The 61,529-nt window shown below is 40.1% G+C and overlaps 1 protein-coding gene and 1 long non-coding RNA gene across 5 annotated transcripts in view; both read left to right on the top strand.

Annotated features, from left to right (window-relative positions):
• The first annotated feature begins 831 nt into the window (after positions 1-831).
• Positions 832-24,434, top strand: C1D (C1D nuclear receptor corepressor). 3 transcript variants are annotated; one of them, XM_032684393.1, is made up of 6 exons: positions 832-940; positions 17,991-18,094; positions 19,072-19,218; positions 20,490-20,556; positions 21,019-21,074; positions 23,880-24,346. In XM_032684393.1, exons 3-6 carry the CDS (start codon positions 19,072-19,074, stop codon positions 24,054-24,056), a joined length of 447 nt encoding a protein of 148 aa, XP_032540284.1. In that variant the 5' UTR covers positions 832-940; positions 17,991-18,094; the 3' UTR covers positions 24,057-24,346. The 3 variants fall into 3 exon arrangements, with proteins under 3 accessions (XP_032540284.1, XP_032540283.1, XP_032540285.1); XM_032684392.1 differs by lacking the exons at positions 832-940; positions 17,991-18,094 and adding an exon at positions 10,969-11,044 and having other exon boundaries at positions 23,880-24,434; XM_032684394.1 differs by lacking the exons at positions 832-940; positions 17,991-18,094 and adding an exon at positions 11,578-11,744 and having other exon boundaries at positions 23,880-24,427.
• A 23,637-nt stretch (positions 24,435-48,071) lies between these two features.
• The window catches only part of LOC116784643, a 16,913-nt gene continuing 3,455 nt past the window's right edge, over positions 48,072-61,529 (top strand). The window contains exons 1-2 of one of the 2 annotated variants that reach the window (XR_004356185.1): positions 48,072-48,174; positions 54,385-54,536. This is a non-coding gene — a long non-coding RNA (uncharacterized LOC116784643). The other variant, XR_004356184.1, reaches the window with a different exon arrangement.

The following is a 61,529-nucleotide window of genomic DNA, read 5'->3' as shown; positions in this document are numbered from 1 at the left end:
GAGTAAGGGATGAAAAAGCTCTCAGCGTAGGTACCTCTGAGGGAAAACAAAGACCTCCTGAGTTCAGAACTGGGCTATTGGTGCTATTTTTATGTACTTGTCCTGCAGCAAAAATATCCCTTCCTTATACACACAACACCAGGGAGATCTCCTAGTGAGCCTACGTGATGGGAATACAAATCAGAGCAAGAACTAATAAACAGCATTTCTTAAAGCTCTGTGGGCCTCAGAAAGATGAAAGGTGTGTTACCTCTGTGTACTTAATTTTGGGGTTCATTTGTTTCTTGTTTTGAAAATGAAGGAACATTTCCCTCGTGAGTAGCTGATTTCATGAAAATACCTGACAGTTTGCGTGGCAAGAGCTTGCAAAAAGCCAATAGAGCTGAGGGGAAGCACAGATGGAAGGTAGTGTTGTCCTTGTCCATTTAAGGTACGTGGCTGTATCTCTGTACCTAGAGAATGAGACACAGTCAGTGACTGGAGAGAAGAGCTGTTGCTAGTGCCTGTACTGTGCCTTATCTCCTCAGCAGATTGGATTTCTGCTTCTTGCAGGCTAAACAAGAAAGTTAAGCAGACCAAAAGCTGCCTGTGGCAGCCTTGCCTGCTCTATTTATAGTCCTTCCTTCTCTTGCTGAAGACTGGCACCTTGCCTCTGCGGCCTGGAGGCTGAAGAGCTGAAGTGTGTTCTAAATAAAATCATAATGCATCAGAGATGTAACGCACAGGGGCCAAATCCTCTGTGACGCAGCAACTGGGAGAGCTCTGGAAAACCCCTGCCTCGCCCAGGGCCAGGGAATGGAATGTGCTACCGAGTTTGGAGTGACCACGTTGAACAAGTGTATCTGCTTGGCAGCTGTCGCTTGTTTCCTGTGCAAAACATCCCTGTGTGCTCATGGAAGAGAAAAATCTGTTTATGGGCAAGGCTGCAGCCAGAATATAAGTACGTGTTTGTGCTTTTTTTGGGGGGGCTTTTGTTTGGTTTTGGTGGTTTGTTTTTTTTTGTTTGTTTGTTTTTGGTTTTTTGTTGTGTTTGTTTGTGGGTTTTTTTGTTGTTTAGGGTTGGGTTTTTTTCTTTCTTTTTGTTAGCCAGGTGTTGTCCAAATCCCCAACTACTACAAATCAGGTTTGTTTGTTGGTGTTTTGTGGGGTTTTTTTCCACATCAATATAGTTACTTTTAATTTCACCGTTTGTACCTGTCCTCGGAGATTGCAGCTCTCCAAGGTTTTCTGCGCATGTATGTAGTCAGTATTTGGCCTACAATAGATAGTTTTCATCACCAAAAAAAAAAAAAAAGTAATTTAGAGCTTAGCCATGACTTGGATTGAATTTTAAGCAAAGTAAGACAAGTTATAACTCTGTATGGGAAGCTACAATACGGTGCCTTCACCTCTCCACAACCACTGATTCTGTTAGGGTTATTATGGAACTGGTGCACAGAAGGAAGACAGGGAATTGCATAGAAAAAGAAAGACATCTGTTTCCAGAGCCAGCAGATACAGCTTGTCAATACAGTTCAGCTCATCTTCCCTAAATTATTGCCATCAAGTAGATTTGATAGCAAACAGGGATTGTTTGGCTAAGATGACTAATTTATAAGTAAGAAGTAATTTATAAGTAAGAAGTAAGGAAGAACTTGTGGCCTGCATATTCATCACTATAATGAAGATGTCTAAAGTTGGTATTGACAAACTGCCAGAAAAATACATTGATTTACTACTTTTTTTTTCTCCTATTATTAAGCCTGCATTTTCTTACTCCTGATGCTGTTACTGCTGAATTTTCAGTAGTCTGCACTCTTGAGCAGAACAACTGCCCACTCCTCAAAGAATGTCCAGACCACAGTCTGTATGTTTAGCGGGTATTTAAAGCCTTCGTGCACGCAAAATATTTTGTAGTAGCAAACCCAAGTCCCGGTACTTTGGGCAAAGGCAGCTGTTGACTCAGGCAGGAGCCAAGAGCTGAATCCCTTGGAGTGCAGTGTAAAGCTGTGGGACTGCCTGTGGCAGTGCAGGTTCAGCCCAGAGGAAAGACCAGGTGGGATTTCTTGGCCAGAGCTATTTGGCAACTTGGTGATGACCTTGGCCATAGAAGGTTTCCATTCTTTGCTGGTCTTTTTGGGAGGACTTGCTTCCCACAGCACATCCTGCCCTTGCAATTGTACAGCGTCATCCACACAGGACACTTGGAAGTGGGTCAGTGTTGCTTGATGGCTGCAAGAGTATCCAGGGATCTCAAGGGCAGTGAGGATCTGCCCCATGCTCTGGCCTGCCTTCTCCTCAGCCACTAATGAAGCAATTGGCAGGGAAGTTTTGCAGGATCCTGTGGAAAAGGGGATCACAGCAGAGTATCTCTTCCCCGTAATATGCTTCATTGTGGCAGGAGGCCACCCAAGGCTGATAGACTCTGTATTACACCCTGACCTTCTTCTGGGGTGTCCCTGTATGTTAGGGAGTGTTTTGATTGTCTGGAGCTTAATGATGGTGATGATGAGGTTGAGTCTTTATGGGTAAGAATTGGGAGAAGGCCCACAAGGCAGATATCCTGGTGGGAGTCTGTTATCCAGAATGAAGAGGCAGATGAAATATTCCATAAGCAGCTGGAGAAGTCTCACAATTGCTACTCCTTGTTCTTATGGAAGAAGGAGCAGGCAAATCAAGAGGACTGCAAGGATTTCATGAGGTTATGCAGGGAGAAAATTAGAAGGGCCAAAGCCCAGCTGGAACTTAACTTGGCTACTGCCAGACAATAAAAAAATCCTTCTATAAATACATTAACAAAAAATGGAAGGCCAAGGAGAATCTCCATCCTTTATTGGATGCCAGAGGAATCATAGTGACAAAGGATGACGATAAATGCTGAGGTACTTAATGCCTTTTTTGCCTCAGTCTTTAGTAGAAGACCACAAGTTTTACAAGGAGTAGCTGAGGGTACTGGGGTTGTTTAACCTGAAGAACACCCAGGGGAGACCTTATTGCTTTCTGCAAGTACCTGAAAGGAGGTTGTACTGAGATGAAGGTTGGCTTCTCTCAGGTAACAAGCAATAGGACAAGAGGAAATGGCCTCAAGTTGTGCCAGGGGAGGTTTAGATTGTATATTAGGAAAAATTACTTCATGGAAAAGATGGTCAGGCATTGGAACAGGCTGCCCAAGGAAGTGGTGGAGTCCTTGGAGGTATTTAAAGGACATGTAGATGTGGTGCTTGGGGACATGGTTTAGTGGTGGTAGACTTGGCAGTGTTGGGTTAATGGTTGGACTCAACGATTTTCAAGGTCTTTTCCATCCTAAACAATTGTATGATTACATGATTCTTAAGCATGGCAGTGAAGCTGAATATTTTTCCTCACTATGAAAAGCCCATCGGCAACATAAATAAAACAAGCACAGGCAAATTCTCCTAGGTTGCTTGGGATTTTAAGGTTATGAAAATTTAAGACATTCTCTGAAGCCAGAGGATGTGTGGCTTGCAGAATGGCAGTAAGGCCCACAGGACTGCACAGCAATCAAGACCTGATGGAACCTTTTCCTGTGGCAGTGGCTCAGAAATAGTAGCTCAACCTGTTTACCAGATTGCATGGTATCAGTTGCCCACTGTCAGACTGACTATTACAGCCTTGCAGCTGAAATTACTTTTTTTTTCAAGTAAATTATTATTTAAGTCTCCACGTCCCTGCTGCTTCCAGTTCTTTCTTTTACAGGAGGAGGCTGCTTACATTAAAACCCACCAATGGCAAAATTTGTGTTACCTAAAACATCAAGGACCTGATTTTTTTGTGGGAACGTTTGCATCAGCACAAAAATGCTTCTTTATCCTTACTTTGCACAGACATGGATGACTACATGTGACACAAACCTTGAGTTGTTCTTGTTTGTGGGATTGCTGGGAAGGCTAAGGGAGTTGTCCCTTCTTGCCTCCATCCCTGTGTCACAAAGCATAGTGGTATCTTGCACCTCTTCTTCTGCTGTCGTAGCTGTTTCTGGCTCTCATCATCCTGGCACGTTGCTCCAGCCTGTCCTGCATCTGTCTGACAGGAATTTATTCAACACTAGCTATGTCCTCAGTGTACTAAAGGATTTTTCCTCCTCCTCTCTTCATTTTTTGTCTTTTGCTTATTGTTTCAGGTTTCTGGAAGAGAGACAATCTTCTTAGGAGTATTCCCAGCTTGGAGCACCATGAGGCTCAGGTTTAGAGGCAGCACTGCAGCAACAATGAAAAATAGCAGTAAAAGGCAGGTGCAGCTAATGAAATCCGTTCAGTTCAGTTGCATTCCACGCTAAACTATTTCATTTTTGGTCATCAGTCTTCCTGCAGGGATGACAGAAACTCTCCTTTATGTTTCTTTCTGGTGTAGCTCAACCAGGCAGGACTTTGTGGCCTGTTCAGCAGATGTGAGGGACAGACCCTCCTGCCTTGCAGAAGTGTGTGGTGGCACAGGCCTGTGGCATCTTCATATCCAGCAGTGTTTTCCCTTCCTGACATTCACATTCCCTTCCTCCCACCTCCTGCTGTTTGCAGAGTGTATAAGAAACACAAGAGCAGCCACACTGGATTAGGCAAAAGACTCTTCAGTCCCTTATCCTGCCTCTTCAGGGGCCACGTGCAGATAAATAAATATTAAAAAAGCCCCTCTGAAATGACAACTACAATTTGGGCCTTAAGTTTAATTTACTACTAAAGTTGTTCTAGGCTTCCTGCTGAAACAAAGTTGGAATATAAAATACATGGTTCTACTGAATTTATGCACAGAAGTTATCAAGTGAGACCAGTGGAATGCTAATGCACTTAAAAATAAACCTCAATTTCTAATACAATTTACTTCTACAATCTTAGTAAGAGAGACAGCTGTAAAAAAATTAAAGCTTTACATACTAATTAGAAGAAATGCAATCTTAGAACAGTATCAGAACAAATACTCTACACATGGTAGATTGCTTTCAATTTATTTCTATAATTTCCATATATAAATGCATATAACCTGATATATAGGGAATAAAGCCTTGTATGTTTAGTAACCAGATATGGTACCCAGCACTTCCCCACATCCTGTCATTTAATCTAGTTGGCATGAACACAAGCTCTTTTGATCTGTACTAACTATCACTATCTCAGTGTAGATCTCATCCTCCCTATCTATGTTAAAAAAGCTTTAATCAGAGGGTTTAAGCCAGTCTTATTAAATTATATTATTTTTTCTCCCTAAAACAAAGCTCCATCAAGCTCAGTTTCCCTCTTTCCATGTACTTTTACATCTGTATTTTGATTAGAAATGTTATGTTTTCATAAGAAAAAAGACTCTGTGTTTAGCAGGTTTAAAGCCATTCTAATTTAATTTGAGTGCAGAAAAAAAAGGTATTTCCAGAGCATTTTAACTGAAAGGTGAGTCTAAGTTCACCTGGGCTTAGGCATCCACATATGTTGGCCATACAAATTCAGCAAACTGTATCACAGCATGGAAAATTTTGGATGTTACACTTCTTTTCCACTGTCTTAATGTCACTGCTACAGGTTTTTTAGTTCCTGAAGATGTAAGACATCCTTTGGGTTAGCCTCGAGACTCTCTTCCCCTTCTTACTCTGTAAGTAAGAAAAACAAACCTGGCAGCCAGATACCTTGGTCTCTCCTCCTGGGCTCAGCATCTGCATCACAATAAATCACCCTAAAATCTTCATCCCTGCCCTCCCTCCCTGCATATGTCTGGTCTCAGCAGAATTCAGGCAGAGGCATAAATTACCACAAAAATGGCATCGAGCCAGGCAGCTGCCTGTCACTGTCCTTTTAGGAATGTTTGCCTTCTGATTTACCACAGGAAACGTCTTCCACCGAGGGGGGCAAGTACTCATCAGCCGGCAGGTACTGGCGAGCAGATGGATGCTGGTGCTTCGGCTCACTCCTGCTACACCCTCTTCTGGCAGCTTGCTGGTCTGCCCACGCATCGGGATTGCAAATTCATCAGATGACACTGCAAAGAAATGGGCCCTCACAAACACAAAACGCCTGTCCCAGAATGCCCAAGGTGGCTGAGACCCTTCAGACACAGGTGTGCTACACACACTAACAGCTCTCAAACTGGTCAGCTCGCCCTGACCTGGGATTTTAAAAGGTACTGTTTCATACTCTGCTTTTACATGTACTTTGGCCATAACCTGATTTTAAACATGCTAGGCCAAGAACTGTCACGAAACAGTTTGTAGCTCAGGTGCAGACTAACTCTTGAAACAGTTTAAAATGTGATGCTGCCTATTTAGACACTTAAAACATAAGCTACAGACCGACCAGAGGTAAAACAAAATTTCTCAGTGTAGTCTCAAGACAGCGTAGCTATACTCTCATTGACTTAATCCCATGTAAACCTGCATTGGTTTAGTATTTTCAACATGGTTGCTGAATCTCTAGAGGTTTAAGGCAGAGACTGACAGACTAAAAGGGAATGTTCTCTGTGTTTGGATGTACTGGCTTCCCAGTAATTGCTAGAAAGGGCTTATGGTGGACACCTGATAAAAGTGTCTGCTTAGAAAGGCTGAATTATTTAATAAAGTGTCTCTGATGCTCTCATTTAGACCCACATTAGAAGGCCAAAAGGAGCGATTAGTGTCAGAGGAAGCTGGACTTGCAGACAAAGCAATTCTAGTGCTTTATTTTCTCCCTTAGGATGATTACAGATGCTTATTGCAACCACCTTTTGCTTTTGGTCTGGTTTAGAGTCTGTATTTTTATCCTGCTAATGATTTATTAACCCTTTTGTTAAAAGTAGCTTCTAGTAACCTGCCTTGTATTCACACCATATTCACAGCATTTTTCTAAAATTTACCTTGTCTTCTACATGAGCATCTCCCAAAGCTTTTTCAGTGGCACTATTTCTGGGAGTTGGAGTAGCCACAATTGGTCTGTGCATCATGCTGTGGTGCTTTGCATGATCCAGGCTGTATAATGATTCCAGTGAGGTCAAGACTACAGGGTTTGGCCTCCATATCTGCTCCACAAAGAACATTAACTCCTTGGGAGTCATTATATAGTATGTACAGTTAATGAGATACATCATAATAAAGCAGTAATTAAGTTAAAGATGCCTGTCACTTTGACTACTTTGGAGAAAATATTCAGGGTTGTTTTTCTGTTGGTTTGGGAATGATAGAGAAAAATCAATAATCTTTCAGAGGCCTCTCAAATGAAATGGCTTCCATTAAGTACCAGATGGCAATATAGCTTTTCTTGGATAGATTTTTGTATAGATATCCATATATAAATAATAATATATTTTCAGAGTGGCACCAGCATAAACCAATTGAATTATATGAGCTGTATCTCAATCAGATTTTGGCTGGGATAAATGCAAATTCTTAACTCCTCGCTCTCTGCTCTTGAAAACCAAACAATCAGTACAGCCATTTTAAACAGAAAATGAATGCTTATATACCTAATAATCCCCTGCGTGAACTGTCTCGAGAAATTCCAAGACTTGTGGTACCAGTGTAGGAACTCCAGTTAACTGAACAAAATTATAAATCTGTAGTAGTCTGGAGCCAGTAGTAGCACATCTATAACAAATGTAAACCAGTAGAAGGAGACAGAGCCACACTGTATGATCAAGAAATACCGAGTACAACCTGTACTGCATTAATGCTTTACATGGTTACAATCTTCTGCAAACAGAGTTGGCTGAATCTGAACATTGATCAGCATGTGTTGCATTTTCCTTTGATCTTGTAATTGAAACAAAATATTGGGTTTAGGAAATAAGACTCTGGCAACAATTCCTGCCTAACATTCGGTAAATCAATTAGTCTATCAGGTTCCCTCCCTGTATTTCCCAACCTGTGACATGTGAATACTGAGGTAAGAATGAACTAAACATATGTTAAGTGTTCTGACATCCTTGTAGGCACTTGGCACAGTGGGACTGCAAAGTATTATTTTATTTATGAGTGCAGGTCTTGCTAATTCTCTGCTACCCTTCAGGTTTGCATTTCTGACTTTTTTTTGGAAAAAAAAAATCTCTCCTAAATTCCCTTTTACCTACACTGCATAATTCTGTAGTTATACTAGAAAAAATGAACATGAGAAAATAACTAAGAATGTGTTTTTTGAAAATAAGAAATGGTTATGAAAATTCAGCTAAATGTATTGTTATTACCCTAAAATATTAGCAGAGAGTAGGGATGTTATTCCCTACCCCAGTGATTCTACTATCTGTATGTGTGTCTCACATACAGCTGAAAGGTTCTTAAATAATCCCTGTGTTTGCTGCTTTCAAAAATACTCTGTTACAAATATATATATATATAAATATTTGTATTGCTTTTTCAGCCCTTTTTGGTTGAAACTGAAACCCTAAACCTCCAAATCTCCTGGAGGAAAAGGAGACGACAAGATGTAAACAAGTAACTACTCCTTCTGAAGATCTTTAGATATGCTTCCAACTGGGAGTAGGGAGACTCTTATTTGCAGTTCATACTGATTCAATTAGAATAACACAGGATAGCACTCAGATGTAAGCCAGCTTATTAAAAAGAAGCTCACTTTTGCAGCATTCTACATTGCACTGAAGGTGCAGGGAGGTGCGCTGAAGCTAGACAAGACCCTACACTTCCATTCCTGTTCCCCCCACAAACACACCTTTCCCCAGCCTCATCCTTCTCCAGGCTGGACCTGTTCTTCTCTTCCTCTAGAAACCCTGATACTGAGCAAGCCAGCTCAGCACATTCCCTTCAGGCAACCAGCCACGACTTAATCAGCCACATACACACTCCTGCATAACCTACAGTGAAGAGCAGGCCCTCTTCCCTGAAGCATTCCAGTGATCTTATCTTGATCTGCCTTGGAGGAGACAGGCTGCAGACTTGAGCTACAAGAAGCTTCAAACAAGACTGTTTGAATAGAAAGGAGGTGGAAAAAGGTCTTTGGCAAGTAATGGCAGTATTTTTGATGCAGATACTGACTTCTGTTTCACTATTTATCAGAATGTAAATATGTAAAAAGCAGATCTTATCTTTGGGAGCCACAGATGTGTTGGTACCATCATCCAGTCAGCCAGCTCTCACAGTGGAACACTATTACTCCACTGCATTTTGAACCTGGTTTTATTTGCTGAAATATTATAGAATCATAGAATAGTTTGGGTTGGAAGAGATCTTAAAGATCATTTAATTCTAACCCTCCTGCCATAGGCAGGGACACCTTCCACCAGACCAGCTTGCTGAGAGCCCCATCCAACCTGGCCTTGAACACTTCCAAGGATGGGGCACCCACAGCTTCTCTGGGCAACCTGTGCCTCACAACCCTCACAGTCAAGAATTTCTTCCTAATATGCAATCTGAACCCACTCTCTGTCAGTTTGAATCCATTCCCCATTGTTCTCTCACTCCATGTCCACGCAAACAGTCCCTCTCCATCTTTCTCTTAGGCTCCCTTCAGGTACTGGAAGGCCACAATTAGGTCACCCCTAAGCCTTCTCTTCTCTAGGCTCAACAATCCCAATTCCCTCATAGGAGAGGTGCTCTGTCCCTCTAATCATATTGGTGGCCTCCTCTGGACTTGAGGAGAAACACAGTGGAAAACACAACCATTAGAAACCAACCCTCACTCGAGGGTGAGGTGAAGATGTGCAGCCTCAGGCAGGAACAGGCACTGATCTCTAGGATACCTCCGTGTGATGTCTGGCATTCTGGTACCATCTCTAAACTCAGTTTGTGCCTCCTTTTTTCCAGGAAGCATCTGGGAATGCTTGGGAACAGCTGGAGATGTGTTGTGCCAGCTGTTTACCTCCTCCACCCAGAGGAGATGGCTGCTGGAAAGCGTGTTTTCTGCCTCAAAAGAGCATCTCCCTCCCCACTGTAGAATCCCAGAAGACAAGGGGCTAATGTGTATGCCTTAAACACTGATAACTGGATGGTTTTGGAGCCAACTGAATCATCAGTTCTGGGGCAAACATCCTTGTTGTAGTTTCTGGAGATAAGCAGAACACAGTACAGCCCGAGTGCAGGATCAAGACACCTCAAGATCCCCAAAGCCCTCTGACTCATTTCCAGAAAGGTCTGAAAGAATGGACTGTGCATGGTAAATAATTTGCCTAGAAAGCGAGAAACCTCTTCAGGGCAGAGAAACTTATCCTTAAAAAGCAACTCCCACCAAAGCTGGGCAGTGTCCCTCAGGGCCCTGGACATCCCATCAGCGGGATCGACACTGGAACCAGGACTGGGACTGATTTATCTTTCTTTTTTTCTTTTCTTTTTTTTTTCTTTCTATTCTCCTTTTCTTAATTTTTCTTTTGCTTTTATTTTCTCTTTTCCTTTTTTCTTCCTTTTCTTCTTTTTTTCCCTTCCTTTTTCTTCTCTTTTCTTGTCCTTTTTTTTCCTTCCTTTTCCTCATCCTTTTCCTTTTCCTTCCTTTTTCTTCCTTTTTTTTTCCCTTCCTTTTCTTCTCTTTTCTTGTCCATTTGTTTTCCTTCCTTTTTCCTCGTTCTTTTCCTTTTTCCTTCCTTTTCCCTTTCCTTTTTTTTTTCCTTTCTTTTCTTCTTTTTCTTCAAGGGTTGGACTTGATCATCTCAGAGGTCCCTTCCAACCCGGCTGATTCTATGATTCTCTTTTCCTCTCATTTTCTTTCTTTTTTTCTCTCCCCCTCTAACTCATCTTTCTTTCTTTCCCTTTCTTTTATTTTCTTTCCTTTTCTTCTTTTTTTTTTTCTCCCCCTCTTTAATTCATCTTTCTTTCTCTCCCTCTCTGCCCCTCTCCCTCCCCATCAATCCACCTCTTCCTCCCTTCCCTTTCGCCCCACCCCGTTATCCCAGCAGCACTGCCGTGCGCTTATACAGTAGCTCAGGGACTGGACTTACACCGATTCCCGCGCCAAGTGTATAATTTTCTGACTGTTCGCGGACCCTCCGACCGCTGTCACCCTACTGACGAACCTCGGGCGCTCCCTTCCCCTGTCGGGGGGCCCGTCACATCCCTCCCCTTTCCCGTATCCCGGTCCCGCCCCGTGGCGTCACCGCCGGGCGCCGGCGCCGCTCCCGCCCCGCTGCCGCTGTTCCCGAGTGCCCCAGGCCCCAGGTAAGAGCGGGGAGAGACCCCCGTGTGTGCGTCCCCGGGAGCCTCCCGGGGTCTTAGGGCTTTCCCGAGGCCTTGGCAAAGAGGGAAGCGCGTTGTCGGGAGTCAGGGCCGCTGTTGGCCGCGCACAAGGGGGGGGGGGGGACACGTGGTGTGCGCTGCTGGTGTTGGTTGTGGGCGTAATGAACGCAGTTTATGGAGTCATGGAATGGTTTGGGTTGGAAGGGTTACCTCAAAGGTCATCCCGTTCCAACCCACCCGCCGTGGGCAGGGACACCTTCCCCTAGACCAGGTTGCACAGAGCCCCATCCAACCTGGCCTTGATTGTTTAATGCACGTGGCATTACATGGCTTGACATGTTTTAATGCGTGACTTGCTTACATATCCATGAAAAAGAGAATATGGACTATAGGCTTTGCTTACATATCCATGAAAAAGAGAATATGGACTATAGGCTTTGATGACATATTCATGAAAAAGAGGATGTGGACTACTGGCTTTTTTTTTTTTTTTTTTTTTTTTTTTTTTAGGCTGTGCTCTAAGTGGTAAATTGTTATATTCCTGTTGAAATAGACTTGAGGGAACCTTGAGACCTTGTTAGCTGTTGTAAGAGGAGTGTTTGTTTCAAAGACAAGATACAGTTTGCACGTACAGGCCGTGGCTAAAGTAGTTCAGCAGCACTCTTTTGCCCTTAACAGAAAGGTAGGTGGTACTTAAAACTACTAAGCTCGAGTACTTTGTAGCAAAGTAGGTCTTGTTCCAGTTCTCTCATGTTGCTACAAGGGTGAAAATGTTGCCTTCCTTACACTTTGTAACAGCTTTCTAAAGCTTAGAAGGGACTTTGGCTTGCAAATTAAAATTTACATTATGCCAGTTTAAAGGCCTAATTTCTGAGACAAACAAAAAATGGAATATCTGGGTTATAAATCAAAATTGAAAGGTGTCTGGCACATTTCTTGGTTTTTAAAAATATAAAATAACAATCTAAAATACTCGGATATTGCTAATCCCATGGCAGTGTGACCCTTGCTAAAGAAATTAGAAAAATGCTCAGAAACTTGAAAGTAATTGATAGAATTTTTAGGCTTCCTGTTAGAAATGCAGTGCAAAAGTCACACAAACCTTTCAGATAGGTGCCTTTTCTCTTTGAAGCGGTTTAAGATTTTCAGAATCACTTTAGAATCATCTGTGATCTGCTTTTCCTCTAAATAATTAAACAGTGCACTGGAATGGTACTGACCACCACAGCTTGTGGTACATGTTGCAAAATCAGAGCTGAAAAGGCAGCTGAGAAAGAAGAAACACAGGTCACTGCTTGAGTGGTGAGAGGGAAGCTTGATATTATTGACTTGAAAGATGGTGCCAAGGGGATGGGATAACAGACTATGAAAGATTTGAGGTCGCAGACTTGATTACCTCTATCTGAGCTCTTTATTTTCACTGTAACCTTTTCTCCATCCTTCATGCAGGCTTGCTGTGAGGCTTTCTGCAGGGCCTTGGGATATGTGACACACTTAGTTATGCCATCACACAGTATTTCCCATGCATGGTGTTCTCTAGAAGTTCCTTCACGTTATCAGCTCTTAAATTCTGTTTAGAGGACAGTTAGAAGAGATTTTGGTCTTTTTTTTCTTGCGTTAGTGAGATAAGTTCTAAGAAGACAATGCTTAGAACACAACATCCCACAGTTACTGGTGTTATGTTCAAACCAAAAAAATGGGTAAATATGCTTTTAATAGTGTCAGAGTCCTTGTTAGCACAGTTAAATAGCAAACAGCCAAAATACACTGAGGTCAAAACTGTACAGAGAGGTGCTGCACAAAATGCAAGTAGAGGAAATTGAATTCTGATAGAAGAAAGTGCTTTTTCATGCATTTTAGAACTGGTAGCTAAAGGAAACAAAGCAAGTGGTCAAGAGTTTAAAAGGAATAAAAAACTCCTTGCTTTAATTGTGGATATTTGTGGTGCTGATACTAGTGGAGAGTGGCAGTAAATTTTAGAAGAGGTTGTAAAGTCCCATGGTTTGGAGCATACAGGAGCTGCAGACTGGAGGCAGGCTCTTTCCTGTTCACTGCAAATTTGGGTAGGACAGAAGTATTCAGTGTTGATTGCTGTCCCCACTGTGTTTAAACTGCTGTGTCCAGGGAGACCATCTTTTGCTGTATGAGAACTTGGTAGCTTCAGTGCAACCAAAAGTGTGTGTTTTAAAGACCAGTTTAGACATACAAACTTAGCATCACTTTAGAGCCCCAGCCTTGAACTGAGCTGTGGCAGCATAGTTCTGAGTGTGAGAGCTTTTGTGAAAACCTCTCAGGAAGGAGTGTTCTGGACATACCTGAAGAAAGATGGTTTTATCATTGTACTTACTGCTGGGGGTACTGGCAGGTTGGAGCTGAACAAGACCCAGGTTATATTGGTTTTGTTCAGAAGAGGAAACGACTTTGCCATCAAAGATGTGGAATCTAGAACAGCTGATTACAGAGAGTAAAAATGTTTTATGAATTGTGAGGATCAAGCTGAAGGTTTACATCAGACGTGGTCTGTGTGGGTATAGATGGGGTTGTGGTGAATGTGGGTTGTTTGAGCCAAGCTGAGATAACTGTTTTCTCATGTGATATCTGCCATGCGCTGAAGTGTAAGAGAGCCTCAAAAATATTATCCCCTCCCTTTAAATTTTAATCCCCTTTTAAGACAGATCAGAATAAACTTTGCAAATCCTTTGAAGCTCAAGAGACTTTTTCTCAGAGGCATCAGCAGGAGCCTGGTGGCTGTGAGCTGCTTTGTAGGATGGCTCTGTGCACGTGTTGATGCTGGATCCTGGCTTTGAAGGCAGGGTTAAAAATGATTGCTCAGCTGTTCCCCATTTGTAGTATAGTGCAAATTGTGCACTGGCTGACTACCATGTCTTGAGTTGGGATATTTTTAAGGGGATCAAGGTAAGCCTGTTGGTGTGTGCTTGATTTTTCGTGGTAGGCCCTTTTTCTTCTGCCGTGGAAATCTTTCTTTCAAACAAGGTTGTGAGTTGGTGTTGCAAGAGAGCTCTAACTGTACTAGATGTGCTCTCCAGCTGCCCCAAGCTGGCTTGAAAGGCATTAGTAGCAAAACAGTTCTGTGGACACCATGATGACCAGTGGGCAAGTAATTATTTGTTATCAGCAGTAATGAGTGTCTGTCACAGATGAGAGCCTGTTGTACTTAGAGTTTTGCAAGTGTGGATTTCTCTGCCCAAAAGAGGTTTGTGGCCAAAGAACTTAGTTATGATCTCTAGGAGCTTTAAAATTAGGATGCTGGTTGTTCTGTTCTACATCCACAGCAGTGAACTACAGTGTCAGAGCAGAAGGGACACCTTTGCTGTGCTTGCACATCCACTGTGTTCACTGCAGGCTGTGAGTCAGAACTCACAAGAAGGAGAACAGTGCCAGTTTTCAGGAGCTGACAGACTTGATTTGTCTTATTGATGTTGCTAATGTGTTTGTTTTGAATTGAGAGCAGGTTTTATATGCCCTGAGCAAAAGGTTTGGTTTCGGTTTTCTCTATGTAATTTGTAAATATCCACGGGAAGAGGGAAAGTCTAATCTGATTTTTGTTAGGTGAATAATCTGAAAAAGCAAAAGATCTGAGCTCAGTATGGAGGGAAGGCCTTCTAATGCTTAGGGAATATGTAAGAATAAGCATGAAGTGTGAAGTGAGTTGCAGTATTTAGAACGCCAAATTACTTTTGTCTTGGGTTTGCATGTTACAAAATATTCCAAATACACAAGTTTTATCCTGAACTTGCAATTTTAATTCCAGTTGAAAGCCATGTGCATGACACTAACACTGAGCATGTTTTAATTCTGTCTTAAGGGGTTTCCTATTGCCATGTTGACAGATGCATGTAGCTTCCACTACTTTTCCCATTTGTCTTCAGCAAAATCTCTCATAGAGGTACCCAGGGCCTAATTAGAGTTTATGTCTTTCAGTATGACAGAGTTTAGCTGTGGGGGTGGACAGGAAGGGAAGTTTGGTTTTGCTTTTTAAGCCAGCTGGCAATTACTTTCTAAGGCTTGTGTTAAAGCATGAGAGTATATTAAAAATATTCATAAAAGCCACGTGCTTTTATGCAGTTTCTCTTTTTCCTTTACTTACCTTTGTATGCCAGTCATGGCTTTACTTTTCTTAAAAGAGGTCTGCAGTTCTTTTCATTCTTCCGGAAGAGAAATGTAGAGTTGCTAATTGTATTGTGCACAACCATCTGTATTTTGTTTGTTTTTATTTAAAATTCCTTAATGCAGCATTGAACCTGGTTGTATCTTAGATCAATAGCCACATTATTACTACAAGCAAACTGCTTTGATTGTCACTTGTCTTCTTTATACGGACTGCAGAAGATGGCATATTTCCCTTTTTCCTTTTCATATTTGTGTCTTTTCTGTGGTTCATTAATAATGTCCGTCCCTTCCCTTTTTGTGGTTCCAGTGTATTTACTTGTTCTGGTTTATATGTTTATTCGTATGTTGACTGCAAAGAAAATAAGGTGTTCATTGTTTTCTAAGCATAAGTTTACATAAATGTTTCTGAATAAATGAGAATTTATTTAGAATCTTTCAGAAATTTAAGTGTATCCAGAAATTTTCTACCTGTGTGGAAACTCATTTTGTAAAACATTTTTTGACAGACCTAAATGCAATCAATGTATAAATTTTCTCATGAATATGCTTTACCTTTGCAATTTAAAGTCCTTTTTTTCCCTCAAATATATATTTTTCGTTTTTTTTCCCCAATAACTACATGGCAGTTTTGAGCTCAGGGTTAAAAGGCAAAGTTGTTTCTGGTAGATTGATGTTATGAAGTCAGACCACATTTTTCATCACTGTTTTTTTGCCCTTAATCAAAGTAGGCCTCTTCTCTCTTATGTTTATGGGTTGTGAACTTTCCTTTGCATTCTCAAAATGAAAGATCTTGTGAAGTATTACTTTCATGCACAAAACCACAGGTTATGTGTTCTGCATTGTAAGTGTTACTGCTTGATAATGAAAATGCTGTGTTATTTCCTTTAGAATTCCCCATTATGCACATGCTTACTCAGCAAGATTTTTTTACTTCTTTTATCTGAATATTTCTACTATCATTAATTTTTAAAGTGGGATCTCTGTGCCAAATAAAATCTGCTTGAAAATCAGTAAATTCAAAACAGAAAACCTGCCTAGTAAACATCAACTTCAGGAACTGACTTAAATATTTGCTTGTTCGAAATACATAGAGAAACATTTGGAAAGGTTTGAGGAAGGTTGTGTTAGTGGTTTAATGACAGAGACATAATTACTGAGGGCAGTATAGCCTTTAGGTGTGTGTAGGGAATCACTGAGGTGGTCTCAGTTCCTCCCATCCTTGGCTTGGTCATTCTGCAGGTGTGACTGTGCAACCTGCATATTAATTTTGGCAGAAACAACTTTGTGGAGTTTCCGGTGTACACGTTTTCTAATGTAGTGTAATTTTACTCTTGTTGGTTTAATGTTATCAGAATTATTTTAGGCTGCCTTACTGTTGGCATGTGCCAGCACTGTAACATATCCTGCTTGGAGATTAGCAATGCTGAAACAACAGTGTGATGAAAAGAGAGAGGTCCCTACACAGCAGGAGTAGGAACTTGCTGGTTCCTGTTGAAATGAACAGAAAACACAAATTCAACAAGTTCTTCCTCTTCCCTGGGCAGAAGGAGTGGATTTATCAATGAAGTCCATTGAAGTCCAGTGCATGTTTTTCCCTTTCCTTGCTAATTGACAGTGTCAAATGAATACTTTCTGATATCAGGACAAACTTAATTTTGTCTGGTTCATAAGACAACAATCAGAGCAAAATGTATCTTGAAGTGTATCTGTTATCTTTCCTTTTATCTTCCTGTTCTTCTGTCTTATTCTTTAGATCTAGCTTAGTCCAAAAAGAATATCAAATATCCTCTAGTGACTTTATTCTTACAACTGCTGTAAAACAGCTCGAGTTAGTTTTGATAACACATTCATGCTACAGGCTTTTGCTGGTTGTTTTTTTATTCTTGCTGGTGCTGGATACACTGATAAAGGGAGAGAGCAAAGTTGGAATTTATCACTATGTTCCTGCCTGTCCATCAAATTAAGACCATAGCAGGTTAAGTGCTGCAGTGATGGTAAACTCTGCAGATTATTCTTGGATTGGATTACACCTCTCTCCCTCTGTGTGTAAGCGTAGGAAATGTGTATGGACAGACACCTTCTGACCAAACTTAACTGTACTAATAACTGGAAAAATCTAGTTTCTTTTGTAGCTTTGAGGGTTTTTTTTAATGCTGTATCATATGACTAAACATTAACAACAAACATTGTTTCTGAACCCTTTTAATCAGTCTAACAAGGGTGATTATAGAACAGGTGGCCAGGAGAGAATTAAACACAGTCAGAAATAATTGTAGTGGTATTTTTTGCCTTTCTGTGGGCAGCATCTTGTAGGTCCAGGTCAGCTTTCTTGCTTAGGTGTGCTGCAGCTGACTGAAATATTATTTACATGTGTGGATTACATGCTGGGGTAGGGAGGGAACCTTCCAGTAGTTGTGGTTGGCATTGTGATTCTGTACTCAGTCTGAAAACCAACTCTGACCAGGACAAACAGTCATGCAGCTGAGTAGGGTTGTAATTCTTAACTATGCAAGCAACAGCAGTGAAACTGGGCTTGTTAATTGGCTGATCATATTTCTGGAATCACACTGGTGTGGTTAAAACTGGAGTTGCAGACAGGCTTGAGTAGCTCCACACTGGTTTTCCTCCCAACCTCCTTCCTTTTGACTCCAAGAGGCAATATAAATAAAAAACCTCTCTCACACATACCATGTTCTTGCCAGGAAAAGGGAAAGATAAAATTGTTATCTAAGACAAACTCCAGTGATTTGACAGCTGTTTGCTGTTTGCACTGACCGTGTGGCTTTGGTGTTCATAGATAAAGTGCAGCCTCTTCAATTCCTGTTCCTGCCCTCTGTACTCAGCAGCTGGGGAGTGGGATTATCACACTCAACCTAAGTAGGAAAGACTGCAGTGATCCAGGTGTTCCCACCTCACCTTTGGTGATGCAGCTCACCAAATGGGCAGGAAAATTGCATATTCTTCTTCTCTTGTTTCCTTAGAATGTTCCAAAAGTTGTTGCTCAATCGTAGAAGTTGTAGAAAATAACATAGCCCTAAGTAACATTAAATCTCAAAGATAATACGTGATTTATGATTTGAGAGGAATTAAAGATATTGATTATAAGCCAGCAGGTGGCTTGGCAGTCACCAGTGCCATGGTACTATAATTTACTGGGATCAAAAAAGGGCTGCTTTGGGATTTTTCACATCTTATTTCCCAGTTGGGTGTGCATTGATGTGTCTGCAAGATATCCAGAGTATTGCTGAAATCCCAGAATCAACTCAGCTCTGTTACGGGTAGAGTTATATTGCAGATTATAATACCCCATAGAGAATTCAGAAAAGTGGATACAGGGTTCACAAGAAGAATTTTTTTGACCAACTGCTAAATTTAGCGTTGGAAGATGTAACTGACCCTGACATAACTGGTGCTGAATACCACTGTAAAGCTGAAGTAATGTCTGTTCCTAAGACAGGCTGAAGCCATATCCCTGTTTGGTGGTTTTTTTTTTCTCCTGGTGTCCTGCCTGTTGCTTGGTGTAGCTCTTTATATAGTGTGATTTATAGAGCACTTCTTTTAAACAAGCAACTAATTCCTTCTATCACAGGCCATAAAAGCTAAATACTGTTTTGGGACCATTGCAAGAATAGGTACTACAGTCATGTCATTTGTAGTGCTCCTTCATGCCATTTTGCAGAGCAGTCAGGAGATATCCCTGAAATTACAGGACCTTTTAACTGTGTCACTGTTGACATAACCTGCTAGAAGTCTTCACAAGTAGGCATTTCTTATAATGTTTAATGAATAAATGCTAATGCTTTGTATTGTAAAATACAGTCTTTTGACTCTGTAGGTGCCTAATGAAAAGGATTATTAGTTTTGTTTCCTCTTTTCAGATGGAAATGTCAGAGATGATAATAGTTTCAGAAGAATACCCCACTGAAATTCATGATTATCTCGCAGCATTTGAAAAATCTCTTGGTTCTGTAGATGAGATGCTGAAGACAATGATGTCCATTTCCAGGAGCGAGCTTCTGCAAAAGGTAAATAATCTTCCTTTTGAAAACCTTTTCCTTGTTAATACAGGAATACTTGGGAACCTGAACTGAAATAAAAGGGTCTGTTAGGTTTTCAGAAACAAATATGACACTTCCTACCCTTGATACCTACTATTTGAAACTCTTACATTTCTAAGATATCCAAATAGTCTTACAATTAAACACTGAACACATGGTAGTAAGTGATGATCTTACCAGTGAGTCATTTAGGTAGAGGACATTCTGGCTTATTTCCTGACCTTCCTTGAAGTGCATGTGAGTGCTCTTTGATAATGGAGAGGGCACTCACGTTTTTGTCTCAGACTTCCTCGCAACAAACTTAATGGAACTTTGTGTACCCGGGAGATATAAAGGTGAACTGACAGCAGTGAGGATTGATCTGATTCTGGAAGTCTAGACTTGCAGAGCTTGAGCTGTCTCCTCTAGGTATGTTATAAGCATAAGTCTCTAAAATGTGGCTTTTTATCAGGGCATAAGGTACTGCCTGAGAACTTCATACAAACCTCTCTTATCTTTTAACATTTAAAGCTACATGTATTTCTTTCTGTAGGGCAAGAAAAAGCCAGCCCATGAGGGAGCTTCTTTATCCTAAGAGGATTTCTTACACAAATAAATTATGAAGAAAACAGTCTTGAGAACACAGATCTTTTGACAGTATCCATGTTAGAACTAGTGAGCTGTACAATGATGTTATCAGAGTTTCTGGAAATCCTGTAGGACTGAAATAATAAATTGACTTTGACAGTCAAGGGGAAAAAAAAAAAAACCTCATTACCTTTATTCTTTCCTTTGCTTTACATCCCTAAATATTCCAACATGCACTGAACACACATTATAGTGCTAACATTCATTCATTGTATATTCACATTTGAGTTTTTCAGCAATCTTAAGACTTTTTTTTTTCCCTTCCATTGATAGCAACAGCTATTTTGAATTAAATTATAGTGGAAAAACAGGGACTTATTCTGACTATGGGAATAGTAGTCCAGAGCTACATGCCAAGAGATTTTTTGCTTTTGGCTGTGTGGGACTGTGACATTTAAAATCAGACTGGGAAAATTACAGAATACTTGGAGAGGAGAGAATGGTTCTGTGGTGGCATGGAAATAGGCATAAACATGGTGTCAGTGAACTTGTGCAAAAATGTGCTCCTTCCGTGTGTATTTTTTGACTAATACATTCACAATTATAAAATCTGTGCATATCTTTCTTAAAATGTGCAAATGTGGTGGTCTTCTTTTTTTTTTTCATTCTAGTTAGATCCTCTTGAGCAAGCAAAGCTGGATTTGGTTTCGGTGTACACGTTGAATTCCATGTTCTGGGGTAAGTAGTGGTAGGAGGAAAGAGTAGTATTTATGATTGCTGTCTGAACACTTAAGACAGCTGCAAACATTAAATAATCATATTTTAGCCAAATAATTAAAAACTCGTGGTTACCCTGTGGACCCACATTATTGCCATCCGTAAGGTAAATGATGTTGAAACTCCAAATCAAAAATCTGTATTTAGAAAAACTGACTTTGTACATGCATGAAGATGTTTCTGGTTTTTAGTGGCAACCTTTTCTGTCCTTTTAAGGGCAGAAAGTTTAATCATGTCAGTTATTCAGGGGGTTTTTAGCTGCAACATTTGATGATAATAGTTTGCCAGATACTTAACAACATAGTTAACTTCAATTCTTAGTAATGATTTTGTAGAAACTGCAGTTTTCCTATGTGACTGCTTGACTGGGCCCTCAGTCATGACAGACTTCAGTTTCAAAAAAATCATATTTTTTTCTTGTAGTATACTTGGCTACTCAGGGAATCAATCCAAAGGAACATCCAGTGAAACAAGAACTGGTAAGTTCTTTACACTGCATGCATCTTGCTCAGGACGTTTAGCCCATATAGAAGTTAAGAAATGTTTATATCTACATTTAATATTGATATGTTGCTATAATAGCATACATATGCTACATGGTGTTATAAACTATTTGTGCCCTGCTGGGCTCTCTAAATTAAGAAAGTAATATTTTTAGTTCCAAACAGTACTGTTTAAAGTAAAGTTGTAGGGTCTGCTGAAATGAGAAAAAACCAAGATGATGAATGATATCATCTTATCTTGTCTTTTTTTCTACCTTTGTTTAAGAATTGGGTTCTGAACAGAGCAGCTTTTCACTTGTATCTGTTAAATGGAAAAATGTTACATGTCTGATAATAATTTATAACTTCCAGTATGGCATTTTTTTCTTATAAATACTTGGAATCATGTTAATCTCTGAGGCTGCCTTTTCTTACTTTTGTATGACTCTAAAAGTAGAGTGTGGGTGATTTACTGGCGAAGACGGGAAAGAGCCCCCCCTCCCTCCCCCTTCCAAGTCCTCCATTAATTCATTTTCTCAGCAGTAAAGAATCCAGTTCAGCAACAAAGCTAAAAGCTTTTTTGGCACCAGTTGTATGTGTATTGTCCAGTAACTCTGCATTAGTGACATATTTACAACGTATAATAAATCTTTTAGGTTTGTCTTTATGTTCCATTTAGATGCATGACTACAGTATAGAAGGCCGGCTATCTCAAAAATTCTGCTGACTTAAAATATCAAATCATTTTAGCCTGAAGAAAAAATAGAAATCAAAACTTCTCGCTACCCATTTTAATTCCTATGTAAATGGAAATATTAAATCCAGGCCATCGTGAAATACTCACCTTAAATGTAATCCTTACATAACCAGTGGAATGGGAGATAGGGCTGCAAAGTGTGGAAAGCCAGCCTGAATAACAAGAATATTTCTATTTTTAATTTTGTGAGGTTTTCAGTAGTCTAGACTGTATCATCTTAAAAAAATACATCAGTTAATATTTCATGAGCTTTCAGTCAGTTTCTTGTTCCTCCTATGTTATATAGTGTCTGAATATTTTGTTAATTTAATGATACTAAAAAATTTTATCTCTTCTGCTGTGGATATTTTATGCTGGTATTTTACTTCACAACTGCCAGTCGTTTTAACTCCAAAGAATGAGTGAATTATCGCAGCCTAGATTCTTATCCAGCTCTCTTTTCCTTTTGCAAGCTCCAAGGTGAATGAATGCACATTCCTTCCTTCCAAGAGCATTGTGATGTTCTTATTCATGTGGAAAGGGAATTAAAAAAGAGTGTTCTGTCAGGATTCTTTTGTTTTTAGAATTGCTCTCCTTGTGTACATACAGGAATTCAAACTGTATTAATAAAACTCACATTCAGGCTATCAGAATTCATTTCTTTTGTCACACTGACATTTTTTCAGCTCCTTTTTCCCATGTTGATACATGCAGGTTTGCCATCTGTTCTCATTAGCCACCTCAGCCACCAAAGAAATATTACAGTCGATCATGATTTCAGACCCTGTAAAGCCCTCCTCGTTAAAGCTGTGTTTTTGCTACAGACAGGGAGGCCAAGTTTTTGACAGTTGCTTATAATGGACACTGAACAATTGGAAATCAGATTCTGTAGTGTAGGTCTTGTAGCTTTTGTTCCAGATCCAAAGAGGTGATGGTGGCTGTGTGAGAAATGTGTGGATTACAGATCAACATTTATTTTAGCAGTAGCCATAAATGTTCTGTTAATCCACGTTTATAAATCAGGTATCAGGCAAAGGGCTACATATCTGTGTAGATATGTGTTACTGTTGTTTGTATTACATTAACACCTAAAGGCCCTACACTTGAAGGCTATATTAGGCTAAATATGTGGACATGAAATCAAAAGTCAACCAAACTGTTAAATATTGAGTTACTGTAAGTGTCCTCTCTAGTCAGTGAAGAGAAGCAGGCACTTAACAGAGGGGGATTTCCATCTTAGAGGGGTTAATTTTCTCTAATTTTCTTTATTTATTTCAGGAGTAGATGAGGATGAGTAGGCACAGAAATGAGATTGTTAAACTGGGAGGGTATACTTGGGTGGGGCTGAGTCCAAACCATGTGTTGTGCAAAAAACCCCCACATAGACACCAAATGACTACGGTGGGCAAAGATGGCAAGAAAGTATCCCCTTGATTTATGGAATGGCAGTGGAAACAGGCTGTTTCTGTTATTATGGTCATAAAAGAAGCTTCTGGTACAACTGGAAATTCTTCAGGCTGCCTTAAATAAGTTCATTGGTAAGTCCCCTTGACCATTTCAGGATCTTAAGCCATAGACTTCTGTGTAGTTGTGTGTGTAATGCTTGTAACATCTTTCTGACTTTACTTGGACATGGTGAATATAATTTTTTTGTAGACAGTAGGCAGTATATTTCATCTATAAATCTGTCATATCTAAATATTATTTTGCCATCTTTATGTAGGCCAAACTGAGTTCAGTAATTTATTTTCCAACTTTGCTTGCAAGAACAGTTCTCATTTCAGTGTAGATTAGATGCAGAGTCTTCATGTCTGTAGGACACTGTGTTCCTGTTACAGTGGATGTCATGCAGATGGTATGGCAGGTACCTGTGATGGACAGTTTGCTAAAGGGGATGTCTCAAGTTTGCAAAGAGCCTGGTATATTTATTTAAATGGTGCTATTCTTCTGGGTATTATAGAAGTGTACAGTGTGGACAACTTTTACACATTAATTCATTTTAGCTGCAATCTTGGAAGAATGGTTTGAAATATACTTTTCCTTTTTCTTTTTTTTTTTCTCCCTAGGAGAGAATAAGAACATACATGAACAAGGTCAAAGAAATAACAGACAAGAAAAAGGCATCCAGACTCGATAAAGGAGCTGCTTCTAGATTTGTAAAAAATGCACTTTGGGAACCAAATGCAGAAAATGAACATAGTTCCAAAACTCCTGCTAAAGGAAAAAAGAGAAAGAAGGACTAAATCTTGGTTTTATACAAATTAGAGACACCTAGTACTTATTTTGAATTGCTTTGCATACTGCATGCACCTCACGGAGGTGCTGTATAACAGATTAACTTATACTTAAGAATTTTACAGGACTGTATTTTGTCCAGAACACTTGTCACTGAGGCAATTGCATTGAATGTGTATCTAAAAGTGCCACTGGGTGCATGTTTGAGTGACATCTCATTACCCAGATGATAAAGACCTGACATACACTTGCTGGTAATAAATACTAGTGATGTTTTGCTTATAATACCTGTGAATTACATTTTTTTTTTAACTACTGAATGATTTATTGACACTTTTTTATATGTCCTTAATCTCCTGAATATTAAAATGTTTCAAACAATGCTATCCTATCTGTGGTGTTTATGAAAGAGCATTGTGTGAAATGCTGTGTTTGTAGAGTTTTGTAAGGTTTATTTGCCGTGTTAAACTGTTTCCTTTTCAGCTTCTGAACTTGAACTTATGCCATATTCCCTTACTTCTGCTCCCTCTGAGAAAACAGAGCTTCAAGGGCCACAAGCAAACAGCTTGGATTCCATTCTAAGCCCCCATGTCTAGTCAATGGAAAAATTAGATATCCCCTAAGGGCAGTTTGTAGGGTCCAAAAAAAGGAGCAGGCTGGGGACAGCTATTAGGAAACAGCACATGCAGGAACTTCATTGGAATTTTGGCCGCAGTGCTCGTCCCTTACTGCTGATGCTCTGAGAAATGTGCTCTGAGGTGGTAGGAGTGTGGTCAGCCATTGGTGTTTATCAAATCTTTATCAGGGAAAGTGTCCTCTGGTGCAGTAAAAACCACTACTCTTTCTTGCAAACACTGTATTTTTCCTCAAAATGTGAAGCTTAGCCCTTTAGGAGGTGTGATAGGTGGGTTTAGTTCTCAATACACTGCAATGCAAAGCTCAATTATCTACCTAAAAGCTATTATACAATTAGCAGTACCCTTATGAAGGAAAAATAAAACAGTTTAGTTCACAAAAATGCAGTTTGGGTAGCAGTCCACAAAAGTGGTTTGGAAATGTTAAAGACTATATGGTAAGAATGAAGAATCCAGTATAGCTGCAAGCTGGATGATGTGCAGCGGATGGTTACTGTCCTCACAGCATTGTACTGCAGCTGTGCAGTGCAGAATGTGGACTAAGTTGAATTGGGTACTAAAATGAAGGTTCTTCTCTCCCTGATTATCTAAAAATGTATATTTGAAAGTAAAGTTCATTGGCAAGTTTATTAACACATAGCATGTCTCTAGAATTTACATGTTCCTGTTTATGATAGACTGAATAAATAGCAATTTGTTCAATACAACTAACGAGAGAACTGAATTGTATATATTTTGATGTAGGTACATAACCTCGCTGCCTCAAATGCACAGGACTTCTTAAGTGAGTATATGTCAAAAGCCCATAAACATTTACCAGTGGAAAGTTAAATGAGAATGCATTATTTCTCCAGGTTAATGTCATGGATATGCCAAATGAAAGAGCTGCTCGACTTGGGAGTCTCTTTTCCTTTTTTTTTTTTTTGTGCATTAAGGTTAAAAATGCAAAAGGCCCAAGTGTGTTCTTGACCAAAATTGACACACTTGGGTAAAGCGTTCTTCTCTTGGTGTGGCCAGCAGGTTGGGACAGGGTTTATTTGGAAGTCTGTTAGTCCTGTCTTGTACCCCTTTCAAACTGCAAATGGCAGCCTTTGACTATTATAAATAGACTTCTACTATAAATATTATTTTTTATTTATTATCTTATAATCTTCTATTACAAATAGACTTCTGGCTTGCAATGAAGTAGAGGTCTGCATGTGCAAAGCATGAGGTTCAAACGCTAATCTCAAACCCAACGATTTAAAAAAAAAAAATAGAAGAAAGGCCAAATGTTCTTTGGACTAAGGGGGGAACACAGTAGGATAGAGTGGCCTAAAGTGGCACAAACCCCAGAGCACTTTAATGTACAAATTTTCTGGCAGATAACATCCTCTGCTTCAAGAGGCATTGTCTTGAGGAAATGAGTAGCTCAGTATTTACACACAGAGCTGTTAATTAAAAGGGGATTGAAGGACATTTCCATTACATGATTTTCCTCTTAAGCTTCAATTACAGCTTTTGTTTTAAAAGGATAATTTCTGAAAAGGATCATAATTCATTGTCCAGGAAAGTACACAGGTTTCACTGGTAAATGTTTAAACAAGAGTAATGCAAAGCTATTAGCTAAGACTTACTGAGGTGGAAGTCCATCTGGAATAATTAATTATATACAGGTATTTGACATTTGTAATAGGGCAGTTTAAGTAGATATAACAAATGCAATTTTGTACACTTTTTTTGTTTTTTAGGACTCGCATCATTCAGTGTGGGCTGTTCATAGCCTGGATTTGTGGCTTTGCTTTTCTGACACAAAACACCTAAACACCCCACAAACTAAGGATTGTCACTATGTGCTTGTTATTCACTAACAGCCCTATTAGAAAGAGGCTTGAAATACAAGATGATGAATTCTAAGTGTTATTTACATCACTGAAACGATTATTTGGTTAAAGATTTTGTTTTGATACAGGCATTTAATGGGTAACCCGTTCTTGGAACTTTTCTTGCTCTCTAGTCTTTGTACCAAGGAACTGATGAGGTTGGCGAGAGCATGTGAACTTATCAGCTGTGACTAGAATCTGATATGAGGTTGCATGGGGAATTTTTCAAGCTTACAAGAAAAAACGCTTCAGAACAGAAATGAAAATGCAACTCAAGACTTTAAATCCCACTAGTGTTAGTGGCAAATAACTGCATAAAAATAGCAATTGGGCATTAACCGTCCTAGCCATATAAAGTGATTTTTTACTGTAACAAAATGTGTATCTTTGATGTGAGAAACTAGGTGTTCTCCAAGCTGTGTGAAGCTCCTGCAGATCTACTCCTAGAAAACATCTCTCTGACACAGAGTTTACTGTGGCTGTAAACAAAGGAAGAATTTTACTAGGACTTAAATTCCCGCCCTTATAAATGCTAGCCATGACTTAGGAAGTCAACATATCAATGGTGCTCATTTTTACTCCTTCAGTATTTTTATTACTGAAGAACTGCATCACTAGGAGTGGATGTTTTATGAAGTCATCCTGTTTTTTCCTGGCCTTGAAAATCAATGCTAGCATGAAGCTTTGTCAAAAAGCTATCAGTGTTGCAGTTTTATTGAAAATCTCCTCAAACTTATTTATCTGGAATGATAAAAGCTGAACAAACAAAATTCTCTCAGAACTCAGAATTTTCTTGGGTTTAAGAGGGTAGACTGATAATCAGTTTTTAACTGCAGGGCTGAGACCATGACAATTGTAAAGGAAAATCCTTTACAAGGATGTTTTTCATAGTAAATTACATACTTTACTCAGTAATTGATGAAGACCTGGTTCTGCAGCCCTAGAAGAGACCTAGATCAAGGCTTCTACTGGATATGGGCCACAGGAAGGCTTTTGGAAGTCATGAACAGCAAAATCCAGTCTGCAAGTGGAAGCACAGGTGGAGTTATATTGGTGTAAGTGGCATTTGTGGCATAGGGTTCCTTCTGGCAAGGTCTCACTGAACTTTTGACTCAATTCATGCAGATTCTCCTCTATTGCAAGCAACATAAAAAGCCCAAACCCTTATACCTAGAAAAAAAAAATTCCTCTGTTTAGCATTGCTATAAGCTGGCATACGTGCCAAGCTATCCATAAAAAATGAAAGAGCTTGGTCAGAATGTAATTTCTTCTTTCATCATACGTGGCTGGCTAGTAATGTAGAGCTGCTTTAGGGAGCTGAAGTGTAAGGAAACTACAGCAAACTTTTTAATACAATTCAGAAGTTGAAAAGACTTCAGCTACACAGTGGCATGCAAATCAGAATGCAACTGGAGGAATTATGAAGCTTCACAGAAATGTTCTGCTTCTCCAAAAGGGAAAGTCTGACAAACTTTAAACCAAAGAAACTGGTTGCATCCCAAATGTGGGCAGGGCAGGTTATTCCTTTGTCATAAACAGACATGTAAAAGGCCAAAACAGGGCATTATTAGTTTATGTTATTATTTATGTTTCTTAGTTAGACATTCACTTGCCAGTGATTAAAGAAAAGAGGTGTTAGGCTGCAGCAGTTATGGGGAAATAATACAGAAAGTAAATACAATGTGTCATTTTAGAATCCCATGTGACACATATTAGGAAAAAAATGCATTTAAGTTCTGCAGTGTGACAGTGTAATTTTTTGGTCCTAATTTGCTTTGAGTGATATTTATTGCAGAAACTTTAAAAAAGTCCACAAGGATGCTTTCATTTTTTAGAGCACTCTTGGCATCCTCATTATTAGTGGTTGGTTGTTTTTTTTTTCTTCAGTTTCTGCTTTCCAATATGATGCACTTGTAATGTTTCACTGATAGAACTAACAGTTTACCTTTTTGCTGACTTTTAACCTTCCCTGCAGGAGAAGATTATGGATCTATGGAATACTGGATCTATGGAGTGCTAGTGATCTGAGAAGCAGACCTTGAACTGCTCAGTTTTCATCAGCTGTACCAAAGGGAAAAGAGCAAAAGCTTGTTTTTACTACTAAGCTGAGTGAATATGGTGTGGAAATCTTGTAATGGCAAGGTATCAATTTGTAAAGTGATATATTTCAGAGGGGATACTAAATCTGACTGTGAATAAAAAGCTTTATAAATGGAACATTTAAGAGGCTATCTTTTACTTTTCAGCGTGGGGTTGCCTTGACATGCATCATTTCAATTTGGCAGCCCCAGCAAATGGATGGAAGCAATTCAGTATGATAATTCAGTATTGCCAAGAGGCTTCTTCTCTGTCTAGTGTGGACACATTCCATGGGCAAATTTAAAGTCTATATTAAGTGATAGAAAATGGATCTAATTCAGCTCTATACATCGAGACAGTCTTGGTATCAAAGGTACCTAGGCAGCATATCCAAAGTACATGAACAAATAATTTCCAAGCTAAGCATCACCTCCAATTCATGGTGATATGTATTGCATAACAATGCTCCAGAATAGGCAGAAAAGAAGTGAAACTCAGCTGCACTTGCAAATTTACTTTTTTATAGTAGTAATTCTAGGGGAAAATTCTTAGCTGCTGTTAGAGAGTCTGTTAAAGTAAATGAGCAGCTGCTGAGTTCTGCAAGGGAAAAAGTTCTTTGAAAGAGCAATAGTCTTTAATATTCTCTCATTTGATATGAATGCTCATTTTCATGAATATGTTGTAGCATTTGTTTTCTAGAATGCTTATATTTTCATTGTCACTTGAGTGTTTTTTTGCTCTCATGGGAACAAATTAGTCATTGTTTAAAGTCACAAAGTTCCTGTCCCCATTATTAAAAGGTGAGAGGGAGAAATGCCTACTAACAAACGCTGGCAAGTTGCATAGCATAAACAATCTTTTTAATTTGTTGCCCTGGGCTGACAAACCTACTTCCCAAGTCACACACAAGACAAAACACGTTTTCTCTTGCGAAGTTTCCATGGAGAGAGCGTTTCCTGAAGGCAGTTAATGGCATGAGGTGCTGTCTGTGGATGTGCACATTACACATCCACCCGTGTGTTACAGGTCTGGTTGTCAGGAAGTTCTTCTGTCAGTGTGTAACAGAATACAAAGTGCACGTTGCTGAAATGCTATCGTTGGACACTCTGTGTAACGTCACAAGATTAATTGTCTTTGCTTTAAGTCAGTTTAACTCTTGAGTTCATTAAGGCCACAGTAGCAAAAACCAGCGCAAGAGAACTGAGAATTTGGCTTTTTGTAGGTATGAATGTCTTTATGTAACAAAACCAGCATTAAAATATTTACTTCTAGTGAAATCTACTTGTCTGTTAGTTAAAGTCCACTTCCTCCCTGCTTTGACAGTGTTTGTTAAGCTTTGTTTACCTTTTATTATATACAGGGCTTACCACTGATACTTCCACGCAGTGCCTCAACTTCTTATAGTAATGCCCTGTTCCCAGATGTTTGTAATTTTGCCAGCTTTTAACTACTTGTATTGGACTTTTTCATGTTTGGTCTCTGCCATGGCTGAATTGCCCACCCCCTGGAAAGGTTGAGCAGTTCATACAGTTGTTGGAGAACATGGCTTGTAAAGTATAGGCCACATTGAAATGTTAGCTAAAACCTCTGACCATGTTTTTCAAAAGATTGTAACTCTCTTCATTGAGGTAAATATATGAAATGCATTGTAAGGAGGTTAAAAAGAGAAGTTACCTCAGTGAAAATCTATCCAGATTAGGGCTCTGGAGAAACTTCAGAAACTGCATGGTAGATACTGGCCCTTAATGGGCTTGTGTTCCAGTTTTCTTGTGCGTGGTCATCAGTATTACTGAGCTCCAAGCAAAGTTTTGAAGCCAGAAATTGCTTGGGGAGGAATGTGGGCTCTGCAGTTAAAGTCCACTTTATCTCAGATGATGACAGGGCTCTGTAACATTCTGTATTTGCAGAATTGCAGATCTAGTACAACTTTGTAATTTTTAGCAGCATTGTTTTACTGTGGCTTTATATGGATTTCAGATTTTTAAATGGTTAATGTAGACAAAGGATGCTTCTATGTGTATCTGATTCATTTACATTATAATCATACAATTATATGATTGTATAATTCAATCATATAATTGATTGAATTATATCACCTTCCTAAGAGGTAACTCCAGTGTGAGTGTACCTCTTTTCAATGTTTAAGTATGGTAAATGTATTAGAAATCTGAAACTTTAATTTTTGTCACAACTCAAACCATAAAGAATAGAAGGGTTACAGTTGTCATACTGAGTTTCTTTATTTGTTTTTTGTAAAGGGAGATGTGATTTGGGTTTTTTTTTAAGCTGTGGAGCTCTTCCATGTTTGAGCTGGTAAAATGAAGCCTGGCCAATTTAACATTTTCTTTTTAATAGATATTCTTGGGATTTGTAGAATGAATTATCCTATTTTCTGGAAGACAGATCATTAAAGACTAAGAATTCAACCTCATTCCTTATATATAAATTATACAGAAGAATTTTGGTAGATGAGTAATTTCTGGGCATAGGCTAATATTTCTAGATGTACCTGTATTTTTTCCTGAAGCCAGGACAAACTGCCCAGATTGAGACTTGGCCCACTTAAAAAATTTAACAGGAACAACATAATCTTGGATTTGGTTGTTTTTTTTTTTTTTTTTTGGTCTTCTCCCACTTAGTTGAAGTTGTACTACCAGAACAATTAAGGGACAGATTTTGCCCTTGGATTTTCTTGCACAGGTTTTCAGATGGCCAAGAGGCTGGATTCTGACATACGCTACAGTGACTTCTGACTTGCAGAGAGTTTCCTGATGCCATGGCACTTAGATTCCCATAGCAAAAAGCCAAGATATAATTGAGCCAAGCCTTCAGTTAATGCATAGTGGTAAGCTCATCTGGTCCGAAAAGAATTTAAGGTTCTGAGTCATTTAAGGCAAAGCCTGCCGTGCCTAGCCTGTGGCCTCAGGAACCTCAGTGGTCATTACCTCAGCTGGCAAAGATTAGTAACAATTTACTCTATTCAAGCATCTGAACTCCAGTCCCAACAACAGCAGGGGAAAAAAAAAAAACCAACGACAAAAACTCTGAAAGCTGATTCTCAGCTGGTGTTAACTAAAGTGACTTTGCTGGCAGTGTGTGTGTTAACACATCTGTGGTCCCCATGTTGCTAAAATATTTGAATATTTCTTTGACGTAACTGCAGAACACATCTTAGAGCTTAGGTTTTGAAAAGCATCTGGAAAATGAAACAACCAACCATGAGCTTAGAAGTTTGCCATTTTTCCTTCTTTAGTGTATCTGATACTTCATTTATTTTATTTATTTTTTATTTCTTTATTTTAGCTTACTTGTATAAGTCTTAAGCTTTTTTTTGCAGTTTGATTACAGCACAACAGAGAAGGCGTGTAAATCCCCATGTTTAATCACCTTTGTGCTTAAAGGCCATTTCATCTTTTTCAGTCTTTGAGCTGCTTTTCCTATATTCTCCTTCAACATAATTCAAGCAGTTGGCTCTAGTTCTGCCTCTGAAATTGGATTGAATGAAAGAAATACTGCCAGAAATTCTTCAGGGCTTCTCACAGCTTCGTACTCCTCGGGCACATCTGTGCGATATTACCTAAATGACAGTAATTGCTACAAAAACAAGATGTATTAAAATGGAAAACATCTTATAGTAGGTTAAATTAGTTTAAATTAAAAGCAAAGGTGAACAGCATATATACCCCTTGAAACCAACATGAATTTTTGGGCTCCTTTGGATTATCTGCACTCAGTAGTCTTCCCCAGCACTCTCCACAGAGTCCTCCACAGCTCTCCACATGAGCACCCCTCCAGACTGGGCAGCATTCCTGCCCCAAAACCATCCGTCCACAACAACACAGATGTTTGCTCCTTAAACCACTTAAACTCAGCAAGAAGTGTTTGGTGGTGCTGCCTGAGGGGGCACCTCACCTCACCTCACCTGAGCAGGCCTGTCAGGTGCTGTGTTTGCCTCCAAGCATATATTGACCTGTCTTTAAGTTCCTCTACGGGAAAAACTGCAATGAAAAAAACATTTACTTTTCCTGGCACTTCTATCTATATTAAGCACACCTGTACCACTGAGTGGAGGAGCAGCAGCTCAGCGTGGAGGCAAAGGGGGGGGCATGTTAGGAAATGGATTTAATGCTTGAGGAGCCCCTTCCTCACAGTGTCTATTTAGACACTGTGATGTGTCTATTTAGATGTGCTGTGTTGTGGTATTGGATATTTGTTACTTCCACTGCTTCCCGGTTTTTTTGTTTCCCCAGTTTATGCCATGGATGGGAGTGCTGTCCAGGCTGCTCAGGGTGGCTTTGCTGGGGACCACCCTGTGGTGGCGGCTGTCACCTCCCTGTCCCTGCAGGCTTGGGCTGAGAGGAAAACTGGGAGACGAAAACGAGAAAGCAGATTGAGGCGAGGCCTTTGGCTCCGGGCACTTTCGGCACATTCGAGCCGTCCTGTTTCTTTTCCACGTGGTGGCAGCAAAGGAGCATCAAAGAGGCAGTGGCGAGAAGAGCTTTTATTTTAGTCTTAGAAATCTGCTCCTGAGGTTCTGTGGGGAAAAAAAAAAAAAAAGACCACGCATGGAAAAAGAACCCAAGCTCTCAGAATCTTTAAAAATGCAGAAATATTGAATTTCTGAGACAAGTGAATCTGCAGCAACACCCATCAGGTGAAAAATGCTGCTTTTCTTACCTTACTTCTTTTAAACAAGCCTGTGTAGTAGAATGCACCATGTCTTTTGATTTTGGCAGATTTTAGCAGCTTTTTTATGAGCAACCAGTTAAATTTCCATATGCTCTGCTTACTTTCTGTCTGATTTCCAGGAGAGGTTTTAAAAATGGTGTGTGTGTATGTATGTCTACATATATACATAATGTAATGTAATCCCTGCAAGATTCGAAAGTAATATTGACTTCTAAATTCAGCTGAGTTTATAGACCTGTTTCTACTCTCACTTACACCTGTTTTATACTCGTGGAAGGCTGCTAATGTGGATAGGTTTGCTACTGATTTACAGTGGTGGAAGCAAGAAGTGGATTAGGTCCTTTATCTTCCCCTCAGGATCCTGAGAGATGGCAAATACTGAATGGAAAAGGGCAGCGTTTCTCAAGTGCACACTGGAGGACAGGACCTTGGCTGGTGCAAGGAGCTGTGCTCTGTGGACTCTAAAGTCTTTGGATTTCTTTAGGAATTAGCTGATGCACATTTACCAGTAGGGCTAAGCAGATGTTGACTTGTCTTTCCCAGCCTGATGTGTCACACTGGGCATGTTTTTTGAGGTGAACACATCTGTGCAACGTCCTATCCAGATCAGAATTGAGTCTTTCCCAGTGGGAGGGAAAACATGATCAAGGGCTTTGCCTAGAAAAAGTAGGTATTCTTCTGTTAATGGAATGATATTGGTTTTCACCAGTAAAGGATGGTAGCCCCAAATACCTCCTTTTTAAAATGACTTAATCTGGGAAGTTTTTTTGAGGCAAGGTCTAATTTTCATGGTATTTATTGTCTGCTTAGCATCTGATCACTGATGACTTTCATGTCTGTGCTTAAACTAGCGAGCAAGTGCATCATATGTCCAAGATATTTGTGTGTTAAGTCTTCAATATTACTTTCACTTATATCACTGTAAATCTTGAATAGCCTGACTGATTCCTGTGGATTTACACCATAAAAAAATAATAAGGCATTAGCAAAGACTTATTTTAGGGGCTTCCTTAGGCCTGAAGTTTGATTCTGTTTTTTTATAAATCAGGGTTGACTATAATGAAATCATCAGTATTATGTGGTTGTGAAGTCCTGATAGGGGCAACAGACCTTGTGTTCTGTTTTACATTCCTTGAGCAAAACTTCTGGTGATTCAGCCCTCCTGCCCCAGTTTCTCTATTGAATTTAGGAGTAATGTAAAGTCAAGTCCTTTCGCTTCAGTCACAGCCCATTGATCCACGTAGTTACTCGCACGTTGGTCATTCTTTTTTTCTCTCTAGAATTTCAGCAGAATGAGTCTCTTTGAAGCTTTTGCTCCTGAATCAACCTATTGGTATAACATTACACTGGCCAAGTCCCAAGACAAATTCCCTGTTTCTGTCTTGGAGTGTGACTACAAAATAGTCAGCTCCCAGAAGAAACCCTGTAAAGAATGAATCTGGTTGCCAAACCCTTTAGCTCTTTTTTTATTATTACTTTTCTTTTTGTTTTGTGTTGTTTGGTTTGTTGTTGTTGTTTTGTTTTGTTTTGTTTTTCTCTTTTCTTTATTTTTATTAGAAGGAAAACAGATTCTTATGCATATCCATTGAGGAAAAAAAAGGATTTTTACCCTTTCTCCTCTTCCCTTTTCTTCATAAGCAATTTTTCTAAACCTGTCCTGCTTCCTATAACGCTCCTGAGTAATACTGTAAAGGGCATCAGTGTAACAATTAAGATGGATTTCAGGAATGGGGACATGATGTCCTCCACTAGACAACCATGTTGTCCAGAATTCGTTAGAGTTGTGTAGTCCTGTTAAAAAATCCTGTCAACATCCTTAACTAGTAAGGTTTGCTGGACCCAAAAATATTGTTCCAGAGTTGTATTCCGGTATTTAAGCTGGAATAATAATATCGTGATATATATCTTTCTTATTTCAAGTCAAAATGTGCCCCTGAGCAACTTAAAAGCCATTTGTTTATGTGTTGAAGTACTGGTTTATTTTAAATAGAAACCCCAGTTTTGCTCCAACTGAATCAAATTTTTCCTCGTTTTGATGCATTGCAATGTCTGCTAATCCTGGGTTTGCTTTGTGATGGAGGGATTAGGACTACAACTGGTAGAAACTGCTCTGTAGGTGCTGAAAATACCATACTAGCACATCTCAAGTCTCGAGCAAAATTCCCAGTGACTTTGGCTTGAGTTTTGCCATCATAAGTTTCAAAATCCTTCTGTCTCCTGGATCGGAGTGAGTCTCTGCCTTGAATGGAGAACTTAATTAGCTTTCTATTTTTGTAGTGAGTGGTATTTTCATTTAGTGAAAGAAGTCATTGGACTTTTCAATCTCAGCAGAAAGGCTGAGTAAGAAGAAGGAAACTTGAGTGAACACTGGACAGGGCCCATCTTCATGAGTAATTGGAAGAAAGAGGGAAATTAAAGAGCAAAATTTTTCTTGAATGAGGCAAATTGCCAAAGGGGAATAGCAGTTTGCTTCTCATGAATGTTTACAAAGTGACACTTTGCAGTGTTTATCTACAGTGCTGAGACCTAACCCTCTCAAACCCCCAAGCCCTCCTGGAAAAAACAGCAAAAAACCCCTCCTGGCCTTGGATTCCAGCCAGTGACAGAGAAAATAGACTGGGAAAAGGAAAATATTAACTCTTTTCACTCCATTTCCCTGAAAGGGCAGGTAGGTTCAGATCTGCCCTGTGAGGATAAGTCCCTCCAGCCCCATGGTGCCCCAGCAGTAGCCTGTACACAGAGCACAGGTTGTTTTTTGTTTTCCACAGTCCCTATGAGGCCATTGTTACTATTGTTGTCTACCATAGACAGACATGAAAATTTTTTAGATTTTATTAATTAAATCCATTAAGGAAAGGTTGGCAGCAACAGTTGAATTGATATAATTTTGATTATAAGTTTATTATGCCTTGACGATGGATAGTCAAGGGAAACAGACATTTTTCATGACAGCATCAGGTTAACTTGCTGGTTGTAGTAAAAATATAATTTTGCAGCTGTCTTCAGTGTTTATGGCAGTGAGGCCTTTCAGTTTTAAGCTCTAAGTGCTGCTCATATCGCTGCTGACTGAAGGAGCATTATATTGAATTATGCCAGCTACAGATGTGGACCTTTATGTGTGGGGCCATGTTGCAGATGGAACAATCTTGAATGGCAAAGTTATGTTTTTCAGCACCATTTTAGCCAAGTTTTAGCTGAAAAGATGAAGCACCATCAACTTAAAAACAGTGCCTTAAGAAGCCTGAACCTTTTGACCTAAAAGATGGAACATCTCTCTGCATAGATCTGTTCTACAATGTAGTAGGACCCACACAGTTGTTTGAAGGGTGAGAAGAAATGATTTAGATGATCTCCTGTGTGAGGGGAAGGAAATGATTGTTCATGTCAGAGGTGGTGTTTTTGCTGTGGTGGCTTTACTGATGCTATGATTTTAGGGGAACTATATTAAACTTTGGCTTTAATGATAGATGTTGATCAATGTAATCCAGGCCTTACTATTGTTCATGTAAGTGTAGCGAAGGCACAGCTTTTACTTGTGACACATCTCATTGGCATTCTTAATGTCTATGTAGTCGGTGTGTGTTAGAGACTTCTCCACTTCCCTGTGTACAGGTGTGAAGCACTTTCTTTTTGAGAGAATGAGAGCAGTTTGTCCTTGCTCCAGCTTTGTTCAAGGACTGTCAAAACGTGTCAGAAACAAGGTGTGAGAAGGTAATGCTTGTATGCTGCTAGACCACCTAGAGTTGCCTTCTGGCTGCTCTTGCTTCTCCTGTGCTGTGCTTCATCCCTAACCTGCCCTTTTGTACTGCCTATGGACATTGTTTCACTGTCTGAGGGTATGTCCTCTCACCAGCAGTCACCAAACTGTCAGTGTACTCTGAAAACTGAAAGCCATAAAGAAGTCCTTTGTGCCCCTCCTGGTCCTGACATTTTGTTTCCACTCTTCAGATGCATCCTACTGTGTTGGGCTCTTGGTTGTGATTCAAAAATCGGCAGGAACCCATTTCTTGGTGAGTATGGAAAACCGTTTTGCTCCTATGAGAGGCATTTTTGGGCTCCTGAGGGTGAGGATAGATGGTCACCAGAGCAGGGTCTTGAAACAGAGTATTGTGTTATCCTAGATTTGAAGGAGTGTAAAGCTTATTTTCTATGCAAATAACAGAATAGTTATCTTAAGTTTTATTTTAATTGGCTACCAAAAGTGACAGCTCTTTACTGTCATTCCAGAAGCAGTAGGATTGCTAGATCAAGTAGTTTCTATCCACGTGTCATTTTGTCCACATGTCGCAAGAGAAAACACAGCATATGTGGTTAGATGCAAGATTTATCATTATTAATTTATACTGTTCCCCTTTTTGCTTTTGTTTCCCTTTGTTCTTATTAAGAAACACAAGCCCATGATCCTAACAAGAAAATCTGGTTGATGTTTTTTGGGAATGAAGGGCAACAATCCTTTTCTTAAGTGGTCGGTAGAGATGATGTGAGGAGGTTTATCCAGAGCTCCTCAATGACTCTCTTGTAAAGGCAGGACCCCACTGCAGAGCAAGTAGTCACAGTTTCACTGTTTCACTAATTTCAGACAAAGAGTTGTTGGGTTTCTCCAGATGATTCTCCAGATTCAGCCAATTGCTCTTTTTCTGTAAAAACTGACCATTTTACAGGGCTTCCTTTCCCAGATTATTGCTTAAAGATCGCAAAAGATGTAACATTAACAAGAACATTAAAAATAATAAAGTAAAAAACTCAAGAAATACAAAGGAATGGAATGCATAACCCCTCCTTTTCCTCAGTATTTACCCTGGAGCGTTCCCCTCGGAGATCATCCTATAATGTCAGCTCTGTTTACTCCTTGAGTAAATGTCTGGTGTCACTTTAATAAATCAGATGAACTCTGCTCAGAGAGATATGAAGCCTGTCATTTGATCATTAAGATTATTTACTATAGGGTATGTAGCTGAAATACAATAGTAATACAGACACACAATCTTAAACTCCTAAACAGAGCAAAATTAATGGATGAAGGCTGCCATAGTATGTTTTAAGGTAAAAGGATGTTGACATAAATCAATCAATACCTAGTTTAGATCATTGTGGTGGTGTTTGATTCCAAACCCTCTGAGCCAATCCAAAATAGTACAGCCTGTTTTAAGTAAATCAGCACAATACTTAGGACTAATTTTTATGGGCCATCTGTACATGACAGGCTGCTTTCAGATATTTTTTCCAAATGCTATGAGATGTAACTTCCAGCTCACACAGCAGTGTAGGCAGTAGGAGTCTTAGGTGTGGGAGTGTTTGCAGTAGCAAAGCTGTGCTTTTACCCATGGAGTTTGCTTTCCTTGGGGAACAGCAGCATGATGTTGCCACATTATCACCTGCATTTCTTTGTCTCTCTACATGGGTGGTTTACATTTTATCAAATTCATTTGCACCTTCACAATTAAAGTGCTCGCAAGACAAATATGTCCTTGGTTGGCTGCAGAGGTTGTAGTTAGGGAATATTAAGAATTTCGTTGCTTCTTGTGTTTGAGATGCAAATAGCTTTTCATCACACTTATGAATGTTTCCAGCATGATTCCTTGAGAAGCCAACAAACACCGACAGACACCTGGCAGCTCTAGGACTTTGCAGTTCATGCAGCTTAATCCTGATTGAATTCCTCTGTGGCTGAGCAAGGCCCAGAGCAAGAGAAAGGCTCTGATATCTAAACATGTAATGAGATGGCGTACAGGGGGCCAGCTCTCGTTCTGAGGGAGGATCTACAGGTGTTTTCTGACAGTGTCCTGTATAAGGTGTGATATGCTGTGCATCCTAATATTGTTCAGAGGGGACAGTTTAACTGTGAAGGGCTGTGGTGTGCCTGATAACTTCTTCAGGATGAGCTTGAGTGGAGACTGATGGACTAGTGTGTTCAATTTAAGAGCCAGACTCTCTGCTCTTGCTCTAGGCAGACTCTGTCTCTGGCCAGGCAAAAGAAGGCCCTACCTGTTTATTACAAGTGTTTCTCTCCCTAACCAGGAATATCTTACGACTTTCACCGTGTGATCCTCAGGTCCTCCAAAACAGCCTGGAGAAGTAAGTGTAAAACTGGGGTGAATGCTGTCTTGCTCCCTAGATTTTTTGTGAGGTCACTGGTGTGCAGTTAATGCCCTCAGGAGCTGAATTTCACCAAGGATCTGCTGCCTACAGAACCTTGCACACTTGTGGGATCCAATTGCAGGTCTCAGAACAAGCTGTATTAAGTTTCACAAGTCTTGCTTAAGGTTTTGAGCCCTGATGTAACAGAGCTGCTAAAAATGTGCTTAGTTGTATACAGATGAGTAATCCCCACCTCTCTTTCCACAAGAGCAGTGAGAAGTGCTATTACTCAGGCAGCAGAAGTCACAGTGAGCAAACACTGACATGTGTTCCACAAAGAGCTGTTTTGTGAGCCCTTCTCTACCAGCACCACAAACTGGTGTCCTCAAACGTCTGTAATATACATGATTCAAATGGGGTTTGGTTGTAACTAAGCTAAGGCAGACTGGGGAGAAAAGAATCCTATTTGGAAAGAAAGCACCTGAGGTGTTATATCCTACGTTCTTCTGTTGACATTTTCCTGTTTGCAAAACCTCACAGTTTGATTTGTTGATCCCATGAAATCATCAAGGGACTGAAATAAAATACCTGGAAAGATTGTTTGACATGAAAGCAGATTGTGTGAAATGTGCTGGACCACTCTGCTAGTCACTTGAAACAGTAAAAAATTAAATAAATACAAGAGAGAAAAAGTGGTGGGGAAATGACACAACGAGCAATGGGAAATACCATTCTAAATTTGTGTGGCCCAGGATCTCTAATGATAGGCTTTTATCCCATTACATCTAATTGACATAGAACTTTATCATTAACAAATTGAGAAGTATTTACTCCCTGAAATATTTGGGACATTATAGTGACTTTCTTTTCATGATAGACTGTTGAAAGGACTATTATGGCCTGGCTCACATGTAACCTGGGAAAATGATCCAGCAATCTTCAAAGTTAATGAAATATCATTTGTCATAGGCTTTGCAGGTGTGACTGTTTCTATGTTATAATACATGATGGAGTAAGTGGCTGGATTGCGGGCCTGTTGCCAAGCATAATGCACATTCTGTGAGTGTCACTGGTGCAGCATTGCATAAATCTTACTGAGGCTTGAAATGCATGATCCTTCTCTTCTAAGGTCAAGCAAAACTATTCCACAACTTAATTTAGCCCTGCTCTCTCTGCAGTCAAAATGGCAACATTCAACATTGGCTTTTCAGTGTCCCTCTTTGAAGGGTTAATTTTGGAGTGTTTGATTTTTTAATTTTATTTTTTATATTTAATTTTATATTTTATTATTAAATTATATTTAATTTTATATTTTTAATTATTCCATCCCAAGGATGGAATGAACTGGCAGTAGAAGAGTGTTTCCTGAGTAAGAAATGTTTTGGCTCGCTCCCAGGCCTTTGCACCATGTCAGAGCAGAAGAGATGGCATTTATTCTAGCTGGGGATAGGAAAAATTCCCAGATGGCCAAGAGTAGCTGTATCAGGACTATTACTGGGATACTGCAAAGGTTGAGATAAAAAAGCTGCTGAAGTAACTTGCATACAGCAATGTGCCGTTTGCCAGAGCCCTAATTACAACAAATAGTGGTGTGTTCTTTTTCAGTGCCAGATGTTTAGCTGGGGTAAATCATTGACTGTAAATATTGGAGAGATGCAAAAGGCAAAAAAAAAAAAATCCAACCCCCTTCAGTTTGTCTTGTTAAAGATTTAGGTTGTTATATCTTGAAAATTATGTTTTCATGTGGTTACTGTTTGGATTTGTTATCTGTACTTGCTCTCTGTGATGGAGCAACGAAGCAGAACAATGGAGAAGGGTAGGGCTGATCCCCTTGTGTACCATGTTCTGAATTGTTTAGTCAGTTATGCCCAAGCCTTAAAATCTTCCAAGCCTGAAGTACCTAACACACTTGCTTAAACATCCAATCTGAGGTACCTGGAACAGGCCAGTTCATAGAGAAACCTGGAAATGCTCTTTATGCTTTTGCTTATTTCTGCTACTGCACATTTATGTCCCTCTGTATGATGTTGACTCTCACAAATCTTGCTTTAATAACCTCTTTGAAAGAACAAGCTAGAGCACGGATCTTCCTTTACTTTACAGGGAGACAAGTGAAAAAAACCTCTCTTTTTTTTTTTCCTTTTTGGCTTTCTAGTCCTATTTGCCTATTCTTTAAGAATCTTAGGCTGCAATAAAAATGAAAAAGTTACAAAATATGTCCTCTATGCCCCCTCACCTTCCTCCATCATTGGTGCTGAGATCAAATTTCAAAAGAATTCTAGAAGCATATTGAATTTCAGGTTTTGTTTTCCCATAGCAGTGATTCTGGCCAAAAAGCTTTTTAATCAAAAGAACCAACTGTAACCTTGTTAATAACTAAGAAAACAATGGCCAAAAGGAAAAGACCTGCCAAAAGCTACAAGTCATTTTCGTTGGCAGAATAATTGGTAGATCGTTATTTTGGTTGAAAACAATGTGATTTGTATTTCTAATTTTGTGAAATTACTTAATTAATAACACATGGGCAGCAATGTTGATTGCAGAGTGGCTCTTGACAGAGGACACTTTTAAAGCAATGTTATGGGGGCAAAGGTAGGATTATGCAATAGTTGAGCAAATAAGGCCATGGCTGGTGTTCAACAGATGATTCTACCCGTCTTGGGAAGCCATAAATTGTTATGGAATCCTTGACATTGAAACACAAGTCACTGTTAAGAGGGCAGCAGGATATATCCATGACCATTGGATCATCAGTAGATGCAAACTGGGTTAATTCCACTTAAGATGACAAGTAGCATGTTAGAGGAGGATGCTACCGCATGGTTGTGCATGGGAACAGGTGAGAAAGTACTTGGAGGGAAATTCTATATATACCCACAGAAAAGAAGTCTAGGAAATGACGCTGGTTCTGCAGGAGCTGTGATGTTGTTCAAGTTGTGCAAATATTTAGGCTGGCTTAGGCTTTAGTATTTGTGTGTGTGTGTGTGTGTGTTTGTGGGCAGAGAATGTGGGAGCATGAGGGGAGGAGGAAAGTGTGGAGTTACAGCACTCGCCTGTAAGAAACCTGCGATTCACAAGAAAAGAAAGTACGGATTAATACCTTTGTTAAAGGTGTAAAATGGCAACCCCCTTAAAACTGTCCCTGCTGCTTCTCAGTGGGTACCTTTCTTGCACTGGTTACTGGCTGCCATGGGACTGAATGTACAGGGCAACTTTCCTCATACTTGTTGTTCCTTTTGTGTAATCTGCCTCCATTCCTTTCCCTGAGCAAACCAGCTCACAGTGAGTGTGGGAGGGAAAGGGTGGGAGGAAAGGAAGCAGGATACTGTAGTTTTACTTCTGCTGAAACCTTAAAACCACCAAGAAACTTGCTGTGATTATCCAGAACATTGTGGCTCTTGGGGTGCCTACGAGTGCTTGTCTGCTAAGTTATGCACAGTACTTGATTAACTATTGTCTCACACTGATGAAGGAGGTTGTTCTGTCCATGATTCAGCTCCTCTTCACATTCCCTTTTCTGTAAACCTCTTCTTTTTTCATTATATGATCATAATTATTTCCTTTTTGTAGAGTGCATAGCCTAACACCTATGTACATTGAGTGCCAGGGCTTGAAACCATAATAAGCCAAATGCTCACCTTAGAAGCCATTATTCCAGTCATTACAACACCGTTCATTCCTCTAGAGGACATTAACATTTGAAAATGTGTCAACTAGAGTATGAAATTTATCATGATCATGAACCACCTGCCAACTCATTAAAATACAACATACTGATTTCCTGTACTCAAGTATTAATCTGATGCTTTACAGCCATATATATTTTTAAGTCATTTTAGCTTCTAGTGAATTGTTTTCGAAGGCCAAAGCAGTGTGTTCTGATGTGGGAGAAATGAAGTAAAGAGCCAAATGTGTGGTCAAAGTGCTGCTTAAAAAGGCTCAATCAGCAATGCAAGTAACAGCAAAACCACTAGAACTGAGGCAAAAAGGAGAGGAAGAGATCCTAAAAACTTCTTTATATGGCTAAGGAGCAGTTTTAAAACATTCACTCTCTTACTTTAAGAAAAAATATATTGGAAGATGAACTATTTTGCAAGAATGGAAGTGGGTTAAAGCTGGAAAGAGTTTCAGAATACCACCTTGCTGAAGGTCTGAAAATTCCTGATAAATTTTCCTGTAAGTGAGGGCTCACACTTCAGCTCAAGGTGTGATATAGAAGTTGGTGGTTCTGCCTATTTTTTCAGCAAAACATTTCTTGTAATGGTAATAATTCTGGTATTGGAGTGAAAAGCTTTTTCAGGATGTGAACAAACGCCATATTCGAAAATGGCTAAAGCATGCAACGACTTTTACTGGCAAAGTTAGACTCCCTGAAGATATCTTATAATGTTTTTGTTAGTACCAAAAGATCCACTCAACAGATGATGTTGCAAAATTGTGCCTTCTAGGATGTTTTAGATATTAAAATGTCCTCTGCAACGTTACAAGGCTGAGAGAAAGTGTTCCTCAGTTTGAAGTTGGAATTTACATCTCAACTGAATCCTCTTTCCCTACCTTGCAGTTTCCAAACTAATTTTGCCACTTGATTTGCCACACTTCTCAATGTGCCAAAGGCCTTGATATGAAACATTTGCAGAGAGGTATATTAAATCCCGAGTGGTTAATTATTTGCTGTAATTGTGATCTCAGCTCTATGCTTTGCTTTTTCATTGCAGTAATTTCTGGTTTAAAAAAAAGAAGTAAGAAATATGCACAAAACTGGGGTGAAAATGAATATTTTGTCTTGCCTTCAGCAGGTCTGCTCTAAGGAGTTAAAATAAGTCTTAGGCCAACAGCTTCAAACTGATGCTTAAGGAGCTGAATGATCCCAGGCTGGTGCTTTGCTGCTCAAATCCATGGTTTCCTCCAGAACACTTTTTTAATTCTTCAGGAAGAGAGAGAGATTGAGGGAATAATTAATGCAAACAGACAGACAGAGCTGTGCAGAAGAGTTAATGGAAAGGCAGTGGCAGGAAGAAGGGGGAGAGGGGAAAATAATTCCTTTCTTCACTGAGTAAAAAGGCAAAACCTTAAAACCTCTTACTAGGGGGGGGGGGGGAAGGATCACAGTTCAGAATAGCTTCCTAAACAGAACTTTGCAATAAAAGCTGAATTTATAAAGGCTGACTAGATGTTGTTACATCTGTTGTTACAGATGTGAGGACACAGTTACAAGCCCCCAAGCCGAAGGGATGAGCCTTGCTTTGCCTTGGTGCCACTGGAGGTGGGAGCTGCCGGCCGCAACCGCTGCAAGTGTTCGGTGTGGTCCAGCTGGTGGCTTGCAGGCCAGCTCCAGGCTTCTGCTCTGATCCATCCAGCCCACCAGCCTTTTGGCTGGAGGAGATGAGGAACAGCTGTTTCGAGCTACGATCGCCCACTCCAACGGCTGAGCCTGTCCCCAACACAAAGCCAAAGAGCTGCTGCTGTTGACAGGAAGGGGGATGTGTGTTTTGGGGGCAGACAGGGGCTAAATTGCTACCGAGGGGTAGACGTCCAGGGGATTTTACCCAGCACTGTGGGCTCCGTCGTGTCACAGTCCATGGCAGTGCCTCGTTTCTGGTGGTGTGTGGAAGGCCTTGAGGCAGCTCTTGCTGTGGTGGGGGGAGGGAGAGGCTGGCTACGGCTGGGGAGGGAGAGGCAGGATGCAACCCATGGTGAGGAAGGCGGGAGGGGAAATGATAAACCCAAATCCATCCACCACAGCTGCTGAGGTTAGACCACCCTGTACTATCTACAATGGCAGGGTTCAGAGAGGAGTGTGTGTGTGCCCAGCATGCATCCATTAGAGATGCTCTGGCCTTGTGTTCTCTGAGAAAGAGTAGCTCTGGCAGACAGGAGCACGATGTTCTTGTCCTCAGACTAAGTGTCCTGGCTGCCTCTTACATGAGAGGAACATGTGCTACCCACACTGGTTCAGAAGCTCTTGGCCCTCCTTGTGTCAGCTTGTGCCCCACTGAATTCCAACAAAAAGATATTTGGAAAATCTCGTGTGGGAAACATGCAGAAATGGGTGGCCCCAGCGAGGAGGTGAGACAAGGAGAGGAAAATCCTGCCTGGCCTTCCTGCCAAGATATGTGAATCAGTTATAACCTGACCTTGTTTGGGGTGTGTGAGGAAGGGCAATGATGTGTTGCCATGAGGATAAACAGCAGCCAGAACTCAGGACAGACTTTGAAGTAAAAAGTCTGAAGTAGAACAGTGTAATTTTTTATTCCTTGCTTTCTATGGCCACATTTGCACATACAGGGAACAGAACAGATCAGAAAACCTTTTTTCCCTGAGTCACACTCAGGAATATGTACCTGACAGTGCAGGCAATTTGTGCTTTTCAGGGATGTTACTGACTGTTGGTTTCTTCTTCCTCCAGGGATCTCACAAGGCCAGCAGAGTGATGAAGCCACAGGTATATACAAAATGTGACTCAGGTCTGCTTCAGGATATGTTTATATTATTATTGAGTCACTTTGTTTGGTTAATTATCATATATGAGTTCATTCTCTGCTCTTCACCAAACATACCAGTTTTGCAGCCTGCCACCTATCAGTTTTATAGCAGGTAAGACATGACTCCTGGGTCCAGACTCCTTGCAAGCACATTGAAGGCTCCATCTACCCCAGTAGCAGTGAAAGGATGGTTTGGCAATGCATGATTCTGCTCTCAAATGTCCACTGTGAGCTAGAGCTAATCCCCTAGTGAAGTTGTACCTGCAGTGTAAGCTGTGCATGGGCTATGAGGGCCAGATTTCCTGTATCCTATAGGAAAATAGTTTATGAAGGGGTTTCTGGTTTCCCTGCTTTGGAAGGGGAGAAGGAATCCTGCTGTTAATGACTGCTGTCTGAGCCGTACTAAATTATACCTGCTTATCTAAGTGCAGCAGGAAGGCTTCGTTCTTGGCTGGTGCAATAACTGGGAATGAATGACTTAAGTTGCCTGTGCTTATTTGAAAGATCACTTGCCTTCATGCAAAAAGCCTTCTGCTGGATTCCAACCCTTTCTGCTCCAAATATTGCTGTAGAACAGCGATTCTGATCTTCTCCTTGCCTAGTGCTATATGCAGGCCACGAGTAAGGGGGAGTGAAGCTCAATACTAGGTGTACTACTCCCAGGGGCACAACATTGCAGTGGAAGGACTGAAGACATAGACAAAACACCTGGCTCTATTTTTGAAGCTGTTTTGCCCAATCCTGGGACAGCTTGGGGTATGTAAAATAGTAGTGGGTGATGCCTGAAGGTCACAGTATGTGAGGTAATATCAGTGCTGGTATTTCTTGTCTGAGTTTATGCAGACTACATTGGTTTGTAGCTACCAGATCCTGTTCTCAGGAGCTAACATAAAGTACTCCATGTACCACATATAACTGCATAAATGGGTTTACAGAGAAGCCCTGTAAACACACAGCTGGCAGAGATCTGTGTTGATATCACTCACCACTTTGCAGTGCCACCACTTAGCTCTCCTGGCTCCATCCCAGTTTAGTGAACCCAGTCAAACAGAAGAATCCCACCAAAATGTCTGGAAGGGACTTTTGACATTATTCTTTCACTGCTGTCTGTTTGGGGGTGTGTGGAAAATTTCTTCAGGTCAGAAGAATGGCATAGTGTAATGTGATAACAAGCCCTGTGAAGGTTATCAGTGATATAATCAAATCTATCTGTGAGACAAAGACCCTCACTGTACACCTAATTAAAACTTGTTTCTTCTCTGCCTGTTCCTGTTTCGTGGCCATTATTTAGAACTGAGTTGCAAGGCACTGGAGTGGAAATCAGCTCTCAATATTTTAAGACTAGCTCTGTCCAAAACCTTGTACTGAAAGAAACCACATTTTTTTTGTGGGCTACATGAGTGGCAGATCATGAACCCATTTGCAGGTAATTTTTCTCTGCCCAAAAAATCAGTTGCAAGACAGGCATTTGAAAAAAAAACAAACAAAACCAACTCAACAAAACAAAACAAAACCACCCCTCCAAAAAACCAAAAGAAAACAAAAAAACCCAAAACAAAACAAAAACCAAACAACCAAAAAAAACCCCAAGCAACCAACCAAACAACTCTCAAACCAAACCAACTCAAAAGACACCACTAAAACCCAAAACTTGTCCTTTTTAACTTTCTTCGAGCTGGTCAGATTATTGCAATGGCAATATTTAAGCTTTGTCTTGTCCCTTAATAAAATATGCAGCTGGATCTCAAATCAATCCCCAGCATTGATTTTTTGCTTATTAGAATATTTTTTTTTTCTCCTTCCCTTAGTGTCAACACATCTAGTTCAAAAAAGGGCCAGGTATAGGACAGGAGACTGGCGACTTTTGAGGCCAAGCTCTGTGAAGATAATTCTTGTAATTCTTGTAATAAAGGTAAATCTTGTGATTTCAGTGGCATTATGGAACAGCATATGGGATGCATCGTTGTTCCATGTTTGGTGCAAAGAGGAGATCAACACCTGTCACCAGCACATGAGCAATCCTTCCTGGTGCAGCCCTGCTGTGACTTTTGTTCCCAGAAGCAGGACTCGTGCAGCCCAGTGAGGTGACAGCCAGCCACACAGTCACTGCTGGAGTAGGATTGGTCTGTGAATGGTACCAGTAATAGCATTTGTACCATAGGAATACCAGGGGGGCCTCTTGCCCTGCTATTCTAGGCATGGCACATATGTAAAGCAAGAGTCACATGAGACCCCCCAAGGCACGCAAAGGCTGATGGAGAGTCCTGGGAAAGTGAAGGGCTGCTCAAGGTCATGCAGCAGGTTGGTGGCTCAGCTGGGAGTAGAATTTGAAGAGGAAACTGTGCTGCTCTGGCAGCTCCCCTGCTGAATTTCTTGAAGATAGGATTTTTCCTTTAGACCTAGAGATTGTTCTGCTTATTAAACTACCTCAGCAAGACAGCTTTGTCTTGGGACCTGTTGAGTGGTTTCCCCTTTTCTGCATAAGGAATGGATTGCATGTGTATGGATTGCATCTGCTAATTCCTGGTTTGTACTTCAGTGATGGATTCCCAAGGCCTGTGCTGTGCTGGTCCTCAAAGGTGATGGTATCATTCTTCTTTACAATGTAAATTCAGGTAATGGCATAGGCAAATCTTTCCTTCTGAGCTGATAGGAAAGGAGTGTGAGGTACATATGTTTTTTTTTTTCCAGCTGCTGTCAATGTTAGAAATGTCAAGTTCTATTGGTGTGACATTTTTGACAGATAGACCCCTGCATTCTTTGCCATTCCCTGCTTCCTCTTCCACTGTATGGTTTCACACCATGAACTGTTGGTGGTACCTTTCTGTTGTGTTGCTTCTGGTGTGTTTTCCATGGTTTTGTGATCTGAGAGGAAGTAGCAGAGATAAAAGGTTGGAATTTGAGAGCTTTCTCTTGACTCACCTAAAGCCAGAAGAGATTGACATTGAATAAGACCACACACTATGCAATATGAGTAGTGATTCCTGCATGAGGCCTGTGACTTCTGGGATACAGCATTTAGATACCTTTTTGGGCAGACATTCAGCTCTATTTCAGTGCCTCCAGGAGCTGGAGAAGTCACTGTGTCCCTACGTACCAGTGTTGGAACTCTAATGGCCTACTTTCCCTTTTTAGAAATAGTCACCCTTCATGTCTCTGAACTTGCGTGGCTTTGGCTCCTGGCCACTAGACCTTGTCATGCCTTTTCCACTAGATTAATGAGACCTTTAGTACAAGAAATATTCCCTTTGTAAGCAGTGATCACATCTTATGATACATTTAATAGAGTCCAGTTCCATTTTCTTGCCATAAGTTAAAAGCCCTTGGCTTAACTTCCAGAAGTCTGCAACCCCTACTTTTCAAGGTGGGGATGATGATACTCAGGGTCTTGCCTCACTGTTTTCTATCATGTGCTTGTTTTGCAACCTGTTTTATGGCAAGGACATTTTCCTTACGATCACTTTGCAGAGTTCCTGGCCCATGAGATCTTGGGCTGGGAATTTGACGCAGTTACTGAGATACAAGTAACACATTCAAAATAAATACATTCTAACTCAGACCTTACCATGTTCCCCTCAAGTTTTTATACTCCTTCAGTTAAGAAAATAGCACATTCCCACAGTGCTACTCAACTTGAATTAAAAAATCATAATATAAATCATATTTTTATGAATAATTTAATTTCTAGGAAATGCATTAGGGAAACCCCTTCAGATAAGGTTCCAAATTTGCAATAGCAATGATCTGAGAGGAAGGAATTGTTTGCCATGAAGTAAATTATGCATTAGAGGAGCCTTTTAATATTCTTATTTAACACCTAATATTGATATATTCATTGATCTGCAGAAGCTGTAGTACTGTGATATGCAAATAACTTAAAACTATAATTAAATTGAATAGTATGTACAAGCCCCAGGATTTGTGACAAAATGTATGTGTATGTATAGTCTTCAATTTCCTGGTGTCTCCACTCTGCAGTGACCGATGCTATTTTAAGAACAAAAGAAACTTCTCTGGGTGTAGAGATTACAGTAAACAGAGTCATTTGGCTGTTAGCCTGGGAGAGCTGCAGATGATGCATAGCTTCCATTTGCTCTTTTTAAATAAATCAGCTTATGGTTTGGCCAAGCATACACAGAAAGGCTTGGAAAGAAGGGCATCCTTCACACCTTTTGCATTGTCTGGCTAGATGAGGACTGCTTGGTCAGGATGAAAAGAGAAGCTGGTGGTATCATACAGGATATGGGCAGCTGGATTTTCATCAGTGTTCAACAGGCAGCAGTTTCCATGGAATTGTTGGCTCTGAATGTTTGCTGTATGGCATTTGCAGTGGTATTTTTCAAGCGGGCAAAGGCCAAAGACTTTCTTGTTCAAAAAAACATTACCAGCTAAAATGCTTGGATGCTGAAAGCTGTGGAAGTTTTGCCCTTCTACTGAGGTACCTAAACAGGAGCCATTCTCCAGAAAATGCTGTCATCCTGGAAACACCCAGAAGAAAGAACAGGAAACTCTGCAGAATGCACTGCAGGCCCTTGGGGGGAGAGTCCTGATACATCCACATGTCCCTGTGGGTCTGGCGGGGAGCAGGCCCCATGTCTTTCCACAGGGCAGCAAGTGACAGGGCACAGCTGCTGCTTCTGTTTGGTTTTTCCCAGAGTACAGTTCCAGGTTGCCTAGATCTCTGTTGCAATGTTGATATCACTGCAGCAGAGCATCTGCTCTGGGTGGATTTGTGCCATTTTGATGGGGTTTTTTTTGCCAAACTGCACCCAGCTTTCCTTGCCATTCCTTGCCCCAGCATTTAGGAGAATGTCTATGGTTGTCTAACCCCAGTATCACATAACTCCTGATGATCCCTCAGCTATGTGGGCTGCCACTTCAGATTTTTTCTCTTCTGTTGTAGATAGAGAGAAAACCAGACAAGGTGCAGGCAATCTCGGGTTTGTGGGCAGGAGTAATTTGTTACTGGTTTTAATATAATGTGGAGGAGAGGATAGGAAGGCAAGCTTTTGCTGGCTTCTTTTGGTTTGAACTGAGAAATCAGAGCACTAATCCAATGACTCTCTGAACCTCGTTCCTCTCACAGCTCCCCCAGCATATCCAAGGGAAGTGTGGCAGACTCTGCCTGCATTCTGCTCTGTAATGATTCATGGCAAAAGCTCAAGATATCTCTGCTTTTGGTTCTTGATTCAAGTGCAGTATTTACGGCTGGGTTTGCTTGTAAAAAAAGCTGTGCCTTTAAAGGTTATTTTGAGGACTTCTTTTTGAAGCAGAGATATTACAAGAGTATCTTGGAGAGTTTCAGGGCTCTCTTTCAAACTTGGTTTATTGTAAAGCAAACAATAAATGGGTTTGAACACAACTAATCCTTTTCAGTTTGTATCTGAATTGAGACCAACAAGCTACCTCAGTGAAATTAAATACAGATCCCTTTCTTGACCCAACTTCTGTTATAAAGAAATCTGATTAAAAGAACATGTAAAGTAAAATCAGGAAGAAAAGGACGTCTTTGTCACAATGTTTGCCCAGAACTCAGGTCCACTTGGGATATTGCTTAACATCTAAGTTGGAATATTTGTTCACAAGTAGACAGTTTAGGTGGAATTTCCTTTCATTTGTCATTTTGTGTTAGTCATTCATGCTGCTTAGAGGTTGCACAGAGTATTGTATCATCCCTAGGGTCCTGTTTTATGAGTTCACTAAAATTAGCTTGGGGAGTTTCCTGGCCAAAAACTAGAGCTGAAAGCCAGGGTCCCTTGAAGGAACACGATAATGAATAGGGAAGGATAACCTTTCATCTGCAGCTTGCATTTCTAATCCATGTGACTTTTAATTTTTTTTTTTTTTAAATTTTCTTTCCTCAAGTTTTTCTCCTCCTTTCCCCTCACACACCTGTGTGAGCCCTGGTTTGAAGTGATCCACATGAACTACAGACCACAGTTACCCTTCCAGATGCACCATGCCTGTGGTTCGGATTTTGGGGTGGGCGGGAGACAGGGGAAGAAAGAGTAAAACACAACAAAACCCAGCAGTGTTGGGAAGCAATTTTCCTGCTCAGTTCCGTTGTAATGGCCCAACATACCCTCAATAAACAAGACAAGGAAAAGCTGTTCTTTGTGTATAGGGTAGGTTGGGAGCTTGTCAGTGCAGCAACCCTGGTCTCCTCTAGTTTTGAACTCTTTACCCAGTGGATAGATGCTGAGAGCAGAGCAGGTGACCAGCCCAAGAATGCGATCAAGTCCTTGTAGCTGCTTGCAGTGAATTTCTGTTTACCTCTTTGTAATGGTTTTGTGAATCAGAGAAAGATGGTTGATGTAGTGACAGAGATGTGAAGCAGGAGATATGGTTGAGGTCATCAGACTCGTTGGGGAAGGACTGGCAGGTCGCTGGGTGGGTTGGCTGTATGAGGCATAATGGGAAATTTAGTGACATAAGAATATCTTTTCAGTCTTTAGTGATCACTGTGTTGAGAAGTTTTGGGTTTCAGGGTGATATTTTGAAGATCATTTGTAGACTGAGCATCCTGGAGAATCAGAGCTGAGAGGTCAGTGGTGGAGTGGCTGTAGTATGTGAAGCCAATGTTACTGTTAGCTTTTTGGGTTTGTTTTCTAATTCACCAGGATTTAATCCTGGTGGGTTGTCCTTGTTTGTTTTTGCCTGCATGCTTGCCTTTTTCAACAACAGGAAAACTCTTTTTTGCAGAGAATTTTATTACAGAACAGACTTTTTGTATGGGAAACTTTCTGCTCTCTTTTAGTGTGAGGGCTGATTAATGAATTTAAAAATAAAGATGGAGTTTTGTATGGGTGGTGAGATGAATCATTGTATGGGAGAGAGGCTAAAAAGTGCCAAGGGATTTTGGACCATCATCAGCAACGAAAGTTGCTGAACTTCTTTCTTCTTATTATTAGAATTTCTGACTTGTAGTTTGATTCTTCTGGTCTCCAGAGGACTCCAGGCTGTGGAGAGATTTGTTCTCAGAAGACGGTGGTGGAAGTGATGAGTACTTTACCAGTGTCTGAGTGATTCATGTGAGCTGATAGCTGGGTAGCTTTTGCCTTGGAGATGACAATGTGTCCTCACAGAAAAGGGATTAAAACTCTTCACTGTAACATTACCACATCAAATAGGATAGGTTTTATTTTGAAGTATTTATTTTCAGATTTTCTTTTAAGAACAGAACAAAAATTTCCTAGGTTTAGAATATTTTTTGTCTGAAAAACATGATTTTTTTTACTGTCTTTTGTTTTGCTTCTTGAATGTTTCTTTACAGGCATTTGCTGTCTTGCAATATCTTGCAATATGGTAAGCTTTGTAGTGTGGGAATGAAAACTCAAATGCACTTCATCCTTGAATTCAGTATTGCTGGGGCAGCAGTGTTTTCATGGGCAGAAAAGGAGGCTGATTTAAACGTGTCTCAAGAAGTGAAAATTAAAGGCATATCATGCTCATATCAAAATCTGAAGAGAAAATGAACATTCTCACAGAAGTCTTATATACCTATGATATATGGACAGTTTTGTTTGGGATTTTGAATGTTGTTTTGAGGTTTTTTGAGGGGCATGTATCTTCCTTTCCTCATCAGGCCTTTTATTAACACTGCTCTTTACTGTGAATGTCATATGAGCAGAGTTTCTGCCTATCCTGGTTAATTTTCACAATGGCTTTGCAAGGCTGAACAAGCATAATTATAGGGCTTTAACAGCTCCTTTTCAGGTTAGACTTTGGAACAGTGTCAGCCCTAATGTTCACACTGTGAGAAGGAGGTCTGGCTTGGAAATAGTCCCAGGAACACCCACGCCTCAGGCTGATGGGAGTCAAACCTGTTATTTTGGTGCCACTATTGGTCACCTGAGGCACTCTCTGCACTAGTTTAAAATAATAAATTACTTTCTTAGTGCTATGCTGCAGTGATCATCTTAAAAGAATGAGAGAACTTAGTGGAACACCAAGTGATAATCCAGTCTATTAGAACAAAATATCCTGAAAGAAAATCATGACATGGGGGGATGGATCGGAATTCTTCTCATGAAATGACTTATGACCACAGCTAGAACACCCAGCTTGGTATCTTATTAAGTTTTGTTCCCTGTAAAATTCCCAGATCCTTGAATTTTTGAATTAGTATTGTATGTTATAATTAAATTTCACTGCTATTCAGAGTTCTGGGACAGTACGGACTCTTTGCTAGGGGAAAATTATTTTCTTCTGGACCATTCTGCTTTTGAACAACTTAGAACTCATAGCTCTGTTTTCCTAAAGAATTTGTATTTATCCATGGGAATAAAGTACAGGTTATATGTTCTAAGCAAAGTTTTATATTCTTCCCAGCTATAAAAACAACTTGTTTGTTAATAACCTGACTTATGGAAGGAAGAAAAACATGAAAATGAGATTCTTGGTCTGGTTACAAGGTCTTTGTTTATAAACTCACTGGGTATTTTGATTTTAATTGTTAGCAATGTGGATGCTATTTGATGTAAATAAGTATGTGTTTATTTTGTTTTATAGTATGCCCTGTACTGACAATTAGAAAAAGCTGTGCTAAAATTACATATGGAGGAAAGGACCTTGGTCTTCACACAGCAGTACTGAAGTTAGAGCTGTTAGTAACAAATCAAATAAAATCCATGCTGCCAAGAGAAGAGAGTATGCTCATCTTGGTAAGTTGAACTGCACCTATTCATTGTTTGATGCCAACTTTACTATTTGTCCTATGCCTACATACAAGAATTACCAGTGTGTATACATACACTAGCACTAACTAAATTTTATTATCTGTGAAGCTGGTCTGTTTATCTATGTGAGCCAGGCCAGGGTTCTGGTTTTTGCTCAACAGTTTCAAAAACAGGAAGCAACAGATAATTCTGGTTCTTTCTGTAGACCAAATTCTTTTCCAAGAATAAAGTGAAGAATGTCTATAATTTTTGTAGATTATACCTTCTGTTGTACTCTGCAAGGAATATTTTTCTATTATCGCTACAGGAAAAAGTAGATTATTAGACTACAGATGTCTGAATTGCTTCAAAAGCCCAAGTCTGTTGTCTTGCATGTTTAAGCCTGTTACAAATGTTTGTTACTTGGGTTTTTTTTCTTTGAAAAAAAATTTCAAGTGGAAGGGGGTAAACAACAGGAAGAATGCTGACGAGGTATTCATGAACTAATCTGCCTGGAGAGATTTGAATTACTACTTCTTGACAAAGTTAAAACCTTTCCAATACTGAACAGTCTAGGGAAGTAATTCTGCAGTGATTTTAAACTTGCTGCTCTTTTTTTTTTCTTTTTTACCATTTTCTAATACTGATTAGATATTATTATTCTAATATAGATTGATGAGATGCAGTAAATGGACCTAAATATTTCAGTACCTAGTTAATACTTTGGCCCCTGGGATGGTCTCTTACACCCAGCCTGCACTCTAAGGAGGTGATGTATTGTCAGGAGTGGATGTGAGAGGGGAAGTGAGAAGGCCTACTTGTTCCTCACTCTGTCACTGAGCTGTTTGGTGAACTTAGAGTAGTTGTTTGCTTTCCTTGAGCTTGTGAGCATGTAATACCTATTCAATATTTGTGCAAACAAATTTGTCCAGAGCTGTCATCTGCTTACATCTGCAGTACCTAAAGAGTTTTCTGCTGGAAACTGGGACTGGGTATGTTTAACGCTATTGCTGATACTCTGAATTTATGTAAGCAAAATCTTTACAAGGAACAGTAGCTGCAACTGCTCTTATGGGATCAGCGAGTCCTATCACAGCTATTTAACACTATGTACATAACAGTTTAGGGAAAACAGTTAAAAATGTAGTAATCTGAAATGAGAGCAGGATTTAAACTTTAGCTCAGAATCTCGTGTTCTAGATGTGGCTTTGATGCCAACAATCAGGCAACTCTCTTGAAAGTGCAAGGGGATTCCAAGGATCCCTGTGATTCAGGAATTTGGTTTGACCTCTCTTGTAAAAGATGGTGTCTGAGCATCCCCTACTATTCTTTTGATGTGGCTGATCAGAAGAGAGCCCCATGTACAGAACAAATGACCCTCTTCCCCCCCCAACCCCATGCCTGTTTTCTCAGCTGACACTCGACCAGACCTGAACCTGTGTAGCTTGTGAGCTTTGGAGGGATAAAAGGACAAATAACGCTGTAGGGAGAGGAAGCAGGTCAGATTTTTTTAACTCTAACATTGCTGTTACTTTACTGGTTTTGAAATCTTAACCTAGAAGAGTAAATCATTGTAGAATTGAGGCAAAAGAAGGGATTTACAGCCCAAGGTGACTCAAATGCAAACCACAAGGAACTTCAGCACGAAGTCTGCCAAAGAGATCTACAGTCTCTTTCCAAGGCATGGGGGGTTTATTTTTTTTTATGCAGTTCCTATGGCCATATGACTTGATCAAAATCAAATCACATGTAGCAGTAACAACTCAAGAAGTAGGTCATTGGTGAAGAAAACACTGGAGAAAATGAATGCTTTCACAAGATTGATGCATCTTCTCCATCTTCTGCCTCCCAACTGAGCACACTCGTTAATCTGCTTAGATGATCAAAAACAAGAGAAGACAGACAATTGTAGCCCTTCCCAAACCCAGAGAAAAAGGGGGTGGGAGGAAAAAAAAAAATCCCAAGTCATCATGAATGACAACCCAAGCAAAAAGCCAACATTTTTGCCTCTGGCAGTGAGGCAGGTTTTGTGAGCTTTTTCCCTTCCCCTGGCCTTAAACTAAACAAATAAATGAGTGCATTAACCAGCCTTCTTAACAAGGACTAGGAAGGTGTTGGCTGTAATAATATCCCCCCTTCACCTAGAGCAGAGGTTTTATTCTGTTTCCTTTCACATATATGGCAAAGGTCAGCTATTGAGAGTGACTTGTCGTTGCTACTGTGAGTGTGTGTCTCTCTATTACTGCCTACTACTCTTTCAGTCCCAAATGTTTATTTTTTTTTTAAACCTTCAGGAACCCAAGCTTATTGGGAGAGAAAATATATCAAAAAGAAGAAATCCACAAACAAGGTTGAAAGCACAAATAAAGATGGAGAGAGAAATGGAAAGGGGAGGAGAAAAAAGGAGGGGGAGATCAGTCCAATTTTCTTTGGAGACATACGGCATTGTTGGTGCTGTCTGGCAGTGTTCCAGGGCTTCAATTGAAAGTGAATTTCTTTTATTGAATTCCATCCAGAGATATCATAACCTCAAAAGGCTACTATTACCCAGAGGTTTCAGATGAAACCATCTGAGCGTGACTTTTGAAATGCAAGAAGTCACAATTGTCATTTGACAACATGGAACCTGTCAAGGCCCCTCTTTCCAGACAGAGAAGTAGTTTACGTAATCCTTCCACCCACCCTATTGAGGTGAAAATGCTTCCATTGCAGGCCTTTTTACCTCAGCAGGTGCAGAGTCAAAATAACAACAACAGCAGCAGCAACAACAACAACAATAATAATGATAACAATAACAATAATAATGATAACAATAACAATAATAATAATAATAATAATAACAGCAGCCCTGGTGAACTCCACAAAACCATCCTGTGCCTTGACAAACAAACAGTATTTAAACATCAGCTTTTTGAATGTGCATTGGAAAGCAGCGAAAGACCTGTAGGTTTCAATGAAGCAGGTTACTCCTCCTGTGGTGATAATCATAATAACCCAGAAATAGAATAGTGAGTCAAAGACCAAGGTGTTGGAGAAAGAGATTAAAGGAAATGCAGCCACAAACCTCAGCTTTCCCTGATGATGGTAAGATTGAAACTCAGCTGCAGCTGACAGGAATCATTGTCACATACCTTTGCCCTCCAGTGGATGAGGTGACGTGACTGTGAAAGCTTGAGGATGAGTGGCATCCTTTCTTTGAGCCCTGGAGGGCAACAGGTTGTTGGGAGTCTTACTGGAGATATCTGAAGTTAATTGCTAGTTTGGTGATTTTGACTGGTCTCCACAGATGTTATGATAGTGTGTGTGTGTGTGTGTGTGTATGCATCCATATTTTCTTTTGGCTGCAGAGAGGCTCTCTATGTGTAGAGCCCAAGGTAGAGTTGTGGTGATAATCCCACACTTACTAGGGGGTTTTGATGTGAGAGGAATCAATGTATGGGATGTATAGTGCATGTCTTTTACAGAGGAAAAAAAGGAACTAGCAAAAAATCAGCAGTTGTGTTTAGATACAGGCTCCACTCACAGACTGTCTGTCAAGAGGGCGAAGAAGTCTGCAGTGAAAAGGGGAGGAAGTCATAAAGCATGCAGTAGGCAGGCTGCATAAAACATTTGGGGGAGGCAAATGGAAATAAATTTGACAAAGTTCTGGTTAGAAGAAAAATACATAGAAGTGGCACGTGGGAGAAACTGATTGAAAACCCAAATGGAGGACAGCGTTTTCCTTGTGTATGGACACAACACAACGTGCTTGGAGGAGTTGGGGGGAGCTCTGGTTGACAGTGATGCAGCAGTTGACAGGCTGGTTCAGAAATCTTTTGGGAGCAGTTTGAAGCTGGTGACCAAAAAAGTCAAACACGCTATGTGGGTGAGAAGGTAAATGTCACTTATGATTCACTGTTCAGCAAAATCCCAAGTGGAGCTGAAAATACCTTTGAAAAATGCCTTCAGTGTCATGCCTTTCTAGGAGAAAAAAAAAAAAAAAAGGAAAGAAAAAGGAGAGTAAATGAAACATTTGTCTTACATTTGTCTTCAAGCAGGAGAGACAAGATGTAGGTGTGATAGTGATCAGTTTGAATTCCTCAGTACACCCACGAGTACTTACTTGTAAGTTTTGTGTAACAGAGTGTGAGATCAAGGGGAGAAGTTTAGTTGATGAACACTTCATGGAACAAAGTGTTTGAAACCACATGTAGAACAGTCTGGTGAGTATCAGATGAGTGTAGATATGTGGTGGAATAATGAATGTTGTGTGGCAAACAACATTAAGTCTTAGAGGATGATAACATCCTGAAGTCCTCAAAAGTCAAAATCTTTTTTTTTTTACATGCAAGGCAGAAAACAAACTGAGGAGTAACTTTACTAGGCAGGGAGTATCTGAAGGAGAAGATGGTACAAAGAAGAGCATGAGTATATTTACCTGTCAGCAGAGAGCCTTTTATTGTAGAACTACTGTGTATTGAAATATATTCTTGATATAAAGCTTTAAAGTGTATTCCTTGAAAATTTTAGTGTGAAGGAAATTGTGCTGGCAAACCAGCAAGTGGAAGATAAAAAGCAAGCAATACTCTGGTTATTTGCCAAATTAAAAGGGGATATTTGGAAAAGGACATCTGAGGTTTGGGAAATCTAATGAGACTTTTCCTATGAGGTCAGAAAAAAACTTAAAGGAAGTTATAAAAATGACGTGCTCTGAGGATCTGTTGGCAGACCTCTCCCCAGCATTGCATTCTCTATCTAGACACTGATAATTTATCAGTCTGCTTGGGACTGGCCGTCTACTCCAGGTCATTCAGAAGCATCAAACAGAAAATACGGTAGAATGCTATGCAGGAAAAAAATGCCCTTAAGCTGTTGCAGATTACTGATGGTAAAATGCCCCCATATCTTAGGACTCCATTAAGGACCTTTGGAACAAAGCCTTCTTTAAGACCATTGCATACACAGAACTGATGTCTGCTCCCTGTAACTAGAGCGGTGCAAAGGCTGTGACAGAACTGCACAGCGAGAGGCTTCCTGGGAGAAAAAGCATATATTTCATAATGCTGAGTAGGTTTTTGAATTCTAAGTGGAGAAACATATTGATGAGCCCTCTAACAGCACTGTAGTAAACTCTGCAAAATCCAGTTCTGTTAGAAGTCAATCAGTATACAAGATACAATAGCATATGGAGCAGATGTTGGAGTTCTGCTGCAAGAAGAATACTAATTCTGGATATGTGCTTGATCCAGATGTCCTTTCATAAAAACAAGAGTTTGCAGCTATCGTCTTGGAAGCCATAGTAAATCCATAAACATAACATGCAACAACTGCAGAAATGTATTTGTGGCAAATTTGTGAGGCATGGTTGCTCTTTTACTCCACCTCTGAGTGAGCATAATTTTGTTGATCATGTCTTTTCTTCTGTCGGGAGAGGAGATCAGGACTTTGCTATTCTCTTCTAATTAATGACAACAATCGTATCACAATTGCAGTGAACTATAAGAGCTGGGCAATGAAAGTGTTCTTTGAAATCTGAGAGGGTGAGTTTGTGCAAAAGAGAGCTATTGCCAAAGTCTACCTGTTTCTCAGGGAGGAAACATTTTATTTTTCATGGTAATTTGGAATATGAAGATCCATGGTTTTATTTTTGGGAAGTATCTCCTCATCAACAATAGGAAAAGGTATTATGACAGAGAATGAGTCAACTTATTTTAGTGACTGGTACAAGTTTGCTGCTGTGGGCTGGGAGCCTGCAGGTGTCAGGCATAAAAGTCCCACTGAGGTTCTCTCTTTCTTGTCTTCATACACTATGAGTTGCTGGAATTCATAACTACACTATTTATTTGTGTCGTACTTTCTCACCCTCCCCCCATACATTATGTCAGGCTGTTGCAATCAAACATGATCTGTGAACATGTTTTTGAACAAAAGGATTCCCGGCAGAAGTAAAGTGGTATTTTCCCTATCGTGTTAATTATTATCAGGATACTAATTTATATATTTTCCAGGCCAATCCATGTGACCTGTAATCTGTCAGTGGCGTCATAGTTGAAAACTGAAATGTCATGAGGCACTGCAGGAGTTCAGGTGAACTCAAATAAGTATATCTACCTTGAAAGTGAATAGTTTTGTTTTGATTGTCCTAAAGGAAAGGAATGATAATTTCATGAATGCAAATTTTATTTTTTTTTTCAGAAAATACTTGTTTCACTTGAAGCACTTTTCCACTTAGAAAATTCCAACCCACATGAGTGCAACATGATCTTGGACTCAATGTTAATAAAGCTAATAGTGTTTGTTGTGATCTTATTTTACCAGATGATCAAAAATAACATCTGTAACATCTCACCAGGTTCTTGCTGTAGTTCTAGCTACTAGGAGTTATACTCTAGTTCAAGTGCTCTCTGCAGGAAGTGCTTGAAAACAGGAAGGAAGAAACTAAGTATGGGACAGATCACTAATTGGAATGAATCTGGCTGCTTATTTCTTGTCTGACAGGGTTGGCATGGAAATGTCTGTGGAGCTTCTTGATTGATCAGTCATGGCTAGATGAGTGTAACTGTTCCTGGTGGCAGTGGTGGATTTGCGTGATGCATTTCTCCCCTTCAGATTTTAGAAACACATTTATACCCAGAGGTGAGAATGAAACTCCTAATTTTGGAACTTCTAAAACTAAGAAAGAACACACTGATTGGTGACTATCCTTACAAATATTTTGTCAGTGTGCCTGTGTATTTCTTGATACCTCCCTGTGCAATTTTGGGATAGTTTTTGCATAGAAAACACTCTCCTATATTACAGGATAAAATGCTTCAATGTCACTGCATTGAGAACAGCAGGAATTTTTTCCATCCTGTTGATTCTGTATAAACTCCTGTTTAGTAAAATGTCTTGCAGGACAAAAGGAAATATGTGGGAGATACCCACATTTCTGAGTGAATCTAGTTGGGTACTTAACTTTCTGAGCAAAGAGTTCAGAGACTCTGTAGAGGAAATATAATTTGAAACTGATGGTTTTGC

This window comes from Chiroxiphia lanceolata, chromosome 3, assembly GCF_009829145.1.
Source record: "Chiroxiphia lanceolata isolate bChiLan1 chromosome 3, bChiLan1.pri, whole genome shotgun sequence".
Classification (NCBI taxonomy): Eukaryota; Metazoa; Chordata; class Aves; order Passeriformes; family Pipridae; genus Chiroxiphia; species Chiroxiphia lanceolata.
Note: the sequence above shows the minus strand (reverse complement) of the source record. Positions and strands in the feature narration are given on the sequence as shown.

What these genes read in the sequence shown, in the direction of transcription:
- C1D (XM_032684392.1), top strand. Translation starts at nt 19,072, where the DNA reads ATGGAAATGTCAGAGATGATAATAGTTTCAGAAGAATACCCCACTGAA. An exon ending in GGAGCGAGCTTCTGCAAAAG is followed by an intron (nt 19,219 to 20,489) that starts GTAAATAATCTT and finishes TTTTCATTCTAG; the next exon opens with TTAGATCCTCTTGAGCAAGC. An exon ending in GTTGAATTCCATGTTCTGGG is followed by an intron (nt 20,557 to 21,018) that starts GTAAGTAGTGGT and finishes TTTTTCTTGTAG; the next exon opens with TATACTTGGCTACTCAGGGA.